The 72089-nt window shown below is 34.2% G+C and overlaps 3 protein-coding genes and 1 pseudogene across 3 annotated transcripts; 3 read left to right on the plus strand and 1 right to left on the minus strand.

Annotated features, from left to right (window-relative positions):
- The first annotated feature begins 28536 nt into the window (after positions 1–28536).
- Positions 28537–29574, plus strand: LOC143636218 (uncharacterized). Its single transcript, XM_077103871.1, has one exon. The coding sequence runs from the start codon at positions 28537–28539 to the stop codon at positions 29572–29574; it is 1038 nt and encodes a 345-aa protein (XP_076959986.1).
- Positions 29575–32771: 3197 nt separating this feature from the next.
- LOC143636228 (uncharacterized) lies at positions 32772–38555 on the plus strand (annotated as a pseudogene).
- A 26834-nt stretch (positions 38556–65389) lies between these two features.
- Positions 65390–65836, minus strand: LOC143636256 (uncharacterized). The gene has a single exon (XM_077103905.1). It carries the CDS (start codon positions 65834–65836, stop codon positions 65390–65392), a length of 447 nt encoding a protein of 148 aa, XP_076960020.1.
- A 1493-nt stretch (positions 65837–67329) lies between these two features.
- On the plus strand, positions 67330–70061 carry LOC143636327 (uncharacterized). The gene is made up of 3 exons (XM_077103955.1): positions 67330–67382; positions 68281–68361; positions 68446–70061. Exon 3 carries the CDS (start codon positions 68475–68477, stop codon positions 69687–69689), a length of 1215 nt encoding a protein of 404 aa, XP_076960070.1. The 5' UTR covers positions 67330–67382; positions 68281–68361; positions 68446–68474; the 3' UTR covers positions 69690–70061.
- The last annotated feature ends 2028 nt before the right edge of the window (positions 70062–72089 follow it).

The raw sequence follows: 72089 nt of genomic DNA on the forward strand, positions 1-72089 counted from the left end.
ACAGAATAAGTGTCACTGTATCTATTTCGTCACACATATCCCTTTCAGTCCAAGTGACACCAAAGCCGCCGCCACCATAGATACCATACGGTGACCTTGAAGTTTTGTGACCGTAGGTCTTAAAAAGCGTGACTAAAAGGTTTCAATATCTTTGCTGGAATCAAGCTTTCATCTATTAAGTGTGACTAAAGGTAGCAGCGGTCACATGAATCTATTTTCAATGTGACCGTTTCTACTGTATAGTCACAAACATTTATGTTTTAGCGACAACAATTTAAAACAACAGTGACAAAATGTAGCAAGTTCAACATGATGTTCTTATAAGTGTGGTCGTTTCTTATATATAGTGACGTGAAAGCTTGTTATTGTCACATTGAATTATAATTACAGTGACAAAAGGTTTTATGTAGTCATACATTTTGTCCCCATCAGTGTGGCTATAGAGTATGTCTAGACACACTAAAACTTTTTAAGTTTTGAGAGAGGCTATTATCAAGATTTAGGGACAAAGTTTATATATTTGAATGACATTCGGTGTCGTTCAGTCACGCAATATGTTATTTTTCAGTGACATTTGCCAGCATTCTGTCACACTAAAATAAACAAATGTTATAATTTTATCTATGACATTTTGTATCATTCAGTCACACAAAACAAAAACAAAGTCACACTGTGTGACTAGTGTTTAAGTGTGGCTATTGTCTATCTTTGGTGACACATATTGTATCTGCCCAAGTTTCAACTTTAAGTGTGGCTATTGTCTATCTTTTGTGACACATAATGTTTTTGCCCACTTTTAACTATAAATGTGACTAAAAACCAAATTCAATTAATATATTGTAATTCTAATTAAAAAATCATTAAATTAACATGAAACCCCTAGCTAATGGAAATCCAAATCATATCATATATTGATAATAATATATATCCATACATAAGATTGTTCATCACACTAAACATTGAAGTACAATATATATTATCAATTTGTAGGCCGTCTTTGTTGATCGATCATCCTTGTGTCAGGATCATCATGCATATCTTTGTCCCTTAAACCAGGTTTTGATTTTTTCTCTTCTTCTTTGGTGGTGGTGACTCTGGTGGTAGCTGGAGGAATAAAACATGGATAAAAGTTAATATATATGAAACAGATTAAAACCAAAGTGGATCAAACTTACTGCATATATGATCAATGTAAATATAATTCACTGCATAATAATTCCTAGCCAAATGGAAACAAATAAACTGGATGTTCACTTCCCACATCATCAAATGAATTCACAGCCAAATGGATGCGGAATATATCAATACCGAAATAGAAAATAAATTAATTAAGCTCATTAAGTTACTTACTTATTCAAATATATGGAAACCAAAGAAGAACTGAGAGCAAAGAGGAAACCAAACCTGTAACTCGGGACATTTGATTAGTCTTTTTGGCCAGGCAACAAAGCCACCTAATGCCTGTTCAACTGTTGTAGCTTCATCTATTGGAATTGGTAAAAATGCACAAGATTTTTCAGCTGTATCAACAGAAACTTTCAGGTCATCTTTTTGAATTGGTATGCCATGAACTTTTATGACTTTTGTTTGATCATGATGAATGTGGACTGTACCCATTGCCACAATATCCCTCATGCCCAGATGATACAGCTTACACTTGTACGTATTCTAAAAATATTAATGGCATATATATATATATATATATATATATATATATATATATATATATATTAATTAGCATCATATATAAAGTCAAAGTCAATATATATTATGTGCATTCCTTACCACCCCTTCCTCAGCTTGTAATGAGATGTTTGTTGTATCAGTATTGCTAGTAATTACTTCAAATGATGTAACTAGCCTTTTGTTCTTCTTATTTACTTTGATCTTCTTTCGCTAAAATACATTCAATCGATTAATTACATCAGCAATTAATCACATACACTTAATTAAAGAAGAATTTGTTAAGTAATTATCATTACCTTTTCATTTTGGACAGGTTCTATATTTTTAGACATAGGAGTGATGCCTTGTCTTTCCACGGCCTCCGGGGTGTCCATAGAAACGCTCTACAATACTTCAGTTAATTATAATATATTTATGGAAAATCACATTAAAGGCATAGTATAATTAAGTCACCCAACTAGCTAGTACTTATATAATATAAACGAACACTATTTTATAAGAGCGTAAACGAACAAACATAAATGAGTTAAAACAGGTCGGGCGTTTGCTTATCAAGCTTTAAAGGTTATTGCAAATTCAACAAAAAATATATTTTTGACAGTTTGACTTCTCATAAGTCAAACTGTAGGTTGTAGCAAAAAATCACTTCGGGACAGATGTTGTTAATGGGTCATAATCTCAGCAAATTTGGTACATGTCAACATTAGCAGAAAATTAACAAGTTGGGTTCAAAGGAGTATTTTAGTCGTTTTTGACAATTTAGTCAAACTGCAAGTTATCATTCAGGTTTGACCGACTAAAGTCAAATATGTAGTTTTTTTGTGATGGGCAAGTTGTCATCCATCTTTTTATGATTGCCAAGAAACAACCAGCCATGCTTGTTAAAGCAAAATAGAAGTTGTATATTAATTACTCAAACACTTGAAAATAAAATGATAAAGAAACACTTAAACACATACATTCGCCATCAGGTTCGGATACGAGAGCATTTGTACCGGTTTGTTGTTTCTCCATAGATCATAACTGAAAACGATTATAAAAACATTAGTACGTATATTAAAAAATATATGTGTGTATATACAAACTGTTATATTAACAAGTTTTTGAAAACCGTCTTGAAAAAGAGCTGATATGACACTTGAAGTTGTTGATCGTCTTCATCAACCTAAAGTAACAAACAAACTTTTATAATGTTAACAAATTTAATTAACAAAAAATATAAGAGTAAATGGGTCGGCTACCAATTAATAAAATGAGCTACTCGCGATGTTCTCAACGTGAAATTGTGGTGAGACACGACTCACTTCAACAACTAATATAAAAAACAAATTGTTAGAATATGAACTAATAAAACTAAATTAAAAAAATATACGTATTGAAGTAAATGGATCGACTTTTTGTGAACATAAATTTGAAGTGTTTGTAGTGTCATCGTCATGTAGTTGTGGCGAGGCGCGTGACACGAGTCCACTCTCGAGGCACTGGGTGACTTCACTCGTTTTAGTTACATTGTAGACTTTAAGATCTTTATATGAATCAACGATACCATTCTTGGAAGCCTTGACACAACCTAATCCAACAAAGTACACGAGCAATACACTTTTTATTGGGACAACCTACAATTTTTTTTAATTTCTTACCCAAATATATAAATAATGAAATTGAGAAACAAAAGATTACTATGGTTTAACAATTAACAAAAAGAATTGAAGATGTGACTTACCGTGTCTGTTGACTTCACGAGCAGTACGATTTCGGTTAACGGTCGTCGTGGGTGGTCCGATTAGGGGTTGATTTAAGTGTTAGGGTTTGCAATTAGCGGCTGGTCCGTTGTGGATTGATATCGATGGAGATGGAAAGGCGATATCCAGTTACTGAGTTAGGGTTTGCAATTAGGGGCTGGTCTGTGGAGGGTGAGGGTTTACAATTAGGGGTTGGTCTGTGGAGGGTGAAATCCATGGAGATGGAATTAGGTGGTGTACAGAGAGTTGAGTAGTTTTGAGTTAGAGTTTTCAATTAATTTGGCGGTGAATAGATGGAGATGGAGGGAATGTAAAATATTTTGGATTTTTGGGAATAAAGTCATGTTTGCGGTGTTAGAGTTAACAATAAAATTGAAGAGAGTTGAGTTAGAACCACATCTTATGCTAATTATTTTAAAAAGTAATAATAAAATTACAAAAGATCGCACCTTAAGGTAAACTTCTGATTTAAAAGTTAAAACTTTCCAAAAGGTGCGGTTATATTCATCAACCGCACCTCTTGTTTTTTTCCCTCGCATCTTCTGCCCACTTTTGTACTAGTGTGACACTCTGTAGTAAAAACAAACTTGAGTTGTCATTCATAATGAATAGTAATTAATGATCATAGTGAATCGGAATCATAATTTTCAAATATGAAAAAAATAAAACATAATCAAAATAACTCATTTGTAGTTTAGAAATATCCAAATTTCTCACAATTACAAACGCACACGCTAATCATAACATATTTTGTACTTTATGCACAATATATAATGTTAAACACACATTAAGCCATACGACAATCACAACATGATTAGTTGCTATTAAAGGATAATCTATATCATATTCAGATTAGTATGTCATTAAGAATAATCTATCATAATCTCATAAGCATGATTTAGTGGAGAAAAAAAAGGTTAATTTGGTAACCTGGGTAGTTAATCGGAGAGTTTAATCGAAGGACAATAATTGGCAAGCTTCTATATGCTGCCCACTAAACATTCATCTTCGACATCAGGATCTACAAACATTCAATAAACTGTCAATACATGCTTAAACCAAATGTTAACATGGAATTGAAATCGACGAATTGTGAATACAAATAGAATACCTTGTGAAATCGTAGAGAGATGATATCCTGAAGGTTGTATGTTCATCGATTTGGTATGATTCGAATAGCGATTCGCATTGAGGCACATTTAAATCGAGTATAAGTTAAATCGGAAACCTATCAATCAAACAAACCTGGTGTCAATTATAAACGGGAACAAACAAACTTTCTATCAGTCGACCCTAATCAATTGACAATGACCAATCAACTATGTATCAGATTAGCTCTTAAAAAAAGTAAATCGATTAACATTTTGAACACAATAAGCATACTCGTATAGTGAAAATCATGAAAGAAAACCCTAATTCGTGGGCTGGAGAAGAGACAACTGAGTATTCTCAAATCGAAGAGATATGACGGTTGAGTGTTCATCGATTGCAATGCTAAGATTGTCATCGTGGAATATAGAGACGAGAAATCAACCCTAGTTTTGAAAAGGGTGTCCTCCAGATTAGGGATTAGGGATGAGCATGGTATCGGACCGATCCCGAAAATCCCGATCCTGAAAATCCCGATCCCGAAAATCCCTAATTCTTGGTACCGGTACCGGTACCGAAATATTCGGTTCGGTACCGGTACGGTACCGATACCGGGACGGTACCGGGATTATACCGGTACCGGAGGTAAAAAATCGGGAAATACCGGTACCGTACCGGTACCGATCCCGAAACTTAAAACTTTGGTACCGATTCGGTACCGGCGGTACCAAATCGGTACCGATTTCGGTACCGGTACCGATACCAATCGGTACCAATCCCGATTTTGCTCATCCCTACTCCAGATAACGAATTTTGTAATACTGTGACCATAATATTTCTAATAGGTGACTAATAGACACTAGACCTTTAGTAACACAAAACAATATTCGTGACCATAGGTATTAGCTTTTAGACACATCATCAAATAAAAACAATGATGGTTCCTCGTATTTAGTCACACAGAAGAAGTTTAACCATGACAATAATAAACTAATGTATGGTCACACCTAGTAACTCATGTAAGTGACCAAATCCAAAACCATTCAGTCACATTAATAAAAAAACTACAATGACGGTTGGTAACAACTAGCCACACACATCCAGTGTGGATATGTTACCTGTGTTTTTGGTCACATGAATAAAAAATCAATCAATACCATGGCAGTTGGTAACATTTGGTCACTATTTTGTTCAGTATGGCTAGCAACTGTCACATTATTTTATTGAAGTGTGGCTAAAATGTGAGTTTATGGTCACGTTCTTTTTGAAAACATGACCAAAGGTATCGTAACGGGCTTTTATTGTCACACGAAATTGAAGTGTGTGTCTAAAAGATGTGTTTATGGTCACGTTTATTAAGAAAGCGTGACCAAAGGCCTCGTAACTAGGCTGTTTCGTCACACGAATGCTCAAATGCGTGGCTGAAACTAAGATTAGTCACAGATTTTTTCAAAAGTGTGACAATTCGGTTTTTGAAAAAGTGTGACTATAGCCCAGATCTGACATAGTGATATGCTGATTTTTGTTAGTTTTGTGGCTCCTTTGCTCATAATATTTTGGAAACGCACGTTGTCAGGTTTGCTGTCAATAGTCATTAGTTTTCAATATTGATTCTTTAAAGTTTTGTTAATATTGTGTGTCTTGCGGTTTAGAAATGATGGAATGGGGAACCGATATAGTATTCTGGTAACATTTGATGACCAAAACTCAACGGATGCATTACATAAGCATTTTAATGGAAGACGCTTCTCATCTTCAGAGGTCTTTGTTCCACTAATCCTAATTTATAATAAAGTTTTATTCTGTTGATGTGCAATATACATGCCTAATTGAACACACACAAACTTCACCTGCAAATACAGAGCAGCTCTCTTGTCCAGTTTGTCTTGACCAGTATTCACTAACTTAATATATATGTATATCTCCTGGAAGTTTTATGAATGATTTTATATTCTTTTCGTTTTATATTTTGTGTATAGAGATTGGAAATATAAGTGGAATTTTGACAAGCATGTGCAATCACTCATTTTATTGCTCATGTATTTCAAGTTTGACTTTGGTTTTTCATTTTGATATTGGGATGTGTATATACGTTTGTAAAAGGATTCTTAAATTAGCGAGAGAATTGGTTGTAGCTCTTATTAGTGAGTTCTCTTCCCGTGTTATCAAACAGTTTTATATATATATCCAAATATTTACTTGCGTATTATTCAATCATATTATTTGATGATTTGCTTTCGCCAATATATGTTAAACATGATTAATGATGTTAAGTTCAGTTTTTTTGTGCACAGCCCCAGCCCCAGCCCCGTGTAGTACGTGTCAGTCCCACATTCATTATTTTTCCCGCTAAAAATCCCGCTCCAATCTCAGCCCATTCTAAATATCCTTGTTGGGTCATAAAATACGTCTGGTCTATGTACCTAATTAGGGCAAACCCACAATATATCTTCTTCTACTTGCGCCGCTTTATCTTCATCCTCTCTAAATGAATCTACCTATTCTATACACGGATTCAATAGATCATGAACAAGGTCTGTATCGATTATTTATGTTTCAGTCGATTATTTATGTTTATTTCTATTTCTGTAATCCATTGTTACTCCTTTAGGCACGGATTCAATCGACCATTCAGTGTGCCACGGACAAGGTTTGGATCGATTCTTTATGTTTTCGGCTATGATTCTTTATGTTTCGAGATATTATATCATGTTTATTTCTATTTGTTTGTAATCGATTATTAATCGTTTGGGTACTGAGAAGTTTCTATAAATTTATGTTTCGGCTATCATTCTTTAAATGTTTCGGCTATTATTTTTCTTTATTATGGGTTGGAAACTCAAATTTTTAGGGTTTTCTGTTTAAGATTTGGGTGATTTTGCTGTTATTATGTATTTGAGCCATTTGTTGTTGGTTTCTTGAATTTTTAATCACATTACTTTGATTTACAGGTAGCTTTGTTATACATACATTTAGTTAATAATAGATGAAGCAAGTGTTGTTGCTTGAAGCTATAGAATCACAGTGAAAAGCATGTTACTAAGATATTGCTCTAAATGTTGTCTCTACACTTCTGCAGGGTTATATCTAGATACAGTTACTGAAACAAGATTGCAGTCGACACTTCTAGAGGAGAAAAACTACAAATCAAAGTAAAGACCATTTATACTTGATGACACTTTTTTATTTATTGTTTTGAGCCTTTGTTGATATGCATTGCTTTTAATTGCAGTTTGATATCACATTTCCGACTGTTTTATGTACTCTACTCGGTCTAGATGCCATGGATATCAGTGGGGAGCAACATCTTGACTTAGTATGTTTATTAAATAGTTAAGTGGTAAATAATTGTTCTATTGATGCATCATTGTTGTTTTAATATCTTTATCTTATTATATAAATTTTACTCGCAGAGACATGATATAATAAAGAAAAGAATTGACTCTAATGGCAAAGTTATCAAAGAAAGAAAAGAAGGAATCGGTGGCTCTCAGGTTAGTGAAACTTTCATCCTATGATTGTGTATATATATTAATGGGTCGTCCTAATTAAAGTGTTTATTTTTTTAGTTGGTTTATATACTGAATAGAAGACAGTAACATGAGTTTTGACTTTTATTGCTTATGGGTTATATTTATTTATTACTATTAAAGATATATGCTTATACAGGACTTAATACAAATGACAATATTGTAAGTGTAGACTACACTTAGTCAGAAAGTGATATCAAACATAGTGCAGGATGATAGTTCAAGATTGGCACAGGAAGGAGGAATACAATAAGGAAAACCGTCCCAGTTCTTGGTTTTTTTATGACTTCGTTTATTAACAAATAGTCTCCTGGAACCCTTGGGTGATATCATAATTTTCAGTTTTTCTATTGCATGACTATTTTAGTAACTTTCAGCTCCTTGCTGATTGGAACTACTGCAACAATTTTGTTGTGCGATTATATGATGCATAGTTTGAAGTTTTTTTTTTCTTTAAATGCACCAGTTGGGCTACAAGTATGAACAATTAACTGTTTATTAAGTCACAAATTATACATGTCAGTTGCAATGTTAACTTTGTCAAATGGCTTGACAATATTTGCTATTTCAAATGATAAATTATTGCATAGTAATTTTATTATCAGATTGGCCAGCTTGCTATACTTTAGAAAAGTTATATGAAAAAAGGGAAATGTTACAGAATAATAACCAAGTTTTAAAAGCGTTCCAATTAGGTCACTTGTGTAACTTTTTTTCAAATCGGATCACTAAACCTTCAAATTGAACCTCATCATATTTTTGTACGTCAAGAAAGCAATAGTAGAGAAGATGGAGTCGGGATTTGCAAAATATGTAGTTACATTTAAAAAAAATTTAAATATGTTATATAATAAAAATAAAAAGTACAAAATAAAATCCAATCAATAAAAAGATTTTCGTATTGAAACAAAGAAAAAACATGTTAAACCTTTAATTTAATAAAATGTGAAAGTTAACCGACTTAATTCAAAATAATTCATTTTATTAATTTAGATATTGACGAATCTCATGTATTACACGGGTTCTAAAACTAGTATATATATATATATATGTAGAAAGGTTTTGAACAAACCAAATTATTTTATGTAGTCAATACAAAACCATATTTTTTGCAGGGGTAATTTTGTTTGTTCTTAACCCTTCATGATAATCAAAATTGTTATTACAATTTTTTCTTTTTCATGTTTTATAATTTAATAAACTTAATGCATTTATTCATTAAATCCAATTCTTTTGTCGAGTTCAAGAATTCGTTGAATAGCTAACCCCGTAAACAACTTAACAATATTTTTTTTGTTTCTTAAATGGTGCATGTGAAAATTGTTTTGCGAATTAGCCAAAAAGAAAGGATAGCCCCAAATTAATATAAAAAATGTTCTCTTTGTTATGAATTAATCTTTATTAGATGACTCTTCACATATTTTACCATTATATGATGACTCTTCATCATCTTTATATTACTCTTGTATTAATGTGTTGAGCCTATATAAGAGGCCTTGTATTACACATATTAAGATATCAATAAGAAATCATTCTCGTATTCTCTCTATATTGCTAATAGGTTCTACTTGTTTTACAACACGTTATCAGCACGAGTTGCTTTTAGAGTCCGTTCACATCTTCATGAGATAAGTATCGCCTACTAATTATCTTTACTTGTTCTTTATTCTCTCGAACATAAACCCCATTGTGATTTATAAAATTTTCGGTTAAATAGATATTCATGTTTAAGATTTGGTTTATTGTTATAATATTGGATCTAAGATTTTAATTAACAATTTGCGACAAGTATATGTTCTTCGTTTATATTATTTTAATCTCAAATGTATTACATCCCTATATTATAATTTCATCTTAATTTTATAATTTATTAGCCATACAGTTAATTGGATTATATGCGTACAAGATGAAGGATTATATAAATATTACTCGTATATGATTTGTTTTGTTTCTATTGGTTATTGACTCTCTAATGGGGGGAGACACTCAAATATGTGTTTGGTGTTTTATATGCATATTATCAGTTGTTTTATATATGTTTTCTTAAGAAATTATTATTATTATTAGTATTATTATTATACACTTTTAATTTATAAATATGGTAATTTCAACCTACGTTTAAGCATATGATTTAATTTGATTTCATTAAATAAAATAATTGGACTATACATACTTCTCGAATTGATTATATAGTTACATAAATATTAAATTCTTTTATGATATCTCTTATATGTTTTCAAATAATTATTATTGATAAATAATCATATTTTTCAAGTAAATTTATTTTATTTGACTATAAATTATGAAAGAAACATATGGTACTTATTTTAAAAGGCGATTTATGTATAAATCGAAAGATGTTGCACATTATTAATGTCTTTTAATGACCTGCAATAATTAAATGTATTGTTGATACTTCCACAAGTTAAATGTCTTTTTATTTACCTCTACTCTAAATATTATATGGCATTCTTTTAATTTTTATTGGTCATGAGGTAGTTACATGAAAGTTTTCAATGTATTACTACACACTTAAAACATTAAAAGCATATGTTACTATAAGATGTATTGCTTGTTTCTATGTACATGTTCATAACTGCATATATGTTGTGAAAATGTTTAGATACATGGATTGTGTATAAAAGTTGTTAATTTTTAGTTTTTGTCGTCAATGACAAATACTTATAATTAATAATAATGATGTATCATTTTATTTCATGAAAATTTTAGAAATTTAAGCCAACTATTAGTATAGATCATTCGTTTTGTATTAACATGAATTGTGTAAAAATGTAGTTCAAGATTCTCGTAAGAATTCCATATTCATGCATATAACTGTAATTAAGTATTCAATATATCTTTCATGACGTCTTTCACAATATGTGTCACACCCCGATTAGGTAGTTGCGGAAGCGTAATACGAGAATGTAACAGATAACACTGGTACCAACCACATTGTTTATAAAGAGATTCAACAAACTAATTTACATCATATTACATTGGTAGGTACTAAGTTTACAAACTAGATGAAAATCACATAACCAGTTCACGGGCTTCTTATTCATTACTACGTATTTGCATCTATTCACAGCTATTCAACTTTCCTTCTAACACCAAGCACGTAAGCAAATCATTCCAACTTCGGCTTACCTGAAAAACATGTTAAAACGGGTCAACTACATCTAGTTGATGAGTTTCAAGTTTCACGAGTACGAACAAAATCAGTATACGAGTTCGTAAAGTTCACAATACGTATGTATATAAGCATGTGTATGATGTATTATACTAAGCCACAAGTGAACCCAAGACAGCTCGCACTGCATGGCCACCCTTGCCCTTGTACTCCCGTTGGCATTTAACAGCCACTTTGCCCCAAGTATGTACTATGTCTAACACCACATAGCAGAATGTAATAAGTATAAATGACAATGTGCAACTGCGTAAACACGTATATCCGGCATACCCCACCGGCGCCTTCAGTTGGGTTTGTCAAACCGATAGTACTATCCACACGTCACTGGCACGAAGTTAATCACTTGTGTTTGTGGGGACTTTCAAGTGTTAGTACTTAGATAATTCACATCACCACACGTTTTCAAGTATATAAGTATATGTAAACATGCTTTCCACCACAAAAGTTCGTAAAACAGTTTAGAAAGTGGGGTCGTGAAACTCACCTTATTGTAGTTCGAGCAGGTAATATACGTCAATAAGTGTTATGCCTCGATTATAACTCGTATCCTATAATCGGTATCGTACTGTTAATACTAGTACAGAGTTTAAACCAAATCGGGATGTATAACTAGTTTGGTTATAGCTGTTAGGCCCAAAACATGACCATAGTCTTAGATTGTGACGTTGTATTCTATGAAATGTTTAAAACTGGATTTGGCTCAGTTTCACCGTTTCCCGAGCCTAGCCAAGTTGATCGTTTACGCGTTTAGGGAATAGGTAAGATCACACAAACTTAATTAAACATGTTGATTGTTAAAATGATTTGATTTATGAAAGCATCTTGAGGTTTCGGTATCTGGATTGATCACAGGGTTCGTTTCCGTTTTCACACGGGTTTGATTATACAAAACGCGTACAATCCACCCGAATTGTCCGGAATTCTCGTAAAAAGTTCGTTTTTATCATTTTCATTCAAAAATACGATATTTGACCACTTTTGACATTTTGGCATACCAGTCAGTCCGTTAAACACAAAACTGCCGGTTTTGTTAAAACAATTATAGTTTAAATCTTTGATTAATCATAACTAATGATGTACTCATATATAAATCATGTAAATTTTTGTAAAAATAAATTAAAATATGTAGAATTTTATAAAAATATTTTCAGAAATTTTATGATTAATTATCTATTTATAAAAATTCATTTAATGTGCTATAATTGAGTAATAAATAGCCCGTTTATACCAAACGATATCCGAAAAATCCGATAATTTTTCAAAATGATCTAAATATATTAAATAGCCCCTGAAAAATCTCCAGAATCTAACTCTTTGGCCAAAATGCCTTTTTGCGCGTTTTTCGGCTATTAAAACTCGGTTAAAACACAATTGCACAATTAATACCTAAGCATCTCCAAATGTTCTCAAACTTTACCAGTGATCTTAATATATCATTTATGGGTTTCAAAAAAAGTTTCATAATTGTTCATGAAGTTTACCTATTTTTCCCGAATAAATGCCAATAAACGGTAATAAATTCGCCAAATATTCTCCGTTTATCGAAAAATTACCAAATTTGAACAGGGACTCATTTAAATGATCCTTAATGTCCCTACAAATTTTTACAAGCTAACAACAAGCACGTAACGACCTAATACTAAACAGCCCCTAAACGAGTGTCACGGGTTTACCTTGTCGGTTTTCGATGAGTTTTGCTAGCTTAAACGACTTTCCGGGTCTCGGGTTGCAAACTCAGTGTATCTACATATCATATAACATCAAACCAAGCATAAATCATCTATGTGACAGCCTTGATAATTAGGGTTTCGGTTTTGGGTTCAAACCGAACTTTCAAACCATAAAAACTTCATGTTCTAATCCGCGTTTTTGACCAAAAATCTATATGATGCTTCTTTGTAGACATCTTTAACATAAAAACATGATTTTACTTTATTTTTATGGTTATTGGATGGTTAAACATGTTTAAAACTAATCAAAACACTTTTATAAGATTATAACTTAGTTAAAACATGGCTAAAAGTTCATGAAAATTAAACTTACATGTGGGTTTAAGGCAAGGGTTTGGAAGAACAGCTGAAGAAGGTCTGGTCTTTAAGTTTTATGTATAAAAAATATGTAGCTTATTCAAGAAGTTTTCAAGAAAATATCTTTGGTGGAATAATGTGAGGGGCGGCCGCAAGTAAGAAGGGGCCCATTGGGCCTCTTTTTGGCCCAATGGTGCCTCGGTTTTCGTGCCACGCGTAAAATTCGGTCCAAAATTTATTTCGGGTTTGGTTTTTCGCAAGAAAACTAGTTCGAGTGCGAAAACCAGCGCGAAAACGAGTGTTTTTCAGCTTCTTTTTGTAAAATAAGAAAAACGTACTGACTCATTTTAAAAATCCAAAATATTTTCACGGATTGGCTAGAACATGTCATATAAGTGTTTTATAAATATTTTTCGGCTTGACGGATGCTACAATGCTCGTTTTGATGTTAACGATTTCGTTTAAATGGTTTTAAACGTACCGGGTCCTAAATATCAATATGTTAACCTCTACAATATATCTAAAACTCATATATGACCCCTCAGTATATATACGGGTCATAATTAGTTTCGGTCGGTTACTCGTTTAAGCACTACGAATTAACCGATTTATCGTTTACTTGTTACGTAGTGAAAATAGTATACCTCGTTTTGTCACGAATGTCACATTCTCCCCCCGTTAAGAAATTTCGTCCTCGAAATTTAATGTGTAGGTTTTCTTTTTAGGGAACACGTGTGGGTATTTCTTTCGGAATTCGTCCTTTCGTTCCCAAGTATATTCGGGTCCTTGTTTTAAATTCCACCGAACTTTTACCAGAGATATTTTGTTGTGTCGTAACTGTTTGGTTTTCCCGTCCACAATTTCTACCGGTTCCTCTACGAAGTGAGCTTTTCATTAATCTGAACTTCTTCCAGTGGTACTATTGCCGTTTCATCAGTCAAACACCTTTTCAGATTCGATACATGAAACACATCGTGAATAGTGCTCAGTTCTAAGGGTAGTTTTAATTGGTAAGCTACGGGACCAATTTTTGCAATAATCTCAAAAGGATCAATGTATCTCGGGGCTAATTTACCGGTCTTTCCAAACCTTATAACTCCTTTCCACGGCGATACTTTTAAAAACACCTTGTCGCCTATTTCAAAAGATAACGGTTTTCTACGAATATCGGCATAACTCTTCTGTCGGTCCCGGGCGGCTTTCAACTTGCGTTTAATCTTATAAATTTTATCGGTTGTTTCTTGAATCAAATCGGATCTTGATATTTGAGTATCACCCACCTCTGTCCAACAAAGTGGTGATCTACATTTTCGCCCGTATAAGGCTTCATAAGGTGCTGCTTGTATACTACTGTGATAACTGTTATTGTAAGAGAATTCAATGAGTGGGAGGTGTTGATCCCAATTCCCTTTAGTCCAGTACACAAACACAAAGTAAATCTTCTAAGGTTTGGATAGTTCGTTCGGATTGTTCATCTGTTTGGGGATGGTAAGCGGTACTCAGGTCTATTCGGGTTCCCAAAGCTTCTTGTACTGCTTGCCAGAAATGTGAAGTAAAGTGACTATCTCGATCGGAAATAATCGAAAGAGGTACTCCGTGTCGAGATACAATTTCATCGATGTAAATTTGGGCGAGTTTTTTGGTAGAGTAATTGTTACGAATTGGGATAAAGTGTGCGGATTTGGTTATTCGATCCACAATTACCCAAATTGCATTATGTCCTCGGGAGGTTTTTGGTAGATGTGTTACGAAATCCATGGTTATTTGTTTCCATTTCCACTGTGGGATTTCGGGTTGTTGTAACATTCCCGAAGGTTTTTGATATTCTGCTTTCACCCTTGAACATGTTACACACTTACTTACATACAAGGCTACATCCTTTTTCATACCAGGCCACCAATAAAATTCCTTAACATCTTTATACATCTTATCGGTACCTGGATGAATAGAATATTTGGATTTGTGTGCTTCATCAAGAATAAGCTCGCGGAGTTTATGAAGTGTAGGAATCCACACCCGGTTTTTATAATAGAATATTTCATCAATTTTCTTCTCAAAATTCTTTTCGTTCCCATGTAGTTCTTCCTTCTCTAACTGATCTGCTTTTAAGGCTTCGTCTTGTGCAACACGAACTTGTTCGATTAGGCTACTTTGGACAATCATTCCAAGTGCTCGTACCCTCAACGGTTTAACTCTATCTTTTCGGCTTAAAGCATCAGCTACTATATTGGCCTTACCCGGATGGTATTTAATTTCACAATCATAATCATTTAACAGTTCTACCCATCTTCTTTGTCTCATATTCAGCTCCTTCTGATCAAATATGTGTTGTAGGCTTTTGTGATCAGTATAGACGGTACATTTGGTGCCATACAAGTAATGTCTCCAAATCTTCAATGCAAAGATAACTGCTCCCAATTCCAAATCATGGGTCGTATAATTCTTTTCATGTACTTTTAATTGTCGGGAAGCATATGCTATTACTTTCTTTCTTTGCATTAGTACGCATCCTAAACCTTTACGAGATGCGTCACAATAGACCACCAATTCATCAGTTCCATCTGGAAGACTTAATATTGGAGCTTCACACAACTTTTGTTTTAATGTTTGAAAGGCCATTTCTTGTTCTTCTCCCCATTCATACGTTTGATCTTTCTGAGTTAGGAGGGTTAAAGGTTGAGCAATATTTGAAAAGTTTTCAATAAATCGTCGGTAATACCCGGCTAATCCCAAAAATTGGCGAATTTCTTTCGGCGATTTAGGAGCTTGCCAATTCTTAATGGCCTCAATTTTACAGGAGTCTACTTGGATTCCTTGTTGATTCACAATGTGTCCTAAGAACTGTACTTCTCGTGACCAGAATTCACATTTGGACAACTTGGCATATAACTTTTCTTGCCTCAATAATTCTAAGATTTCCCGCAAATGTTGTTCGTGCTCCTCCTTACTTCTCGATTATATCGAAATGTCATCGATAAACACTATCACGAACTTGTCAAGGTAGGGTTTGCAAACTCGGTTCATAAGATCCATAAACACTACAGGTGCATTTGTCAACCCAAACGGCATAACCAAAAATTCATAATGACCATACCGAGTTCGAAATGCTGTTTTTGGGATATCTTCTTCCTGAATTCTTACTTGATGATAACCCGATCTGAGATCAATTTTCGAAAAATACTTCGCACCCTGGAGCTGATCAAACAAGTCATCAATTCGGGGTATGGGGTATCTATTCTTTATAGTTACTTTATTCAATTCCCGGTAATCAATACACATCCGAAAACTTCTGTCCTTCTTTTTCACGAATAACACTGGTGCTCCCCACGGCGAGTAACTAGGTCGGATAAAACCCCTGTCCAGTAATTCTTGTAACTGGTTGGAAAGTTCTTGCATTTCAGAAGGTGCAAGTCGATAAGGTGCCTTAGCAATGGGTGCTGCTCCTGGTATCAAGTCAATATGGAATTCAACTTGTCGGGTCGGTGGTAAACCAGGCAACTCGTCGGGAAATACATCTGAATACTCGTGTACCACTGGGATGTCTTCTATTCGCTTTTCATCGGGGTCTTTGACTGTTACGCTCGCCAAGTATAATGTACAACCTTGGCGCAAATACTTTAAAGTCTTAAGTTGGGATACGAGAGGCAACATAGTACCAGATTTCTCGCCTTGAAATACCATTGCCTCATCATTCGAATGAAGTATCCTAACAGTCTTATCTTTACAGGCAATTTCAGCTTTATACTTAGATAGCCAATCCATACCGACTATAACATCAAAACTTCCTATTACTACATGTGGGTCTTGTCACGCTTCGCCTGATCCATTTACGGAAGCGCATCCCCTAGCCGGATAGGAAGTTGATGTTGCCCTTGATTTTGTCGTTTTACTATATCGGGATTCAATTTGGGGCAGTGTCTCCTAAAGTGTTTCGTACTACCGCACTTATAACATATCTGGAGGCTCATTGAAGATGGGGTTTGTTGATTAGATTGTTGTCGAAATGGTTGGGACTAGGTGTTTGTGGATAACGAGGTTGGGCTGTTTGAGACTGTCGGTTTGAAGTATTCATTATAGTTCAACAACTTGTGGTATAATGCCCAATCATTCCGCATCTTTGACATATGGTCGTTCGACATTCACCAGTGTGATGCAAATTACACTTTCCACACTTTGGCAACAACCCTTTGTATGCATCTTGTTTCATGTCGGAACTGGTTTTAGCATAGTTCTGAGTTGTAGGGCAGATTCGTTTATTCTGAGATTTCACTTGTGTTCTAGAGATATAACTAGTTCGTTTTAAACCGGACGATTCTCCTGGTACTCTTAATACACCATTTCTTGTAAGGTCAAAGGTAATAACGCTGGATTGTGACACAACACTTTCTAAAGTTGGGTGGGTTGTGGAATTGACTATACTTCTCACGGCTGGGGTCAGTCCCCAAATATAACGCTCAATGCGCTTGAATTCTGGAATAATTGACCATGGTACTAAACGAGTCAAATTCATTGAAACGATTTGTGTAACTTAAATGATCAGCGTCTCTCATTTCCAAATTCCAAAGTTCGTATTCTAATTTCAGGATCTCATTTCTTAGGCAAAAATGTTCTAATACTTTAAGTTCGGTCCAGGACATATGGTTTATAGCATCTTGTCCCCTTAATTATATCACTGTGTTCCACCACATCAAGGAATGATCCAGAAACATAGTAGTGATGAATTTGCCTATACGGTCCGGTGGATATTCACTAATGTTGATTACAGACTCGGTTTTCTCAATCCATTTCACCAATCCGCTAGGTCATCAGTACCACTGAAATTTATAGGTCTACACGACATAAACTTTTCATATGAACATTCTCGCGGGGAATTCGTGTTACCAGAAATATTAGTATACAGTGGGGGAGTTATATTCGTGACATTATTTGTATTCAATGGGGAAATACTATTCCTAGCTGTATTAGTGTTCGGCGGAGGTGTAGTATTAGCGGTTGTATCAGTGCTCGACGATTGGTTAACTAGTTGTATTTTTACGTATGCCAGAAGTGACGTGCGCTACAATAGTCAGTATCACTGCTTGTAGGTGGCGAGCAATCATTTCGCCCACCTCCGCCTCAAATATAGTATTAGTTTTCTCCGGGACCATTCTATAATAATAATCATAAACACACAACTATGCCAAAGAACACATTTGTATTACACATAAATGTTACTGTACATATGTAATCCAAACCCAGCGCATGGACTTAACCTGGCATCGGCCAGCTCTTAAATAGATATACTAAAATTTGTCACTATATAGAGGCTTAACCCGGTAAGGTCAGTGCTTGTAACAATAGTAGATTAAAAACATCCTCCATGTCAGCGCAATATGCTACTACTAGTGCTGCATGGGGTATCAAAAGACTATGTATAAAAAACCATACTACTTTTATTTTTATTTATCCATATGTATATAATACAATAACCACACACAAACAACCATTTAGGCTGCAATAATTGCTTGACAACCGCATAACTTGGTTGTCACTATGTCCAAGAGCCGTCAATAATGAGTATCGGATCAATGTAAGCTCATCACTACCTGTTGTATATCCAACATGTAATCATATAACTCACGTCTTCTCTATATGTTGGTGATTATAGCTATTAAGTGCTTTAGTATCTGATTAGTCAATACAGCTAACCAGGCTGGGTCGGCTAAATGGGGAGGTTCTGGATTAAGTACAAGTATACTCCATGTAAGGAAAGGTATCTTGGTAACATAGATACTGAAGGTTCTTCCCCTATGATAAGTCAATATGGGTGGGGAAGACATACTATCAGGTGACGGTACATACGTACGGTTAGTCTGACTAGCTCTATGAGTGGGTACAGTCACCGGGGTATGATGTGATGATGGTGTGGGAGATCTAGGAGTTCTAGTAGTAAGTATTGGTGAATCCAACCTCATGATTAGGTGATGTTCTAGGGGAATAATTGTCTCATCTATAGCCTGATAGGTAAGGCTTATCAATGGCGCCTCATATGGATTCACCTCATTTCTCTCATTTCCATCTGTTCTACATATTTGTTCTCCTCTAAGTGTTTTTCTGGTTCTTCCTTCTCAAGAGATAGTGTTGGTACTTGATTAGTTGCATCATATCTGGTTCTCGGCATCCCTCTTTACAAAGGTTACTATAATAATAACAATTCTTGATAACATTAATTCTAATAATGTATAATATTAATTACAATTTAGTACTTACACGTATTCGCACACATTAGAATATTTAATCCTTTATATAGATGTATAATTATTTAATATTATATTTTATACACATATGTTGCTGTTTTTACCTATTAGATTGTTCAACGACTTCTTCTCGGATTCCCTCGTACAAACAAGTCTGTTATTACGTTCCGGACCATAATAACCCACTTGTCCATTCAAGTTCATCACGAGAATTGCCTGTATATATTATTTAATATTATTTTATTCCCAGAACTAATCTAGCCTAAGGTTATCTTAGGGTATCCTAAGGGACATACTAATTCTTTATAACCAATTGCTCTGATACAAACTTCTGTCACACCCCGACTAGGTAGTTGCGGAAGCGTAATACGGGAATGTAACAGATAACACTTGTACCAACCACATTGTTTATAAAGAGATTTAACAAACTAATTTACATCATATTACATTGGTAGGTACTAAGTTTACAAACTAGATGAAAATCACATAATCAGTTCACGGGCTTCTTATTCATTACTACGTATTTGCATCTATTCACAGCTATTCAACTTTCCTTCTAACACCAAGCACGTAAGCAAATCATTCAAACTTCGGCTTACCTGAAAAGCATGTTAAAACAGTCAACTACATCTAGTTGGTGAGTTTCAAGTTTCACGAGTACGAACAAAATCAGTATACGAGTTCGTAAAGTTCACAATACGTATGTGTATAAGCATGTGTATGATGTATTATACTAAGCCACAAGTGAACCCAAGACAGCTCGCACTGCATGGCCACCCTTGCCCATGTACTCCCGTTGGCATTTAACAGCCACTTTGCCCCAAGTATGTACTATGTCTAACACCACATAGCAGAATGTAATAAGTATAAATGACTATGTGCAACTGCGTAAACACGTATATCCGGCATACCCCACCGGTGCCTTCAGTTGGGTTTGTCAAACCGATAGTACTATCCACACATCTCTGGCACGAAGTTAATCACTTGTGTTTGTGGGGACTTTCAAGTGTTAGTACTTAGATAATTCACATCACCACTCGTTTTCAAGTATATAAGTATATGTAAACATGCTTTCCACCACAAAAGTTCGTAAAACAGTTTAGAAAGTGGGGTCGTGAAACTCACCTTATTGTAGTTCGAGCAGGTAATATACGTCAATAAGTGTTATGCCTCGATTATAACTCGTATCCTATAATCGGTATCGTACTGTTAATACTAGTATAGTGTTTAAACCAAATCGGGCTGTATAACTAGTCTGGTTATAGCTGTTAGGCCCAAAACATTACCATAGTCTTAGATTGTGACGTTGTATACTATGAAATGTTTAAACCTGGATTTGGCTCAGTTTCACCGTTTCCCGAGCCTAGCCAAGTTGATCGTTTACGCGTTTAGGGAATAGGTAAGTTCACACAAACTTAAGTAAACATGTTTATTGCTAAAATGATTTGATTTATGAAAGCATCTTGAGGTTTCGGTATCTGGATTGATCGCAGGGTTCGTTTCCGTTTTCACACCGATTTGATTATAAAAAACGCATACAATCCACCCGAATTGTCCGGAATTCTCGTAAAAAGTTCGTTTTTATCATTTTCATTCAAAATACGATATTTGACCACTTTTGACATTTTGGCATACCAGTCAGTCCGTTAAACACAAAACTGCCGGTTTCGTTAAAACAATTATAGTTTAAATCTTTGATTAATCATAACTAAAGATGTACTCATATATAAATCATGTAAATTTTTGTAAAAATAAATTAAAATATGTAGAATTTTATAAAAATATTTTCAGAAATTTTGTGATTAATTATCTATTTATAAAAACTCATTTAATGTGCTATATTTGAGTAATAAATAGCCCGTTTATACCAAACGATATCCGAAAAATCCGATAATTTTTCCAAATGATCTCAATATCATTACATAGCCCCTGAAAAATCTCCAGAATCTAACTCTTTGGCCAAAATGCCTTTTTGCGCGTTTTTCGGCTATTAAAACTCGGTTAAAACACAATTGCACAATTAATACCTAAGCATCTCCAAATGTTCTCAAACTTTACCAGTGATCTTAATATATCATTTATGGGTTTCAAAAAAAGTTTCATAATTGTTCATGAAGTTTACCTATTTTTCCCGAATAAATGCCAATAAACGGTAATAAATTCGCCAAATATTCTCCGTTTATCGAAAAATTACCAAATTTGAATAGGGACCCATTTAAATGATTCCTAATGTCCCTACAAATTTTTACAAGATAACAACAAGCACGTCACGACCTAATACTAAACAGCCCCTAAACGAGTGTTACGGGTTTACCTTGTCGGTTTTCGATGAGTTTTGCTAGCTTAAATGACTTTCCGGGTCTCGGGTTGCAAACTCAGTGTATCTACATATCATATAACATCAAACCAAGCATAAATCATCCATGTGACAGCCTTGATAATTAGGGTTTCGGTTTTGGGTTCAAACCGAACTTTCAAACCATAAAAACTTCATGTTCTAATCCGCGTTTTTGACCAAAAATCTATATGATACTTCTTTGTAGACATGTTTAACATCAAAACATGATTTTACTTGATTTTTATGGTTATTGGATGGTTAAACATGTTTAAAACTAATCAAAACACTTTTATAAGATTATAACTTAGTTAAAACATGGCTAAAAGTTCATGAAAATTAAACTTACATGTGGGTTTAAGGCAAGGGTTTGGAAGAACAGCTGAAGAAGGTCTGGTCTTTAAGTTTTATGTATAAAAAATATGTAGCTTATTCAAGAAGTTTTCAAGAAAATATCTTTGGTGGAATAATGTGAGGGGCGGCCGCAAGTAAGAAGGGGCCCATTGGGCCTCTTTTTGGCCCAATGGTGCCTCGGTTTTCGTGCCACGCGTAAAATTCGGTCCAAAATTTATTTCGGGTTTGGTTTTTCGCAAGAAAACTAGTTCGAGTGCGAAAACCAGCGCGAAAACGAGTGTTTTTCAGCTTGTTTTTGTAAAATAAGAAAAACGTACTGACTCGTTGTAAAAATCCAAAATATTTTCACGGATTGGCTAGAACATGTCATATAAGTGTTTTATAAATCTTTTTCGGCTTAACGGATGCTACAATGCTCGATTTGATGTTAACGATTGCGTTTAAACTCATAGCGTATCAATAAACGAAACCTTTTTCGTTTAAATGGCTTTAAACGTACTGGGGCCTAAATATCAATATGTTAACCTCTACAATATATCTAAAACTCATATATGACCCCTCAGTATATATACGAGTCATAATTAGTTTCGGTCGGTTACTCGTTTAAGCACTACGAATTAACCGATTTGTCGTTTACTTGTTACGTAGTGAATATAGTATACCTCGTTTTGTCACGAATGTCACAATATGTTAGTAACCATAATGAAACAACAATATGTTGAAACTCATGTAGTTGATGTTGATAAAATTAGGAATGATGTCTAATGGGTTTTATTTAATCACGATTGCAATTTGTATAAGGACATTATAATACATATTACTTTTATGATGATATGGTAAAAAGATAATACGCATAATTTATGTGTGTTGTATATTATCACGAGGAACAATTGTTTAGTTTAATTTTAATGTGTTTAGAAGTTAATAGTTCATGAAATTTGAATCACATAAAATGTGAACACACACTTTACATCTTCACCTCAAGGAGCTTCGAAGACGCTTAATATATGTCTAATTAGTTAATATGATAAACTTTAACTTTGTACTTGTTTTGAGGATGTTTTCTGTGGTAGATAACTTTATGTTTCTTGGAAAATGCTGATATGATTATGAATGGTTTTATATTCTTGCTTCATTTTCTATATATATTAGACATAAACTCGGTCAATTTATAAGTCGAATGTGTATGGACGAGTAGACTTTTGATTAGTGGTACTTTTGAATTTTGATGACAACAATAATTTTCATGTTTTAATTTAGTGAAAATAGATCATGTGGATAACAAATGATGTCCAATAACTCATGTTATTTATTTGATTTACATTATTATTAAAAGCGTGGTTTATATGGTAGTATATTATAATAATGAAAATGCGTATATGATTTGTTGTTGGAAATGTATATGAATCCTACTTGTTATAAATGACCAAAGTTGTGGTATATGACCACATGATATAAACATGCTTGAATTGTGATCAAGAGTTATAATATTACACCGATGTACCAAACTCCATAAAGCTTATTATAAATTTATGGAAGTTGTAAGATTTTGGATCGCTAAATCTCAATGATTCTAGCATATAACTTCTTCTCAATTGATGTTATATGATAAGAAGATTATTCATACAAGTTGTGAATAATACAATTTCTTTTGACTAACCTCAAATATACTCTTGAAGTAGTAAGATTGTTAAAGAATACCAAGAAAACGCCCACCATGAAAGTTGAGTGGTGCTAATCCATTCCCTGAAGTGAATGTGATGATAGACTGATCAGAGTAAATATTACTATCATAACTAAGGAAATTATAATGATGACACCATGAAAGTTATCTAGTTAATAATCCATTCTTTGAAGTGAATGTGATGATATAATGATCAGTGTAAACTCTGTGATCATGGTAATTGAATAAATTGTTATGATGCTCATGTTAATAATGAGATCAACTATGTTAATAATGTGATGATTATAAAATGATCGGTGATAAAGGTCATGATATTGGTAAATGAGGACATTATAATGACGCTCACATTGATAATGAGATCAACCATGTTACTATTGATCACAAGAAGTGGCATTCTAAGTGAGTGATTATATGAGAATAAAACACGGGAAACGTGTTTTAACATGAATGTTTAGAATGATGATATACTATATGATCATAATACATAAATTTATGGATCATGATTGTTTAATATATTGGCTTGACCGGTTTGACCATTCCGAGTCATTGATGATGTGAATTTATTGGAGAACTAGAAGATTCTTCATGGTAATTAAACATACAATGTTTGTTCTCAAGGGGAAGTTAATTGTTAACCAACTAAGTTGGGTTTAAATCTCTAATATACTATGAAAATGATAAAAGGATATGTATATCCTGATATGATACCATTTAGTGTTTTTAAATCGATGCATCGTCTAAATGGTTATCAAATTCGCAACCTGAAGTTTGCGTGACTTAGCTAATAGATAGCCCACTATTCTAGAGGTGATCTTAATTCCCATATTACTAATGATTATTGGAATAAGTGTTAAACAACATGTGATTATTATTGTTACAATTTTTTTGTTGAAGACGATGAACAAACGTCTATGATTAAATACAAATCCAATAATCATGAGAGCAAAAGTTCATATTTGTTTGTTGGAACATGTGTTTTTACACAAGGTAATATTAATTCACATGAGGCCAAAAAGTTATAATACTTCATCCCTATTACAATTGGTTTTCAGTCATGAACCAAATATTTCCCATTTATAGTTTTTAAAAGTGCAATACACATTGCAATTACTCCACCACAATGCACAAAAATGAGACATCATGGAAGGTTGGGAATATATGTTGGATATGGAAAAGTATTGATAAGTATGTATTTAGAGTCATCAATGTGGGATTCGTCTACGACTCAATATTGATTTTTACTTAAACAAAATAATATTTCCAACATGAGGGGGAAATAAGAAGCAGTTGGAAAATTAAAAAGTTGTAATGAATTATCATTATGTTGATCCTCAAGTTAAAAAGTGTAAACCAGAAGTTAAAAAGATAATTCATTTACAAGAATTAGCGAATTAACTACCAAATGCTTTCACTTACCTAAATAGAGTGACTAGCTAAGTCACATATAACAACTGCTATTGCTCCAATAAATGTTATTAAAAGGATAACCATACACTGGTAATGAGTTTATGGCACGCCTGAAGCGTGTTAGACTATTCGGTTCAAGAATATAAATCCTCGAAACTGGAGCAAGTAATGAAAATGGTCAAGTCGAGGTATAATGAAAGATTCTCTTTAAGAGACAATAGACATGATGGTTCTAGAAGAGAACCTCAGATACCTGGAAATAAAAGAGATCTCAACAAACTATATCATGTCTATATATATATGGAATCGAAAAAATCGACGTCGTTGATAATTATGTATAACGCTTGAAATAATGAAAATGTTGAGGATCAAGAACTAAGTTCTGCCAATAAATGAGATATAAAAATGATTGGCCAAAGTGGAAAGACGCAAACATGGCAGAATTGAATTCTCTAAATAACGGAAAGTATGTTGGACCAGTAGTCCGTACAACTAAAGTTGTAAAGTGTGTTAGATACAAACGGGTATTGTATATTAGTTATGAAAATTCATCAAGTGATATATTGCAAAATTGATGGCACAAGAATTTTTGCAAAAACCCATGATTAATTATGAGGACACACATTCTCCAATGGTGGAAGCAATGACTTTCCGATAACTAAACAATCTGGTAATACAAAAAGAGAATTGATATGCGTCCAATAAATATTTTTATTCAGTTTATACTGAGATTTACAAGAAAATCTATGAAGGATTTGAATTATCAAATCATGTAAAATAAGTTCTCGAGAACGATATGATTACAATATTAATTCAGGGTTACTGCATAAAGTAAATATCTTAAGGATGTAATCCCTATGCACCAATAAGCATATGGTGATATCCAATAAACGATATACAAGAATGGAATGATAATTATAACTATGGATGACATATTTGAATATAATATAGAAAGTGATGTGGTAAATAGATGCCAAACTCTAGAATAGTAAATTTGTATACATGATTAGGCAACATGGAATGAAGTCCATGACGGATTGTAAAATCTCTTGAGTAATATATTGTATACATGATTATTCAATAGGGAAGGATGTCTATGACAGATTATATATACATGAGGCATTCATGAAAAAATTATTATATGAAATTAACAAGTTCCATATGCGGACTACAAAAGTCGAGTTAGACATGGTACAATCAAACTATGTGATTATCTCGTGAAAAGAGATATAGATGTATTTGATCCATGTGTTTAATATTTTAATTTTAAATTAACAATATCATGTTGATTATTGCATTATATCTCATAAAGAGATGGTATACGGGTCAAGCGTTTGTATAACGATATTTTATATCACTCAAACTTCATTTAGAAGATGTTGAAACATTTTAATGGAATGAAGTTCATTTCAACAAATTACCCTTATTCTAAATATAAATTTTGATTAAAAGTACCATACTTTATTGCAATTGATGCAATATTTCTCACTAGTTATACACAACTAGATATATTATTTATTTTATTATTGATATAATTTATTTCAAGTAAAGAGACATTAATAAGAGTTAAATATAAATATTTTGATACGTGCAATGTATGAAATATTTGAGTATATATTTTACTAACCTGTAAAAAAGGGTTTGGTTAGTCGTATTAACGCAGGGAATGTGATTTAGCAAAGTCATGGATCTCATGTTTACAAGATGAGGCACTACAAGTCATACATGGAGATAATGCATCATTCCTCTAAATAATGAAGCGTACACTACAAGATCAAGCGGTGGATTGTTTACTACAAAAGTCATAAACAAACTTTCTCACAAGATCGGAACCTGTCACAAGGATGTATAAATGAGGGGGAGTATAATACGTGTTGCACTCTTTTTCCCTTAGCTATGGTTTTATCCCACTGGGTTTTCCTAGCAAGGTTTTTAATGAGGCAACATCACTAAGCGTATTTCATTATATGGAGAGTCAAGGGGGAGTGTTATGAATTAATCTTTATTAGAGTGACTCTCCACATATTTTACCATTATATGATGACTCTTCATCATCTTTGTATTACTCTTGTATTAATGTGTTTAGCCTATATAAGAGGCTTTGTATTACACATATTAAGATATCAATAAGAAATCATTCTCATATTCTCTCTATATTGCTAATAGGTTCTACTTGTTTTACAACACTCTTTTTCTATATAAGTGAATTTATTTTGATATGCCCACTATTGACATAACTGGATTTTATGAGATTAAAATATTAACGGTTGCCATTATTAACCATAGAGAGGAACAACATGTTAAAGTATGATGCATTATTTGATTTGATCTATATCAGTATGTGTCTGTATGTACGTTAGAATGCATCCTATTTTTTTTTCAAATAAAATGATGATGTGAGATTGCTGTTATGTTTAATAACCAGTATATACTATGTGATAAATTAGTTAGATTTGTTTGCATCATTAATGATACAGGATTTTATGTGTTGAATAACTAACCCAGCGGGACGTTATTCAAGTCACTTAAGCATATTTTTAATTTGTATTGTCAAACAATGAACCCAACGGCTAGTTTTTTATATATGTTAACATATAGGCCTAACATGCATAAATATACACTTCTTCCCAACGGTGATGTGTGTATATATGCGCCAAAATTCTTTATTTTATATATGTATGTTCATAATACTTGAACGATGGTCAAAGCTAACGCGAAGCCAACATTCAAGTAGAAGCATACAATTATTTGTTCATAATACTTGAACGTCGGTCATAGCCAACGCGAAGCCAACTTTCAATTAGAACATTATTTTTCATTCATAATATCTGGATATTGGTCGAAGCCAACGCGAAGCCAATGTTCAAATATAATTTTAATTTTAACCTATTATTTTGTTGTTATGATGGGTTTTTATCTTCAACGTATTAATTATGTCTGTTTTATTTTGATTACCCAATATTTAGCTCACTTCAACTCTGCCACTTCTGCTTGTATTAATCTAGCATCCACTGTTACTCCAGATTTTGGAGTTGAAGTTCTGACTGGGGAAAACTTTGCCTCATGGAGGGACTCAGTTAGACTTATTTTTGGCATGTTGGATCTTGATTATGCATTGAGGCATGATGCTCCCGCTACTCTCACTGATAAAAGCACAACATAACAGAAACAAGAGTATGAAAGGTGGGAAAGATCTAACCGAATGTGTTTGATGGTAATCAATAATTCCTTCTCAGTTGCTATCAGGGGAGCAATGCCTGACTCTGAAAATGCTAAAACTTATCTAGACTCAGTGGAGGAACAGTTCAAAGGATCTTCAGAAGCGCACGCGAGCACCTTAATTCTGAAGATGCTTACTTTAAAGTATAATGGGGTAAATGGTGTGCGTGAACACATAATGATGATGAATGACATGGCTAATAAACTCAAGAGCTTAGACATGGAAATCAGTGATGGTTTTCTAGTACACTTCATTATGACCTCTCTTCTAGCATGCTTTGATTCTTTCAAAATTAACTATAACACTCAGAGAGATAAATGGTCAATGAGTGAGTTGATGGCAATGCGCGTGCAAGAAGAAGAACGTTTGAAGGTAGAAAAACCAGATGTTGTTCACGTCACCACTACCAAACCATTAAAGAGGAAGGGGAACTTCAAAGGGGAAAGCTCCAAAGTCCATAAAGCCAGTACAAGTGCATCCCTTAGCTCAAAAGCCACATCCGGAAAACTTAGCTGCAAATTATGCCGTAACACGGGGCACAAGCAGCGAGATTGCCCTAAATTCAAGGAGTGGCTAGTCAAGAAGGGTAACCATCTATTTATGATATTTGATTTCTTTAATATTAATGTTCCCATTAACACATGGTGGGTTGATTCTGGTTCTATGGTTCATGTTACTAACTCTATACAAGGATTCCTTACAATCCAGAGGCTGGAAAGAAACCAAAGGACAATTAGAGTGGAAGATGGTGACAAATTAAATGTTGAAGCTGTTGGTACCATGCAATTTATAATGAAATCCGGTCATTGTATTAAACTTTTTTATACTTTGTATGTACTGAGATTAACTCGGAATTTAGTATCAGTACCAAAGTCAGATAATGACGGTTATAATGTTTTGCATGGAAATGGCAAAGTCACTATTACATTAAACTCTCATGTTATTGGTTGTGGTTCTCTAGAAGGAAGTCTCTATAAGTTAGAACTAGATGATCAATTTACAAAATCATTGTTATCATATAATGTGAATGAAAACATTAAACGAGATTTAGAAACATCATCCATGTTGTGACATCAACGTTTAGGCCACATTTCACAAGATGGAATGTTAAGACTCGTAAAGGATGAAGTACTACCAAATCTTGACTTCTCTGAGTGTTAAATGTATTAAAAGTAAAAAGACGAAAAAGAATAAGAAAGGTGCCACTAGGAGTTCAGGACTCTTAGAACTCATACACACTGATATTTGTGGCCCTTTCTCTCCTGGCATAACTGGCCATATGTCTTTCATAACTTTCATAGATGATTACTCTCGTTACATGTACTTGTATTTAGTCAAAGAGAAAACTGAAGCACTTAACATGTTTAAAAACTTTAAGGCTGAGGTTGAAAATCAACTTAACCTTAAGATAAAGGTAGTCAGGTTAGATAGAGGAGGCGAGTATTATGGCCGACATACTGACATTGGTAAAGCTCTCGGTCCTTTGACTTTTGTAAACAAAATGGGATCATGAATCAATTTACCATGCCGGGTTCTGCTTAGCAGAACGGTGTTGCTGAGAGAAGAAATAGAACCCTTGAGGATATGGTTAGAAGTATGTTAGCAAACTCAGATCTTCCTGATTTTTTATGACTGAGGCTTTAAAGACGGCATCTCATATGTTGAATTGGGTTCCTTCTAAGTCTGTCCCTAAAACTCCTTACGAAATTTGGACAGGAAGGAAACCAAGCTTAAACTATTTGAAAGTATGGGGTTGTCCTACCGAAGCTAAGCTTTATAATCCTCATCAAAAGATACCTGACATGAGGACAGTCAGTTGTTTCTTTATTGGATATCCCGAACATTCAAAGGGATTTAGATTCTATTGCCCTTCCCATGTTACTCGCATAGTAGAAACTCGTAATGCTGAATTTCTAGAGAAATCTAAGGTCAGTGGGAGCAGTATAAATCGAGTCTTTGATTTCCAAGAAGTGCAACATGAGGGGGGGGGGGGGGAGGTTATGGGCTCTTCTGCGAATTTACCTCCTATTACACCTCTTGTAAATGAAGACACATCAAACACACAAGAGCAAGTCCCTGAGACAACTACTGAACTGTTGAACCCGATAATCAGCTAAGGAGGTCATCACGGTCTAAACGACTGATGTATAATTATTTATACATCTTTATTGCATCATTTTATACTCTATTCATGTTATTTTCATGATAATATTATTGGGAATTGGTTATAATAAGCCTCTATTTGTTTTTGTAGGAAAAATGAGCTTAGAAAACCAAACATGAAGAAAAACAAAGAAAAAATCAAGAAAAATGAGAATCTGTCAGCTAAGCATGGGCCAAGCCTCAGCCAGGCATGCCCCATTTCCATCTGAAGACACTTCAGCTAAGCATGAGGCTGTGCCTCAGGCAGACATGCCCCACGCCTCCTCAGAATATGACAAAATAAAGTACACTGTTGGCTGTCCCCCTTTTTGAAGACACACAGGTTCATGCCTCACCCAGGCATGCCCCATGCCAATCAAGCTGCCAAGAAAGTACAAATCAGTAGCATGCGCATTTAATGCTTGAGGGACCAGCACAGGCCATGCCTCACCCAAATATGCCCCGTTCCTAGCAATATGCCAAAGAGAACAACCAGGGAGCACGTGGTGTACTACATGGGGACCATCATGGGTCATGCCCTACTAAACATGGGTCATGCCTTGTGCACAAGTGAGCCTATATAAAGACCATGCATGTTGCTCATTTGGTGTGCACAATTTTGGAGAAAAACATTTACATTTTCACTTCAAATATCCATAGAATTAATATAAGAGAAGCTCTTGAACCTTCATACAACATCAAGAAGAAGTCTTAGCATCATCATAATTATCTAGCTTGGTTAGATTATCTTAATATTAAACATGAATGCTATATTCTTCTATTTTTGTGTATCTTTTATAATTATCATGGGCTAAAACTCTTTATGTCACCTTAACTCATGCTGAAACTTGACAACTTTTGATGGTTGGAATTAATAAATGATAATTTTATGTTAAAATAATGACTAGTTCTTGGTTATCTTTTGATAAAATATTGTGTTTAAACAATTGAAAGTAACATACAAGAATTATAAATGGTACATCTTGTTATGTTGAAAGACTCTTGATTTTGTCATTTATTTATAAATGTTGTTCATACAACTTTATAACTTTTAATCTAGAAATAGTTAAAATAATTATTGTATGCTACATGAAAATTGGTTAAACACATATCCTCATGTTTAGATTTGAAAAGATTGAACATTTGTTATGAATTGATATTCTTGTTAAGTAATATTATAAATAATTTGTTAACACAACTATTTTAATATTACACTTGGGTTGAAAATTCATAAATCAAAGGAATACTTGAACTTAGTCTAATTTAATCAACCACAGGTGGATTATGTGTTGTTCATGTAATCTTTCCGACCGGTTGTTAGATTTGAGTTTCGTAATTGAATGATAATCTATATCCTTAAATTTCAACATAAAGGTTCACTTACATTATAGTATGATTTGAGGTGATTAGTTTGTATAATTCATACTAAGTTTTCCAAAAAATCATTTGGATGGTTATCTATAACTAGAAACTATTCTTTTTAAAACAAAATAGTGGATTTATCATATATTTAACTTTACCATCATTAGGAGTCAAGTGGATTCTAAGTTAAGGTGATAGCTTCTTAATTCTTGTTTATCTCCATTATCGTGTTACTTGTTTTAATTTATTGTTACGAGTTTTTCTAAAAATTAATCTTAAAAACAAATCAGCTAAGCTCATTTCTCACGGTTATTATATTTGCAAAGGTTTGATATTAAAATTTACGTGTCCATGGGTTGATACCCGGTTCTCGCCGTTACTATATTACCACACGACGGGTACACTTGCTTTTTGTGTGTGTGGTTAAGTCTAGGTGAAAACCATTTTTAAAACCCGACAAAGTGTGAAAAATCTTTAATAAAAATATATATATCTCACACCACATCAAGTTTTTGGCGCCGTTGCCGGGGACACCGTAAAATTTTAATAGTAATCTAAGTTTTTATTTTCACCATTGTTTATAATTTAAAAAAAAATAAATTAAATTTTGTTCATTTTAGTTTATCTAGTTTTAGTCTAAAGAAAAGTAATTAGTTTATTTAGTTTTAGTCTAATTATTTAAAAAAAAATAATTATTTATTTCCGCTTTACTTATAGTTCACTTTTACCTTTCTAGTTTCTTTATTTATTTTCTTAAGTAATGAATGTCCACCACGCCCGCACCTGAGCTTGTTTCACCACTTTCGGAACCCGAATGTCACCTTCACCAAAGGTTACGCAACCGTTCACGTGTAGTAGCTGAGACAATAGAAAACGGGGCGTTTGCGGACGAAACAACCGAAGAAACCATAACAGAACAAAACATGGCGGCACCCAATAACCCAGAAAACGAACCTAACATGAACCAATACGGCAAGCCGACCCTCGAAGGTTATGGAAGTGGCGTAGCACCATCGGAAATCACTGTAAACTTTGAAATCAAATCCAGCATCATTCATATGGTGGAAAATTTTGTTCAATTCCATGGGCTTCTCGATGAAGATCCCTTGTCTCATATCTCTCGATTCTTACGAATATGCGGTACTATCAAAATCGAAAGTTGCTCTGAGGACCAAATCAAGCTCAAGCTTTTTCCCTTCTCCCTTCGAATCCATGCCTTGGATTGGCTAGAGTCACTCCCATCTGGCACCATTACCAATTGGGACCAGATGGTAGAGCGGTTCCTCCTGAAATACTTTCCACCAGACAAAACCGCAAAGTACCGAGCCAGCATCACCGGATTCAGAACCGACGAAGACGAGTCGCTGCACGCAGCCTGGGAGAGATACAAGGGCTTGCTAAGAAGATGCCCACACCATGGGTTGAACAAATGGCTCCAAGTTCAAACATTCTTCGATGCCCAATCCAGCCAAAACAAGCAGGCAATTGATCAAATAGCCGGTGGAGATCTCGGAACCAAATCTCCCAACGAAGCATTCGAGGTTCTAGAGAAAGCAACCAAGAAAAGCTTTGCGTACAACCCACCACGATCAACCCCATCACACAACGGTATGCACCATGTTGACTCCAACACTCTTATCACTGCACAACTCGAAGCACTCTTAAAGAAGTTTGAGCAACTACAAACAGAGTTAGTGAAAGCCAAGACCAAGTGTGACACTTATGGGGGTGAACACAAAACGAAATATTGCCAGCATAGAATGATGGTTGAAGATGTTGATTACGTGAGCCGACAAAATAACACCTTCTTAAACACATATAACCCTGGTTGGAGGAATCATCATAATTTCAGTTGGAAGGATGGAGCAAACAATCAAACACCACCTGGGTTTGACAAACGTCCTTTTAACCAACTCATCCATCCCAACCAAAACCTCAATACCACAGCCAAGGGCCAAGCACCAGTCAAAACCCAAGCACTGGGGATACTGTGGAGATTTTTTTAACACGACTCTTAGCCAGTACTGAAACTTCAAACAAATTGACTGAAGAAAGGTTCCAGCAGAATGAGGCGGAGTTAAGGAATCAAAAGGCATCTTTACAAAACATCGAAAATCAAGCGGGTCAACTAGCCCAGTTGCTTTCTGAAAGACAACCCGGTGGTCTTCCAAGCAACACGGTAACAAACCCAAATGCTCAGGAAAATGCCATAAAATTAAGAAGTCGCAAGACCACTCAAGATGTGGTATCCCCATCACAGCCAGTTGATGATGAGACTGAGATTCCTGACAAGGTGCATGATCGGCAAGTTCCAGCAAGTACCGCACAAGTCAGAGAACCAGTAAAACCATATGTCCCACCTATTCCTTACCCAAACTGTCTTAAGAAAGAAAAGATGGAGGCCCAGTATGGAAAATTCCTTGAGCTCTTCAAACAGTTGCACATCAATCTTCCTTTCATCGAGGCCATCTCACAAATGCCAAAATATGCAAAGTTCCTGAAAGATGTGTTGACAAACAAGAGAAAGTTGGAAGAGTTGTCACATGTAACTCTGAATGAAGAATGCTCTGCTGTCCTTCAAAACAAGCTACCGACAAAGAAGACCGATCCAGGGAGTTTTACCATCCCTTGCTTGATAGGAGATTTATTTGTCAGCAATGCCCTGGCTGGTCTCGGGGCTAGCATTAACTTGATGCCTTATGCGGTTTTTTCTAAATTAGGACTAGGAGAACCAAAACCAACCCGCATGAGCATCCAGCTAGCCGATCGATCAGTGAAGTATCCTAGAGGCATAGTTGAAAACATGTTAGTCAAAATTGATAAATTTGTTTTTCCGGTAGACTTTGTAATCCTCGATATGGACGAGGACAAATCTGTACCCCTCATCTTAGGAAGACCATTTCTAGCCACTGCTAGGGCTCTCATTGATGTTTGCACAGGCAAACTCACACTAAGGGTTAAAGATGAGGAGGTAACATTCGATATAGGCAGATCCATGAAACACCCGCAACACACTGATGATTCAGTTTATTATATTGACGTGTGTGAGTCTATAGTGAGTTGTCACCTTCGTGAAACCATTGAAAAGGAAGCATGCAACACTCATCTGATCGAGAAAAAGGCATACGCCATCCTCCATGAGGAGCAATCCACTGAGGATCAGGAGACAAGTGAACACCAAGATGCGTATGAGACCGTTGACCGCAAATTGGAACCAAAGGCGAAACCTTCAGTTGAAGACCTGCCAGTTCTTGAACTTATGGAACTTCCCTCCCATCTCGAGTACGCCTTTCTCGATGGTGAATCTCAATTACCCGTTATCATCTCTTCCTGTTTATCAAATGAGGAAAAGAAAAGATTGCTTGAAGTTCTCAAACTCCACAAGAAAGCAATTGCTTGGAAAATCATGAACATCAAAGGAATCAGTCCATCATTTTGTACTCACAAAATCCTGATGGAAGAGGACTTCAAACCAGTCATGCAGCATCAAAGACGTCTCAATCCAAACATGCAAGACGTTGTAAAGAAAGAAGTCATTAAGTTGCTCGATGCTGGATTGATATACCCAATCTCCGATTCCCCTTGGGTAAGCCCAGTACAGGTGGTACCAAAAAAGGGTGTATGACGGTTGTAACAAATGATAAGAATGAATTAATTCCTATGAGAACCGTCACAGGCTGGAGAGTTTGCATTGATTATCGCAAACTGAACGACGCCACAAGAAAAGATCACTTCCCCCTTCCTTTCATTGATCAGATGCTTGAGTGTCTATCAGGGAAGATGTATTATTGTTTTCTTGATGGTTTTTCTGGATACTTCCAAATTCCTATCTCCCCTGAAGATCATGAGAAAACAACATTCACATGCCTTTATGGCACATTTGCCTACCGGCGAATGCCCTTTGGACTGTGTAATGCCCCAGCCACTTTTCAACGTTGTATGGTGGCTATTTTTCATCACATGATCGATGACTCTATGGAGGTATTTATGGATGATTTCTCTGTTTTTGGAAATTCTTTTGATCATTGTCTTGAAAATTTGAGATAAATGTTAACAAGATGTGAAGAAGCCAATCTTGTTTTGAACTGGGAAAAATGTCACTTCATGGTCAAAGAGGGTATTGTCTTGGGACACAAGATATCCCAGGCAGGACTTGAGGTCGATAAAGCAAAAATCAAGACCATTTCAAAGCTCCCGCCGCCCACATCTGTCAAATCCATTCGAAGTTTCTTGGCCATACTGGTTTTTATCGCCGCTTCATAAAAGACTTTTCAAAAATAGCTCGGCCAATGACACACTTCTAGAAAAAGATGCTCCCTTCGTGTTCTCCGAGGAATTTCTAAAAGCATTCCAATTTTTAAAGGATAAGCTTGTTGATGCCCCAATCATGGTAGATCGGGACTGGACATTCCCGTTTGAACTCATGTGTGATGCAAGTGATTTTGCAGTTGGGGCGGTGTTGGGACAAAGGAAAGATAAGCACTTTCATCCTATTTACTACGCCAGCAAAACTCTCAATGATGCTCAAGAAAACTACACCACCACCGAGAAGGAGCTTTTGGCGGTAGTATTTGCATTTGATAAGTTTCGTTCTTATCTTATCCTTTCCAAAACCATTGTCTACACAGACCATGCTGCCATTAAATATCTTTTTAGCAAACAAGATGCTAAACCTCGATTAATCCGATGGATTCTGCTTTTTCAAGAATTCGATATTGAAATTAAAGATAAGAAAGGCGCCGAGAATGTAGCGGCCGACCACCTCTCCCGTTGGGAATGCCCAGCTTCACAAGAATTAGTGTGGTCCCATATAAATGACAATTTCCCCCACGAACTTCTTATGTATGTCCAAACAAACGAAGAGGAATGTCCATGGTTTGCTGACATTGCCAACTATCTCGCAAGTGGGGTCATGATTAAAGGGTTGACACATCAACAAAGAAGAAAATTCTTTTCCGATGTCAAACATTATTTTTGGGAGGATCCACACTTGTTCAGAATTGGAGCCGATCAAATCGTTCGCCGATGTGTGTTCAGAGATGAAGCAACCAAAATCCTCCAACATTGTCATGAAGGACCCACGGGAGGACATCATGGGCTCACATCCACCACAGAGAAGGTTTTTAATGCTGGTTTTTAATGGCCCACCATCTTTCGAGATGCTCATGACCTTGTAAAATATTGTGATGCATGCCAACGGGCAAGCAACATTTCTGCACGAGATGAAATGCCTCAAAAGGCCATACAAGTTTGTGAAGTGTTCGATGTTTGGGGGATTGACTTTATGGGACCATTCCCGACTTCATTTGGAAATCGGTATATCCAAGTTGTTGTCGATTATGTTTCAAAATGGGTAGAAGCTCAGGCTTTACCCACCAACGATGCTAGGGAAGTTGTTAAATTCCTAAAAAATTTGTTCTCACGCTTTGGTGTCCCAAAAGCACTCATTAGTGACCGAGGAACACATTTCTGCAATGCCCAGATGGAAAAGGCATTGTCTCGCTATGGTGTCCACCACCGATTTTCAACATCTTACCACCCACAAACCAGTGGGCAAGTTGAAGTCACTAACCGGGGCATTAAGCGAATTCTTGAGAAAACAGTTGGGCAATATCGTAAGAATTGGTCTGAAAAGTTAGATGACGCATTATGGGCTTTACGAACCGCTCATAAAACTCCTATCGGTACCACACCGTTTAGGTTGATTTATGGAAAAGCTTGTCATCTTCCTGTGAAATTGGAGCACCGAGCATACTGGGCGTTAAAAGCCGTTAATCTTGACTTGGTCGATGCAAGCGAGACTCGGTTCATGCAAATTCATGAGCTGGAAGAATTAAGAAATCAAGCTTATGCGAATTCCACAATCTACAAGGAACGCACTAAGTTGTTACACGATAAGCGTTTGAAAGAACACAAAGATTTCAAAACGGGTGATCGTGTTTTGCTTTACAACTCTAGGTTGCGTTTATTTCCCGGAAAACTTAAATCTCGTTGGTCTGGCCCATACTTGGTAAAGAAGGTTTTTGATTACGGACCATGGAAATCGAAAATTGAGATGGCCAGTTATTTAAAGTCAATGGTCATCGTTTAAAACTCTACGTTGAAGGACAAACTGGAACCGTCTCGGAGGTAATGCTCCTCCATTCCAAGAACCCTTGAAAGAAAGTCTCGGGTCTAGCCAGGACCCTTAACCAAAAAATTGGCACTTGCACATAGTTTTTGCTTAAAAAAAAAAAAAAAAAATTCTTTCTCGGGAAATGTCTAGACAATTTTCAGCATATTTGGGGTACTAGTTGTTTCGTGCCCAGTCTAGACATTATATTATCTTATTTTTATGATTTTTTATGTTGTTTATTTGGATGGTTGTTGCTTCTTTCATTGAAACATCTAGCCGGAAGAGAAGTGTGGATTCCGGGCACAACCCTTGGCCGCCGGCATATAGGGGAGTTACTTTTCATCTTTTCCCTACATTTTGTATTGCATTTTTATATATCTTTTCACATTGAGGGCAATGTGAGATTCAAGTGTGGGGAGGGGTTTACTTAAACTTTGTTCTGTCCAATAAAATATTTTTGAAAAATCTCTCCAAATTTTATTTTTTGTGTCAAATATAAAAAAAAAATAAGAATATTAATAATAAATAAATAAATAAAAGATCGTTAAGCCTTTTAATAAATTTTTGACAAAACCAAAGGTTAAGGTTGTATTTCGAAAAGCGCTCGTTCAAACCAACCACCGAATCAACTTTAACTTAATGTGAAAACCGAAAATATGGTTTGTATTTTTTCGAGACAAACTTTATGCAAAATGTGGCGTGTAAACCCAATCCCTCCGTTTCCTTGAGCAAAGCTTCAAGCCTTACTACAATATATCATCACTTACGTTTTGGCGGATTGAGTGGGTCATTTGTTTCGTGTGATTTAGAACTTGTCTTGGGAATGCTTTTCGAGATCATAATGAAATGTTGCATAAAAATGGAGGTAATATATAGCCAAACTTAACCCTTCCCTCAAACACCATATATAACCACATCCTCCACTTCACTTCAAAACTTCCCACATAACAACCCTTTCAAATTTAGCCAACTTCCATTTTTATTTCCAGTTCAAGTCAAGTCTCAAGGATGACCAATGCTAGTCAAGAATTAATCTTCATATTTTGGTCAACAAATTTTATATAAAAAAAAAAGAAAAAATGGTTTCAAGTAAATCACCACAAAATAGGTGACAAAGAGAGAAAAAAATTGTGAACTCAAGACATTGAAGATAAACAAAAAGCTCTCGATTCAAGATTGTACATACACATCTTTCAAAATAAAATAACTCTAAGTCACCAATCATACCCACACCTTCACAACAGAAAACCAAAAAACCAACTTATATTACCTCTCCGTTTATCCAACATTTCACATTAGTTGGTGGAGATTAGATCCCTCGACAAGCTTATTTTTCACAAGTTGCATTTTGACAAGAGTGTTCATATACATACAACATTACATGTATGATCAAATATAAAGACAAGTGTGAGTGAACATTGTGAGAACGTGTAATTTTGCATAAAAAGAAACTCATAAATACAAGCCATGTTTTCCTATGTCACTACATATTTTCATACGATCTCCGATGGTTGGGTTGTCTGTGTGTCTTTCTTCGAGACCACCTTAACCTTTTGGGGGTGTTATAGCTACGGTCTCGTAATCTTTTACAATTTGGAGAATTTTTATATTTAAGTTTGCTTGAGGACAAGCAAGGTTTAAGTGTGGGGATGTTTGATTTATATTTATTTGTACATCTTTATTGCATCATTTTATACTCGATTCATGTTATTTTCATGATAATATTATTGGGAATCGGTTCTAATAAGCCTCTATTTGTTTTTGTAGGAAAAATGAGCTTAGAAAACCAAACATGAAGAAAAACAAAAAAAAAATCAAGAAAAATGAGAATCTGTCAGCTAAGCATGGGCCAAGCCTCAGCCAGGCATGCCCCATTTCCATCTGAAGACACTTCAGCTAAGCATGAGGTTGTGCCTCAGGCAGAAATGCCCCACACCTCCTCAGAAGATGATAAAATAAAGTACACTGTTGGCATTCCCCCTTTTTGAAGACACACAGGTTCATGCCTCACCCAGGCATGCCCCATGCCAATCAAGCTGCCAAGAAAGTACAAATCAGTAGCATGCGCATTTAATGCTTGAGGGACCAGCACAGGCCAGGCCTCACCCAAACATGCCCCGTTCCTAGCAATATGCCAAAGAGAACAACCAGGGAGCACGTGGTGTACTACATGGGGACCAACATGGGCCATGCCCTACTAAGCATGGGTCATGCCTTGTGCACAAGTGAGCCTATATAAAGACCATGCATGTTGCTCATTTGGTGTGCACAATTTTGGAGAAAAACACTTACATTTTCACTTCAAATATCCACAGAATTAATAGAAGATAAGCTCTTGAACCTTTATACAACATCAAGAAGAAGTCTTAGCATCATCATAATTATCTAGCTTGGTTAGATTATCTTCATATTAAACATGAATGCTATATTCTTCTATTTTTGTGTATCTTTTATAATTATCATGGGCTAAAACTCTTTATTTCACGATGAAACTTGACAACTTTTGATGGTTGGAATTAATATATGATAATTTTATGTTAAAATAATGACTAGTTCTTGGTTATCTTTTGATGAAATATTGTGTTTAAACAATTGAAAGTAACATACAAGAATTATAAATGGTACATCTTGTTATGTTGAAAGACTCTTGATTTTGTCATTTATTTATAAATGTTGTTCATACAACTTTATAACTTTTAATCTAGAAATAGTTAAAATAATTATTGTATGCTACATGAAAATTGGTTAAACACATATCCTCATGTTTAGATTTGAAAAGATTGAACATTTGTTACGAATTGATATTCTTGTTAAGTAATATTATAAATAATTTGTTAACACAACTATTTTAATATTACACTTGGGTTGAAAATTCATAAATCATAGGAATACTTGAACTTAGTCTAATTTAATCAACCACAGGTGGATTATGTGTTGTTCATGTAATCTTTCCGACCGGTTGTTAGATTTGAGTTTCGTAATTGAATGATAATCTATATCCTTAAATTTCAACATAAAGGTTCACTTACATTATAGTATGATTTGAGGTGATTAGTTTGTATAATTCATACTAAGTTTTCCAAAAAATCATTTGGATGGTTATCTATAACTAGAAACTATTCTTTTTAAAACAAAATAGTGGATTTATCATATATTTAACTTTACCATCATTAGGAGTCAAGTGGATTCTAAGTTAAGGTGATAGCTTCTTAATTCTTGTTTATCTCCATTATCGTGTTACTTGTTTTAATTTATTGTTACGAGTTTTTCTAAAAATTAATCTTAAAAACAAATCAGCTAAGCTCATTTCTCACGGTTATTATATTTGCAAAGGTTTGATATTAAAATTTACGTGTCCATGGATTGATACCCGGTTCTCGCCGTTACTATATTACCACACGACGGGTACACTTGCCTTTTGTGTGTGTGTTTAAGTCTAGGTGAAAACCATTTTTAAAACCCGACAAAGTGTGAAAAATATTTAATAAAAATATATATATATCTCACACCACATCAACGGCCGACTAATTTTGACTATTATGTAACCTACCTTAATGAATCTGATATGGATATTGGAAAATGTAAAGATCCATCCTCCTATAAAGAAGCTATTAGCAGCGATCATTCTTCTGAATGGAATAAAGCTATGATTGATGAGCTTGATTCCATGAAACAGAATGACGTTTGGGAATTTGTTGAATTGCCCAATGGTGTAAAACCCGTAGGTTGTAATGGCTTTACAAAACCAAATTAGACCCAAATGGAAATGTCCGCTATAAAGCAAGATTGGTTGCTAAAGGCTATACTCAAAATGAGGGAATTGATTATCAAGAAACCTTCTCACCAGTATCATGGAAGGATTCCTTAAGGATTGTTATGGCATTAGTAGCTCATTTTGACTTAGAGCTACATCAGATGAATGTTAAAACCGCTTTCCGGAATGGAGATTTACATGAGGATGTGTTCATGACTCAAACTGAAGGCTTTAAACATGAAGGCTTTAAACCTGAAGGTAAAAAACACTTAGTATGTAAGTTAAATAAATCCATATATGGGTTAAAACAAGCATCACGTCAATGGTTCTTAAAATTTATGAGGTGATGAAAAAACAAGGTTTCATAAAAAACCAAGTGGATCAATGCACCTATCTCAAAATGAGTGAGATCAACTTTTCTATACTTGTCCTTTATGTGGATGATATCCTTTTGGCAAGTAATAGTCTAATTTTGTTGCATGAGTCAAAGCGATTACTTTCACATAATTTTGACATGAAAGATCTCGGAGAAGCTTCTTACGTAATAGGCATTGAAATACACCGAGATTGAGCCAATGGGATATTAGGACTTTCTCAAAAGGCTTATATCGATCGTGTTCTCACACGATACAACATGCAACATTGCTCTCCATCAATAGCTCCAGTAGTTCAAGGAGATGTTTTTGGTTCTTTTCAATGTTCAAAAACAGAGGTTGAGAGGGAATGCTAGGCCGATATCAATATAATCCTGGCTTAGATCATTGGAAAGTAGCAAAGAAAGTATTGCGTTATCTTCAAGGAACAAAAGACTATAAGTTGACATATAGAAGAACTGATAACTTGGAAGTAGCGGGCTATTCTGATTCTGACTTTGCAAAATGCAAAGATGACAAGAAATCAACTTCGGGGTACATTTTTATGCTAGCAGTTGGACCAATTTCATGGAGGAGTCATAAGCAGCAGCTGACAACAACCTCCACAATGATGGCAGAATACGTTGCAGTGTACAATGCAACTTGCCATGGGATGTTGCTAAGAAACCTCATTATTGGACTCAAAGTTGTTAACTCCATATCACGGCCGTTGAAGATGTACTGTGACAATTCAGCTGTTGTGAGTTTCTCAAACAGTAACAGTTCAAGTGGAGCTATTTTGTACCTTGATACAAAGTATTTGTTCGTACGTGAGCGAGTAAAGGAAAATAATCTTTGTATCGATCACATTAGCACAAACGATATGCTTGCGGATCCAATGACTAAATGTCTACCACCCAAAACTTTCCAAGAACTAGTGACTAGGATGGGTTTTAGTAAAGATCTTTTGTACTAGTACGTCAAGTGTGCATTATTTACTAATGTAATTTCCTCGAATGTTTATTTTGTCTAGAATAAAGTATGTGCGCACTTAATGATCTATAGATAAAATTTTACAAATTAAATATTGTACAATAAGGGTTCATCATAGTTATTTGGGTCTTAGATTTAATTGTTTTATATTGAGGCTTTAGTATGACTGGGGGGGGGGTGTGTTCTCAAATTAATCGAAATTCGAATGACTGTAACTATCTACTTCGGTTTCAATGTAAAGGTTGATGAGTGTTTTAACTTGGCCAAAATTAATGAATACTCATCACAAAATGATCAATCACCAAGTGGGAGAATGTTGAAAGTAACCTACATTAAGTATGGCCTTCTTGATCATTCTCTTAATTTAACCACAATGACAATAAATGTTTCTATTAAGTATTACAATTATATGATGGGTGTAATTGCATAATATGAAAAGACTCATAACTCTTGCCCTTTGATGTCTTGTATACGTGTATAAATAGATATGCAAATAACAACAATAGATAATCTCATGTACACACTCTCCATCAAGAAAAAGACATCTAAAGGGAAGTAAGAAAAAATTAGTATAATGGCTTCATCATCTTCAAAGATGACTATCCCTACAAGTAAGTATGGTTAATAATTCATTTATCTAAAGTTCATGATTGAGTTTGCATGTTAGTTTTTCATAATATTGCTCATGTTCTAATGATATAATCAACAAAAACTTTTTGACTTTGTATATCCGGATATTCTACAGAATTGCGAGAACCAACATTACTTTCAGGATAGAGCCATACTTGCACCAAAAAACAAAATTGTTGATGAGATTAATGATAGTTTGTTCATGTTTTTTCCAGGTGATGAAGTCGAGTACTTAAGTTCAGATACCATATGTAGTTCAAAATACATCAATGACACTGTACAACTTTATACTCGCCTGAACTGCTTAATGGTTTAAGAATATTCGAACTACCAAACCACAAGCTTGTGCTAAAAGTTGGTGTTCCTGTTATGCTCCTTAGAAATCTTAACTAGAAAGAAGGCTTATGTAACGGTACTCGACTACATATTATATCTTTAGGTACTCGTGTACTTGAAGCCAAAATTATTTTTGGAACTAACATTGGTCATATGATCGCCACTAAAGTTATCAGAATATGGCTCTACTCGACTGTCGTCATTCTAACTATTATGAATCGATTGCTTATTATTAATTTATGTTTTCCATTTATTACTAATAGCAACTGTAATCTAACAACCAAATTACGCCCAATTGAATACAATTATGGTTCGATTTAGTTTTGCTCTTCTTTTGAATTGTTTTATCAAGTTATGTTAGTTTATTATTTAATTATTTGTGTTACAAAAAAGAAGAATATGTTGTTTTAATTTTAGCATTTTAGTTTTTTTTTTAAAATTGGTTGTGTTTTTATTTCTAGGATACTCGAAACCCAATTAACCCAACCCGAAAAAACATGAATCCGAGAAACCCGTGAGAGATTTGGGTTAGTTCCGGATCAAGATTTAAAACTTTGAAACCCGAAGAACCCGACCTGAAACCCGAAGAACACCTCTACTTGAAAAAGGGGGAAGATCAATAATTCGACTTTAGATCTCCACGAAAATTAAGAATAAAAAATAGGTTTTAGTTTATATAGAAAGATATTATTGTTTGTAATATTTTCTTTATAAATTTGTATTTATACCCTTTGGGTATTTTTCTAGGATGAGAAAATAAACCGACTGAATTCTTTATGGTATCAGAGCGGGTTCCCTACCGCTCGAGCCAACCCAAACCCTAAAAACAACCACAGCAGCCACTGCCGTTCAACACTGTTGCTGCCACCACATACAACCGTCATCCCTTGCAACCATAGTCGTAGTTATCTCATGAAACAACCTCCACCACTCATAATCTATAGAAAGAGATTATTATTTCATCCATCACAAGACCTTATTTGATTAAAAAAAGAAAAAAGAAAGAAAGGACAAGAAAGGGAAAAGGGTCTGACGAAGCTTGTTTCAGAGGCAATTAAGAAGTTGGTGAATTCAGTTGTGGTTACTGTCAAGATTTATCCTTTTCTTGGGATGCTATTTTAGAGCATTCAAATTGAAGAAATATAATTAAAAAAAAACATAAAGGTGAAACACGATGTCGAAAATCCGTCAAAATTGAGCATGTCAATAAAGATAGGAAAAACTATGGCAGAAGTGGCTTGTGTGGAAGCCGAGAACAACCCTATTCCGGGTTTGAACAACAAACAATACCAACAATATATGGTAAGTTTTGTTGCTAAAGGCGCCCCGGTTAAAAGCGAGGTCCCACCCATCGCCAACATGGAAGGTAAACTTGACACTATTAGAAAGTAGATTGTGGATTCAGGTGCTACTGGTCATATAACTCACATGCTCGATTGGTTTAGTAATGATTTAAAAAACACATGTGAATTTCCCGTTACTATACCCAATAGTTCATCCGTTCCAGTGGAAGGAAGAGGGTCATGCATCCTACCCAACGGGATATGTATTAATAATGTTTTAAACGCCCTAACGTTTACTTTCAATCTCTTATCTGTTAGTCGACTCGTGAATGATTTGCAGTGTGTTGTGACCCCCCCCCCCCCCCCGCCCCTAATTTTGTGTTATGCGTGCCTTAAACTCGAGTAAGTTGATCGGATGGGTAAATGCAAACAAAGATTCTATCATATGAGTATGGTGGGAAGCGAGAGAAAAGCAATGGCCATTGTTAGCTATTTATGGCATAAGCGTCTTGGACATACTTCGCATGGAAAACTTTGTCATTTGGATTTTGTAAAGAATGACTCTATGGGAACAAATGGTACGTTTTGTGATTCTTGCATTAGAGCTAAATTTACTAGATTACCTTTTCCAGTTATTGCAATAAAAACCCAAAGTTGTTTAGCTTTTACATTGTGATATTTGGGAAGGTATAGAACTCCATCACTCACAGGTGCCAACTATTTTTTAACTAAAGTTGATGATTTTAGTCGGTCTGTTTGCGTGTTCCTCTTAAAACACAAGTAGGAAGCAGGTAATTGTTTGATTGTTTTTTACAAAATGATTAACACACAGATAATAAAATTGTCAAAAGAATTAGAAGTGACAATGGAGGTGAATTTACCTCAAACAAAATGATCAATTTTTACACAGAGAATGGTACTCTTCTAGAGACCACCTGCCCACATACCCTAAACAAAATGGAGTTATGGAGCTAAAACACTGTCATCTCCTCGAAACGGCAAGAGCTTTGAAATTTGAAGCTAAGTTGCCCACATGTTTTTGGGGAGAATGCATTATAACGACAAACTATATTATAAACCGGCTTCCATCGGAAGTTATTGAAAATAAGACTCCTTATGAGATTGTCTATGGAAAAAAACCCGATTATGAAGGTTTCAAGATTTTTGGGTGCCTTGCATATTATCGTAGCACTGAAATGAGGGGTGAAAAGTTTGAGGAACAGGGGAGACCAGGAATATTTTTGGGTTATCCACAGGGTACTAAGGGTTACAAGATTCATGATGTAAAGAATGGAAAGATAATAGTGTCTAAAGACGTGAGGTTTGTTGAAAACACATTTCCTCATGACTCACTCGTTGGCCATGGGGAAGATGAGGAACCAGAAATTTTTGAGTTTCCAACATGGTATTATGATGATCAAAACCAGCACGAAAACACGAGTAATACACTTGAAGAAAACGAGCCAGAACTTGACAACCAAAATAATGATGTGGATGAGAATACACATGAAGGTGATGTTGTCATGCAAAATAATACAAATAGTGGCAATTCGCCACTAAACGAAGAGTCGGTCCAAGTTGCAGTGCCTACGGACTAAACTGAAAATATTGGGCCGACCAATGTGACCGAACCCATGACCCGTAGAACTCGTCAGGGAAAAGCGAAGTAGAACTCGTCCTGCTCGACTCAATGACTATATTGTGAATCTCCCACCGTTCAATGATCAAGTTTCACCCGAGTCCAATCAACAATCCTCAACGGTATACCCTATTGCCAACTTTATTTCTTATGATAAATTTTCTAATTCAAATAAAGCTTTTTTAACGACCATTAGTTCAAATGATGAGCCAAAGACTTTTAAGCAAGCAGTGAAGAATGAAAATTGGAGAGAGGAGATGAAGAAAGAAATACAAGAACTCAAGACTAATGGCACGTGGACCCTTGAGGATCTACCAGAGGGAAAACGAGCCAAAGATTTAAAGTGGTTGTACAAATTAAAATACAAACCAAATGGAGAGATTGAAAGATACAAAGAAAGGTTGGTGGCAAAGGGGTTTACTCAAATGGAAGGAATTGACTTCCATAAAACCTTAGCCCCACTGGCAAAACTTGTCACTGTTCGTACACTCTTGGAAGTTGCAGTAAAGAAGAACTGGATAATTCATCAATTGGATGTCAATAATGCATTTTTGCATGGTGACTTGGACGAAGAAATTTATATGAAGATCCCACAAGGTTTTGACAAATGGAAGGAAACAAAGGTTTGCAAGTTAAAGAAATCCGTCTATTGTAACAACTCGGTTTTCATTTAATATATCAAATACCAATACCCGACCCATTTTCATTTTCGGGTAATTTTAATTAATAAAATATCACATGTATCGAATTATTAATAGTTTATTATATTTATTCAGTTATCCATATTAACTATGAGTTAAATACATTTTTAACCCCAAACTCATGTTCTAACCCAATTTGTACCCTCATCGCTAGTCCTGGGACTTAAATGCAATACGATAATATTATTATATTATAAACCTTTAACCCAAACCCATAATTAAGATCCAAACCCGTATTCATATCCTAATCCTAACCTGTTTCTTAACTTGTTCCATAATCTTCGTGTTATTAACAAGATTGATTCCATACGAGTAATTGTTTGCAATCATCTGCAACATCAAAACCCATTTCGTTCTTAGCTGCGAAGGGGGGTTTCGTCAATCATCATCAAACAATCATCGTTTCAGGTAATTGAAACATGCATATAGGTCGTCTGAATCTGCCTAACGAAAGCCCTAAACAAGTTTTAGCAATCATTTAACAATTTGAGTAAAGTATGTTTCTAGGGTTTCAATTAGAATTTAGGAATAAACTGTTGATGCATATAATGAATCTTTTTTGAGATATAACTAACTGAATCACTGGCTCGTATGCTAGTGCACTTTGGTTTGTGTCTGTCACCCGGCCAGGGACGCGGGTTCGAATATTTTTTATATATTTAAGATGAACTTTAATTATTATAAATAATTTAATGAATAAACAAATGTTATTTTTACGTAACCGACACTTCTAACTTAACGTTTTCTCGTCATTGAACATTTTTTATAAAACTATATGTATTCGTAATATGGATTAGGTTCATTTCAGAAGCATTTTTATTGCGAGAAGTGCGAGAAGCTGTTTCAACCAATCAAAAAATTTCTTTTTCTTTTATCTTTAAATTATGTAAAAGGGTATACTAGTAATATCTCCATGTGTTTTATCTTGGTAACTATTAAATGTTGGAGTAGTTTCAAATTGTATTACGTGTTTTCTTTGTTTATATCAATTTTCAAAGACTTTCATATTACTAGTTCATCAACCCTTTCCATAATCCTAAATTCAAGCATCACCATCAATAATAATAATATCCAACAGAATATTATTATTTAATCAAAAAATTACGTTCTTACCTAATATTCATGAAGTCTTTCTTATTTAATTATTTACATTCTTTTAGTTCTTAATAATTAATCATTTTTTTTATTTACGATTTTCAAACAAAGTTGAACAAAAAACACAGAATCTATTGTATTTCATGGAGTATATATAGAAATCAATTATTGTTATGAATATATAATAATATTTTATTACAATTTACAAGGTAGGTTTTTGCCTTCAAACGTATGCGCTTACTTAAATTGTCCTTGATAAAAAAATGATTAAAGAACTTATATCGTCCTTGATTTGACACAGATTTACAAAATCATTAAACCATTGATATTAAACAATAAAATTTGTTTAGTAGAGTTCAATTTTTATTCAAATCACATAAACGAGTTTACATTAATTAATAAAAAAACACTAGGTTCCTAATAGTTTATCTTAAACAAAACACAACGTCCCATTAGTGGGTTAAAACTAGTAAGCATACTAGTCATTCTTTGCATACTCCATCAACAAAACAACCATCAAAAACTAAGAAGGTCTAAAATATATTATTCTTTAGATGCTATATGTCTCAACCGGGCCTCCATCTTTTACTTGGTAACATGTGAATGTTGAGATAATGTCATTCTGCTTCTGCAATGAAACACACCAAAGTTTTAAAAAAATACTAAACATGTAATTAGGTTTCATATTAGCATATTATTATATATCAAACACTACAAACAAATATACGCAGCGCATACATATCATTATATAAATGCATATGATATATATATACTGAGTATAGTAGCACACATGTATATGTACCTAAATCCAATATCCAATACTGAGTATAGTAGCACACATGTACATGTATATGTACCTTAAGTATTTGTAATATTGCTCACAGTTAATTCATTAACTATTTATAAAATTCAAATAATGAACAAAGACAAGCATTGGTGTCAACACAGCAAAATTTGACCTGCACTAAAATGAGTTGGTCCATTACCCAATCCGTTCATTTTTCCCTGGCTAGGTTACAACTCATCATTGTAAGAAGTATGAATATACCTACACATTCTACACCTGATCATAGTACCACATACACCGATTATATTATTCATAATGTGTAGTGTAGGAACTTTGAGTTTTCTTAATGGTTGTGTAGGGATATTCTTATGAATATACATATACAAATCATTACAATTAATCAGGCTATACATATGCAACCAATATATTCCTACATGGCTACACGTATGCAACTTAACTAGAGATGACCATTGATATCCCTACACATATGCAACCAATATATCCCTGTACAACCATTAATATCCCTACACATATGAAAATTAAATCCTAAACAACAAACACGAAACATCTTTTGGACTCACATTAATACCTACACAACTTAAACACTTTGCATATATACCTTTCACAACCTCTACACATCATACAAAATATCATACACATTAAACAGTACATCATACACATTAACCAAATATGTCTCACATATTAAACATAACACTCTAGAAAAAACTTTATAGTGTATCATTAAATTTGAGAAAAAAAACCCATACTACACAGCATATAAACTCACGCCATGCATTTTATGAATGCACGTTTTAACGTTTATAGATACGTACGCACGTACGTACGTCCACACACGTAGGGAGGTACGCACGTAGGGCCGTCTGCATGTACGCACGTCCGCACGTAGGGGTGTCTGCGCGTACGTACGTCTGCACGTAGGGCTTCCTGCACGTTCTTCTGCATGTAGGGACGTATATGTATGTTATGTATTCATGTAAATAACAAGATATTCATTATCCACCGGACTAGATGAATCATTTGTAAACCTTGAAATTTATATTTTATTTGCGATGCTTTCACTTTTTTTTCCCATCCATCATAAATTAAAATAATAAATATATATTAAAAATTAAATGATTTAATACAACATGTTGTAAAACACTAATAGTCAAGGTAAAACTCAACTTACTTCTGGATATAGTGAAATAATAGACTTGTGGCTGCCTGCACATATAAATCCCACTGTTTAATTATATGCTTGGTACAATCTTCACTAACTAATAAATGTAGTGATACACTAGTTCCTAATCATATGCATACACATTCTAAATACACTAAAACATAAGACCCTAAGGATATGTTAGCATCAATCATTCACCGCACACAACATCGATGTTTCAAGCAATTACACCAACACCTAATGCTCAATTATTAATAACTACACAATCTAAGAAGATTACTACACTTGGTCTAATCATCAGTTAGTACTAACTATACCATACAACATATGCGTACACTATAAAAATAAATATAAATATGATCTACAATGAACACTATAGCATCAACTAGTTACCTTACACCGCTTCATGTTCTTCAAAAATCAAGCATCCACAACATATTTAACTAACTACACGACACAATTAAATCTATTTGATCGTTATAGAACAACACAGAAACATATTGTTGGGAATCTGTAAACTTTATATATTATCAAAATTAACTCTCAATTCAATAAACACAGTAAAATCCATGAAAAATTAGGTGTAGTATGATGAACTACGACTAAATAAAATCAAAGTGTAAGCATAATTTAGTTAAAACGCTACTCCAATTCCAATAAACACCACAAATTATCCTACATACCTTGATTAGGGTTCAGTCAGTAGCAGATTAAAAAGCCCCAATTCTGCTTCAACACACTCAACGAACTAGCACCAAGGAACAATTGCTTCTTATAAACAAGCAAACCTAATCAATGAGGTTTAAACTCGTCGATTTTGTGTATCAATTTCATACACAGGGTTGGATTTCGCGTTAGCGTCGAGCGTTTTGGAGTGAAACAAGGGATTCTAGCGTTAATAATTTTAAGCCTACACAGTATTGACTATCTTGCCCTTTTAAGCATAAAAGATCTGTGCTAATATTCATACTATTTACAAAAATGCCATTTCGTATCTTAAGCCATTGATTTGTGTAATCAATGGTTGAGATTCACTTCTCGCGCTTCTCGCTCTAATATCACTTCTTGCATGATCCATCCCCTTCGTAATATACTATATATATGTGTGTGTGTGTGTGTGTGTGTTTGTGTGTGTGTATAATATATTTATTTTTAACAAAAATATAACGAATATACTTTTAAATAAATATATTAAATACATGTTTACCATTAAAGTTGGTTAAAGACTCGAAATAAATATTTACTTGAATATTATTATAAATAAGTATTATATCTATTTATTTAATATATATATATATATATATATATATATATATATATTAGTATTTTATTTATTAAAATAATTATAAGTATATCTCAGTTTGTATTTATTCAAATTATTTTATTTAATTTGTATATTTAATTAGATTTTATTATTACAAGCATAATTTATATCTTAATTGTTTAAATTATTTAAGTATTTAATTATATATTTTATCATGGATAATTAATGGTGAATTTATAATTAATAAGACTAATGATTCTAACCATAGATTCACCCGTTCATCAATAACCATTCTAATCTCAAAACATACGCAAATCATGTCGAAACCCGAACCTATTGTATATGTTATGTAATTCACAATTAATTTGTATTATTGTTATAACTAGGAATCCTTGACGGTAAATTCCGAAGGCTTAGCATTCTCACATCATCATTTGTCTTTCGTTCCTCTAATCATGTGAGTAATCACTCCCCTTTTTACTTATTTTAAATCATTTTGGGGACACATGCGTATTTACAGTATTTATCTATTAACTAGTATTCAAAACCACAATTGTTTAATCATTATGTGTATATCAATTTATGCCTAATTTGCTATTTGTTTACTTGCTTTATTTGAATACATTTCGAAGAGGTCCACATATTCTCATTATAGTATGATTATACGACCGTCTTAGTAGCCATCTCCAGTTTATCTGGCATCGATCTTATCGACAACTCATTTTTGGTAACCAATGCCCATCATCATGGCAACAGTTTAGCCCTTGCTTTATATTTGTGTGATTTGTTTATTTGTTATGGTTTAACTGTTTATTCTCACATGAATAGTTTGCATATTTCTTTATTACATATTACTATTGTTGTTGTGTTTTAAACTGGTGTTTTACTCATTCAACATGTGTTGTTGACAAACCTTTCTATTTTATACGCATATGCAGGTTATCGTAGGAATTTAATGCAAGTTGGTGAAGACTTAGTGAAGAATTAAGTTAGAAGAATATTTTATTCAAGATCATTAGAAATATAAATTTGTATTGTTGTATTTATGGATTATGTACTTGTTAGTATTTGATTTATTTGAAAATCGAATTTAATTAATAGACATTGTCGTTTAAATAATAAATGATAGTACCTTGAGAGCTGTGGGCAATCAGCTCACGTCCTGGCATTTCTGACTTAGGTTGGGGTGTGACAGATTGGTATCAGAGCCGAAGGTTTAAGATAGGTCTTTAGTGGTGCCTTAGTAACAAGCTTAGGAGCCCCATACGGTCTTATTTGTTTACATGATGTGTTCTATTTGATTGTTTACATCTTATGTAATTACTTCCTAGATTAAGTACCTATTTAACTGTTTGAATGATGATTATTTTTATTATATTTTTATGCGCACACACACACAACTTCGAGGTTATGCCTCAACCTTCAAAGAAAAGTTTTCGTAAATATTTTAAATCAAAGTAGTTTTCCTTTTTTGTTTTTGGGAAATTTCTTAAGAATTCCCTACTTTTGTTTTTACTCCTTCATCTTAAGGCTATGTAGCATGACAAGTTCCTCTCGGCCAATGAGGAACACAACTGTCATACAATCGACACCTTAGGTTGATTTTAACCCGAATTCACGGTGGTTCGTGGCTAAATTCGGTAAATTCCTATTATTGTGTTTTTTATTTAATTGGTTAGTTGGGTGAAAAATCCATGGTATCCATAGCCCCCTACTATCCATTCCTCATCTTGTTTTAAATGTTATTTTTGTTGGAGTTTATCATTCGTGGTGATTCACGGGATGCTCCAACTACTCACATTTTTCTCTCGTTTATTCGTTATTTAGTTTGGTCGGTTAAAACGTCATGTAACGCTCATAGGCCGACAAACTCTATTGTATTTCTAATTCGTTAATTAGTTTGGACAATCAAAATGCCATGTAACGCTCATGGGCTGTCCAACTCGGTTGCTTTTATTCGTTAGTTTTGTTGGGCCATTCAAACTGCCATGAAAATCTCATGGGAGGCCAATACACAATTTATGTTTCGTTGGTTTATTGTAAAGTTGACTTAATCAAATAATTTTTAAATTTTAAACTGGCCGCATCTCCTCGTGTAGTCATCACACATTAATCATATTGACTACATAATCTAATAACTATTTACACTATGTACCCATTACCTTATAAACTTTTATCTTTATTCCTCATGATACGACGTGAATCCCCCGTTTCTTAAAAGAAAAGTGATTATAAGACAATTAAACTTTAAATATTTAATTAGTTTCCTCAACTTATCCTTCATCTTATAATCTTCATTTTTTTAAATGGCTCCTAAGATCTGTAGCATGTGGCTGGTTAGCTCAGCTGGTTATTTCGTTGGTTAAGGAATGGCAAGTCGCGGGTTCGAGTCCCTGCCACCCCGTTTTATGCCATTTTTGTTATTTCTTTTTAAAAAACCTTTCTAATAACTAATAAATCTAATAATAATTATTAAATAAATTATCATTTTATAAAACCGATAAAGACACATATGTTTTTTCGTATCTTTATATAAAAGTCTGTTCATGTGTATATGTATATGTGTATATAAATATATACATATATGTATATATATGTATACTTAATAGCATTTGTTTAATATCTTAAGTTTATCATATTTATAAAGGATGAATTTATTTTATACTCATATTTTAATGAATTAGTTAATTTTTAAAGATGTGTTTTACTTTTCTACAAATATTAATATAGAATAAAATATAATATTTATTAAGACTAGAAAGTTTCACACACTAAGTAAACAATATTAACTTGATAGAGCACTCAATAGTAAATTGGATGTGGCTCAATGGTAGAGTACTCACTTTACTAGTGAGAGGTAAGGGGGTTCAAACCTCACTATCACCAATTTATATGGGAGATATGAGGGATGACCCTGACTTGCCAGGGTTCGAGTCCTGATCTCACCCGGTTTTACCGGCTCCTCGTTGTCGTGTCGTTTCGCGGGCGTAGAGGTCGGGTTTTATCCGGTGAATCCCTTAATAAGTGGACCGTTAGGGGCTCCGTCTGTCCGGACTAGTGGCCAGCTAGGGCTACCTTTAGCCAATGGGGGCCGCGTACGGAGTACCCGGCGTTACTTAGTTGGTCATTAAAAAAAACAATATTAACTTGATAATCTTTATAAATATCACGCTTTCGTAATCAAACTAGTTCATTAACTTAGTATTTTTCCGCATTCAATTTTCCTTATTAGGCTATATCGTCAACGTGTGAACCGCGGTCATCATTCTTACACTACCTTATTCGCTTTTGTTCGCCTGGTTAGGTGAGTACCACATTCCCCTGTTTTAGTTGTTTTCTCACAATTTGGGGACATATGCGTAAATATAATTTCTCATATATACTTATACACAAAACTACAACTATTGTCTTATGTGTTAACAATTTATACCTTACTTGTTTATGTGCTTACTTGCTTTGTATGCTTCCGCATTCGGAGAGGTCCAACATAATCTCAGTCTAGTATGATCATATGCCAGTCTAATGATCATTTGGTTATTTTGTGCTTCTCGACATCTCAGTTATACTTGCTCATTTGGTTATTTTGTTATTCTCATATGACTTGTTGCAGCTACGTATTTTGTTATATATACTATATGTACAACTAAACTGGTGTGTTGCTCACTCAACATGTGTTGTTAACAAAATTCTATTTTATACACATATGCAGGTTATCATAGGAATTTAATGAAGGTCGGTGAAGACTTAGTGAAGAATTTAAGTTAGAAAATAATTAATCAAGAATTTAATTTGTAATTGATGTTTATTTAATAAGTTGTATTTTGTACTTGAATTATTTGAATTATTAAATCGAGTTAAATAGATATTGTCATTTAAATAATGGACCCGAGCGAGACCCATAAATTCCATATGACCAACACCTTAGGTTGATTTTAACTGAATTCACGGTGATTCGTGGCTAAACTCGATTTTCCCGATTATTGTGTTCCGTTATTTAAGTGGTTAGTTGGGTGAAAAATCCATGGAACCCATGGGCACTCCTACTATCCATTTCTTAACTTGTTTTCGTATTTTTGTTCGAGTAATCAAACGTGGTGATTCACAAGATACTCTGACTACCCCAAATTTATTTCGATAGTTCGTTATTTAGTTTGGTCGGTTAAAACGCCGTGTAACGCTCATTGGGCTGACAAACTTCATTGCATTGTTAATTCGTTAATTAGTTGGGACAATCAAATTGCCATGTAATGCTCATGGGCTGTTCAACTCAGTGTTTTATTTGTTAGTTGCGTTGGGCCATTCAAATTGCCATGCAAAGCTCATGGGAGGCCAACACCCACAATTTATATTTCGTTAGTTTATTGTTAACTTAATAATCTAAATTTTAAACTAACTTAACTCCTTATGTAGTCATCACACATTAATCTTATTGACTACATCACTTAACAACTATTTACGCTATGTACCCCCTTCATTTTATAATCTTTTACTTTTAATCCTCATGACGCAATTCCTCTTACTTCCTAAGGCAACGCTATTATAAGTTACTTACATAACTAAATATTTTATTGTCCTAATGTTTTCCTCAACTTATCCTTCATCTTATGAATCTTTATTTTTGATCCTCGTAGAATGTCTCATCTAAGAAATCACCCTCGTCCTCGACATCATTCGTCTGGTTCTCAACACCACCGTATAGCTACTTGTATAGCCAAAGAGTTAACTGCTGCAACCTCTAAAATATAAATTCAAAACATTAATACAACTAATTCAAACCCGTTCATTAACTTCCATGATTGCAATTATAATTCATTTACTCATACTCATCCCAACAACAAGAAACGTAAGAACCTTGCTGCAATAAGTCCTACTCACCCGCAAGTCACCTCAAACAAGAAACCTTACCTCGGTCCTTTCCCGTTATGCTCCATTTATAACCATCATCACCCGGTTAAATTCCTATGCCGTCGTTGCACCCAATGTAACCGTTATGGCCATTTTGCTAACACCTGTCGTGTCCCGCCTAATGCACAAGCTGTCCCGCAACAACCTAACTCTCATGCTCAACCTGATGCCCCTACTACCCGTCCTGGTTACCCTTCAAGAGACTTTAACTCTATTTGCGATATGTGCCCTCAGATTATCCAAACTAATCAAGTTCAAACTATAGTTCCACCCTACTACATCACCACCAAGTTCAAACCTATCAACCTCATGTCCCTCAAGCTCCTCCCATCAATCAAGGTCAACCTTACTTAACACAACACTACCAAACCCAAAAACCACAAGCTCAAGTTTCCCGGACATATTTCCACCAAACAACCTTCTTGTCAACTGTTCAAGCTCACGTTATTCAAGCTACCCCAAATCAATATACCTCGACTGCTCCAACTCCTATGAATACAACTGCTTATGGTGCTTCAAGTCAAGTCAGTTAAGCTACGCAAGGACCCCGAAGACTTTTTCCGCTTCCTTTATCTATCTTACCTTATTTTATCTTTTTCTTAATTACGTATTGTAACGCCTCTTTGTGGCCTTGAATTATTTCCGTATTTAGACTATTTATCTTCTATCTAAGACATAAAGTTTCTTTGGATTAAATAGATTGTTTATTTAAGCCTACTTCTATCTTATTTCTTTACCTTCACTATTTATAAACCACCCTTTTTAAATTTTAAATACTTATATTCTTGCAATGTCTTAGACATTTCTTTATTTAAATCACTATAACTTTTGAAATTGTTTTATGCATTATTGATTTTCTAATGTTATAAATTAAAATTCCTTAAAACTTTTGTTTCCTCAAAGTCATGTTTTTAATAAAACGTTTTGTAAATCCACACGATGGGACGAATCATGTGGACCATCCGACGATTAAAATAATTATGGTCCGGAACATAATTATCGAAATCTCGCATGGAAATCATGAAGCGTAAAGTTGTGTGTCATAATATAGAAATGAAAGTAGTTGGGATAACGGTACAAATGTAGAAATTATAAGGACATGGTGGATACGCCGCCGGTACATCCTATATATAAGTGCCCTTATCGGATTTGCATTTGGAGCGTTATTTTAACTATTCAAAGTTCGGTCTTATGATAAATTTTTAAATTTTATTTTAAAAATTTTCTTTTCCTTAAACTTTAATGGTGTTGTTATAGTATTCTTTAATTTAGGTACGAAATTCCTTAAAATAGGGGAGACTGTAACAACTCGGGTTTTCCATCTAATATATTATATCCGTTACTCGACCCATTTGCGTTTTTGGTAAACTAATCACTAAAATATTTTATTATTGAATTATATATATACTTAATATCCTTTTAACTTTGATTAATATACAAAATTACCCTAAACCAAACTTTAACCCCTTATTGTTTCCTTTCCCATAGTTCAAGGGCCTTATTGCAAATTCTGGAATTTTATAATCCATAAACCCATTTCCCCCAACTTGTATCCATAACTCGGGAACCAAACCCGTAACCCATGTATGTTGCTTGCACTTTAATCCTCGCGTCTATTATGAAATTGATCTGGGTATATTAATCTCCTTACCTTAATTGTTCTCACCAACGATCTTAATTATGTTAAAACAATCAAAAGTGATACGTAATGCCTAATTATAATACACCGTCTTAACCCGTTTCTCAAATCGTAATATACTGATCACCAAAGTTCAATTAAATCTGCATACACAATCATTATTCTATCGTGAAGCAAAGCCCTATATTTAATTAGTCTATCGTAGTTGCTGGATCGTCGTATTGGAACCACTCTGGCCGTCGCCTGTCTATACAAATTAACAGACGTCTAGTCATCGTTTAAGGTAATTGAATCCATGGTTTTGATCGTCGTCCTCTGTAGTTCATTAACCCTATGATTTATTCAGCAAAGATAATCGGATTTGATCAATTTGATTTTTAGGGTTCTTAAGCAATTGGTCGCGTCTGTTTATTCTTTTTTAAATGGTTCCTAAGATCTGTAGCATGTGGCTGCTTAGCTCAGCTGGTTATTTCGTTTGTTAAGGAGTGGCAAGTTGCGGGTTCGAGTCCCTGCCACCCCCTTTTATGCCATTTTTGTTATTTCTTTTTAAAAAACCATTCTAATAACTAATAAATCTAATAATAATTGTTAAATTAATTATCATTTTATAAAACCGACAAAGACACATATGTTTTTCCGTATCTATATATAAAAGTCTGTTCACGTGTATATGTATATGTGTATATAAATATATACATGTATGTATATATATATACATATATATATATGTATGTATGTATACTTAATATTTAATATCTTACGTTTATCATATTTATAAAGGGTGAATGTATTTTATACTTTATATATTAATGAATTAATTAATTTTTAAAAGATGTGTTTTACTTTTCTACAAATATTAATATATAATAAAATATAATATTTATTAAGATTAGAAAGTTTTATACTAAGTAAGTTTAAACAATATTAACTTGATAATCTTTATAAATATCAAGCTTTCGTAATCAATCTAGTTCATTAACTTAGTATTTTTTCACATTCAATTTTCCTTATTAAGATATATCGTCAACGCGTGAACCGCGGTCATCATTCTTATCACTACTTTATTCGTTTTTGTTAGTCTGTTGAGGTGAGTACCACATTCCCTTATTTTACTTGTTTTCTCACATTTTGGGGACATATGCGTAAATATACTTTCTCATATATACTTATACACAAAACTGCAACTATTGTCTTATGTGTTAACAACTTATACCTTACTTGTTTATGTGCTTACTTGCTTTGTATGCTTCCGCATTCGGAGAAGTCCAACATAATCTCAGTCTAGTATGATCATACGCCAGTCGTTAGCCTTTGTGCTTCTCGACATCTCCGTTATACTTGCTCATTTGGTTATTTTGTTATTCTCTTATGACTTGTTGCAGCTACGTATTTTGTTATATATACTATATGTACAACTAAACTGGTGTGTTGCTCACTCAACATGTGTTGTTGACAAAATTCTATTTTATACGCATATGCAGGTTATCGTAGGAATTTAATGAAGGTCGGTGAAGACTTAGTGAAGAATTTAAGTTAGAAAATAATTAATCAAGAATTTAATTTGTAATTGATGTTTATTTAATAAGTTGTATTTTGTACTTGAATTATTTGAATTATTAAATCGAGTTAAATAGATATTGTCATTTAAATAATGTTGCATAGTAACCTTTGAAAAGCTGTGAGCAATAAGTTCGCCCCGGCATTTCCGCCGTAGGTTGGGGTGTGACACAGACTACCCCTCATGCTCAACCCGATGCCCCTACTACTCGTGCTTGCTACCATTCAGGAGACCCTAATCCTCTCAGTGATATGTGCCCTCAGATTATCCATGACAATCAAGTTCAAACTATAGTTACACCCTACTACATTACCCATCAAGTCCAAATTTATCAATCCCTCGTCCTTCAAGATCCTCTCGTCAAGTAGTATCATTCATACTTAACCCAAACATATCAAGTTTCACACACGCAAGCTCAAGTTTACCAAGCCTAATCTAACCAATAAACTCTCTTGCAAACCATTCAATCTCCAGTTATCCAAGCGATGCCGAATCAATCTACCTCGACTGCTCAAGCTCTTATGGATCTAATCATTCAAGATGCTCAAGTTTCAAGGTTCCAAGTCATGCGCAACTGAAGATTCAAGCTACTTGAAGACTTTGCCGCTCGTCATATTCTATCTTACTTGGATTTGACTTTTCTGCTTTGTATCGATTATTTAATAAATTTTGAATTAACGTTTTTTATGAATTATTGAAGTACTAATTAAGATATTTTATTATTATGTTCATCGAGTAAAGTTTAAAATTATCGAATGGTTATTTTATAAAGTACTCCATTTAAATAACCAAACTATAAACTTTTGTCTATTTAAAAGATGTTCTTAAAAACTCCTTTCCCTAAATGATTTCTATTCTTAAAATTATATTTTCAAATGTTTTGTAAATCCACACGATGGGAAGAATCATGTGAACCATCCGACGATGAAAATAATTATGGTCCGAAACATAATTATCGAAGTCCTCGCATGGAAATCATGATGCGTAAGATTGTGTGTCACAATATAGAATTGAAAGTAGTTGGGATAACGGTAAAAATGTAAAGATGATAAGGACATGGTGGATACGCCGCCGATACATCCTATATGTAAGTGCCCTTATCAGATTTTCATTTCGAGCGTTGTTTTAACTATTCAAAGTTCTATGTCATTATAAATTTTTCTTTCTTTAAAAGTTAATGGTTTTGTTATAGTATTCTTTAATTTCAGGACGAAATTCCCTAAAGTAGAGGAGACCGTAACAACTCTTGTTTTCATTTAATATATCAAATACCGATACCCGACCCCTTTTCTCTTTCGGGTAATTATAATTAATAAAATATCACATTTATCGAATTATCAATAGTTTATTATAGTTTATTATATTTATTCAGTTATCCATATTAACTATGAGTTAAATACATTTTTAACCCCAACTCAAGTTCTAACTCAATTTGTACCATCATCGTTAGTCCAGGGAATTAATTGCAAAATAATTATATTATTATATTATAACTCTTTAACCCAAACCCATAATTAAGATCCAAACCCGTATTCATATCCTAATCCTAACCCGTTTCTTAACTTGTTCCATAATTTTCGTGTTATTAACAAGATTGATTCCCTTAAATCATTTACATGCTTAAATCGCCTAATACTGACATTATAATTAGAGAAATTAATCAATAATAAATCTCATATACAATATTATCAAACCGTCCTACTCAATTTGGTAATTTCCTATCTAGAGGTAATAATAATCAAATTAAAACTTTCTGCACCTTCCTTTAGGCCTTGCGATCGTAATTGGTCTGGAATCATCTACAACATCAAAACCCGTTTCGCTCTTAGCCGCGAATTGGGGGGGGGGGGTTCGTCAATCATCATCAAACAATCATCATTTCAGGTAATTAAAACATGCATATAGGTCGTCTGAATCTGCCTAACGAAAGCCCTAAACAAGTTTTAGCAATCAATTAACGATTTGAGTAATTTCTGTTTCTAAGGTTTTAATTAGAATTTAGGAATAAACTGTTCATGTATATAATGAATCGTTTTCGATATATAACTAATTGAGCTACCGGCTAGTATGGCTGGTGCACCTTGGTTTGTGTCTGTGTACTGGTCAGGGGCGCGGGTTCGAACCCCCTGACCCAGTTTCGTTATTATTATTTTTAATATTAAGAAGAACTTTAATTATTATAAATAATATTAATGAATAAACAAATGTTATTTTTACGTAACCGACACTTCTAAGTTAACGTTTTCTCGTCGTCGAACATTTTTTTTAAAACTATATGTATTCGTAATGTATTATATATATGTGTGTATAATATATTTACTTTTAACAAAATTATAACAAATATAATTTTAAATAAATATGTTAAATACATGTTTACCATTAAAGTTGGTTAAAGACTCGAAATAAATATTTACTTGGATATTATTACGTATTATATCTATTTATTTAAAATATCTATATATATAAGTATTTGATTTATTCAAATAATTATAACTATATCTCAGTTTGTATTTAATCAAATTATTTTATTTAATTTGTATATTTAATTAGATTTTATTATTACAAGCATATTTTATATCTTAATTGTTTAAATTATTTAAGTATTTAATTATATATTTTATCATGGATAATTAATGGTGAATTTATAATTAATAAGACTAATGATTCTAACCATAGATTCACCCGTTCATCAATAACCATTCTAATCGCAAAACATACGCAAATCATGTCGAAACCCGAACCTATTGTATATGTTATGTAATTCACAATTAATTCATATTATCGTTATAACTAGGAATCCTTGACGATAAATTCAGAAGGATTAGCATTCTCACATCATCATTTGTCTTTCGTTCCTCTAATCAGTTGAGTAATTACTTATTTTAAATCATTTTGGGGACACATGCGTATTTACAGTACTTATCTATTATCTAGTATTCAAAACTGCAACTACTTAATCCTTGTGTGTATATCAGTTTATGCCTAATTTGCTATTTGCTTACTTGCTTTATTTGAATACATTTCGGAGAGGTCCAACATATTCTCATTATAGTATGATTATACGGCCGTCGTAGTAGCCATCGTCTAGTTTATCTGACATCGAGCTTATCGGCAACTCATTTTTGGTAACCAATGCCCATCCGCATGGCAACGGTTTAGCCCTTGCTTTATATTTGTGTGATTTGTTTATTTGCTATGGTTTAACTGTTTATTCTCACATGAACAGTTTGCATCTTTCTTTATTATATATTATTATTATTGTTTTGTCTTAAACTGGTGTTTTACTCGCTCAACATGTGTTGTTGACAAACCTTTCTATTTTATACGCATATGGAGGTTGTCGTGGGTATTTAACGCAAGTTGCTGAAGTCTTAGTGAATAATTAAGTTAGAAGAATATTTTAATCAAGATCATTAGAAATATGAATTTGTATTGTTGTATTTATGGATTATGTACTTGTTTTTATTTGATTTATTTGAAAATCGAATTTAATTAATAGATTTTGTCATTTAAATATTGCATGATAGTACCTTGAGAGCTGTGAGCAATCAGCTCACGCCCCGACATTTCCTCCTTAGGTTGGGCTTTGACATCTATGGGCTAAAATATACATCTAGGAATTGGTATCAAAAGTTTACATCTGCTTTGCACGAGTTTGGCTTTGAACAATCTAAACCCGATCACTCACTTTTTATATTTAAAACAGAAAGTACCTTTGTGGCGGCTCTTATTTATGTAGATGATGTGATCATAGTGGGTAACAACTTAAAGAAAGATGAAGAAACAAAGAGTTTTCTTGATAGAAAATTCAGTATCAAAGACCTCGGTGCTCTAAAATATTTTCTAGGAATTGAAGTAGCATAAACAAAATATGGCCTTGTCCTCAGTCAAAGAAAGTATGTGATGGACATCTTGGAAGATAGTGGTATGCTAGGTTGTAAACCAAGTGCTTTTCCTATGGAACAAAACACCAAACTTGGTAGGGACGATGAAGAAGTCTGTGTTGATGCTGGAAAGTATAGAAGACTAGTGGGTCGGCTTCTCTATTTACAAGCCACTAGACCCGACATTACTTATTCTGTCAACGTTCTTAGTCAGTTCGTTGCCGATCCTCGACAGAATCATATGGAAGCAACTATATGAGTTCTCAAATACTTGAAGTCCAGTCTTGGTCAAGGTATCTTACTTCCAAACAGTGGTGGAGTGAATCTCATTGGCTATACCAATTCAGATTGGCTTGGATGTCAAGATACAAGACGATCACGAACCGGTAATGTTTTACTTCTAGGAGGGGCTCCTATTTCTTGGAAATCGAAAAGGCAATATGTTGTTTCTAGGTCTTTCGCTAAAGCTGAATATCGGGCTATGACATCGACAGTTAGTGAAGTTTTATGAGTTCGGTGGCTCTTGAAACATTTGGATGTCTCCCAGACCGGTCCGACACAATTGTTTTGTGATAATATGGCTGTTAAACACATAGCAAATAATCCAGTCTTTCATGAACGCACAAAACATGTCGAAATAGATTGTTACTTCGTCAAAGAACGTGTGGAGCCGAGGGATATTGAGCCATTACACATTGATACTAAGGAACAGATTGCTGACTTGTTCATAAAAGCTCTTGATTCTTGACAATTAAGGTTTCTACTCGACAAGTTGGGCATTTGTGATCTCCATGCTCCAACTTGCAGGGGAGTATAGAAAGAGATTATTGTTTGTAATATTTTCTTTCTTTATTAATTTGTATTTTTACCCTTTGGATATTTTTCGATGATAAAAATATAAACCTACTGAATTCTTTAGTTTCTACACATTCAACTTTAAACTTGATTATATCATTTTAAATGCATTATGAGATTACACACATGCTTACGTATTGAACAACTCATGTTTTGTGCTTAAGCTACACTCTTCTAAAGCTAGATAAGCATGACATCAACATTTATCACTAGTGGCTTAAGAATTCAATAATGTACATATAGTTTTTTTTTATGTCCTAGGTTCTTGGTAGGTGTGTTCGTCTTATTTGTAAGAATGATTAAAAATAATATATATTTTTTTTAACAACAAGCAAATTATATTAAAAAATAGAGTGGTCACCTGCATGGAGCTGGCAAATACACACAACAAAACAAACAGAGAAAAAACAATCAACCCATTACATAAATAGGAGACTTAACCCAATCTAACCAAACACTATCTTTAAGAGTAGACCTATTCTTAATCCACCCATAAAGATTGATCATAGTTTCCTCCATAACAGCCTCCGAGGACAAGCTTCTGTGTCTGAATGTTCTCACATTTCTCTGCTTCCAAATTAACCAAAGCGAGACAAAAATGATAGCCTTCAAAACTCTCCTTCCCGAAACTGTTGTCGGCTCGTCCGCAACCTGCACAAGCTGCGAAACAGACTCGAAACTGGTGACGTCACAACCTGTCCACAAAGAAACTGCCCTCCAAATATCCTTAGCTAGATGACACTTGAGAAACACGTGCTCTACCGACTCCGCCTGTGACAAACATCCCAAGCAATCCGGCGGAATACCACCCATGCCTTTAGCGAATAAATTGACGGCCACCGGAATTCTATGCTGCATTAATCTCCACATGAAACAGTTGATTCTAATCGGAATCCACCTGTCCCACAAGCAATCAAACTAATTATTGATGTTGAATAAATGGATATTGATACTAAGAATTAATTAGAATAACACGTCTCAAAAAACAAATTCTAGATATGTTGTAGTAGGAAATCCAAACTGATAACATGGAATCACTCAAATTTACAATACAATTCTTTCATATAGTCTTATACAACCAAGAGTACCAATGATAGAAAAATTAAGGGATGGCATTGTTTCGGTTCATTTGAGTATTTGAATCACGTGGAAAGTGAAACTATACAATGATGGTGAAAAAGATCATCTAAACAACCACATTTATCATTAACCTCTCATTTAGTTCTCAAAAATCTTTTATTACGTATTAATTTGTCAAAGATCTGAAAATACCTAACCTATTTCTGACTTTTCTCAATGGTGGTATAATGTCTACTAATCTATATCAAAAGTCGATATTTATCTTTATGTAATAAGCATAACATTAACAAACATTTAGTTTGAGCAAATATGTTTTGAGTAAGGTTGCATTTGGTGTCTTAAACTTTAAGGGAGGCTATAGCTTGCTCTAGCCTAACTCTTGAGGGATGGCTGTGAGATGATACAACTTTAGATCCCCATGATAATGAAGTATTAAAAAGTTGGTTTGAGTTTTTATATGTTCAACTTGAAACTTTATTTTTAATCCAAATTAAAGGTGATATGAGCTAGATGTATGCTGCTTATACATTGAATAACCCATGTTAAGTGCTTGAGTCTAGTTACTGCTACGCTTGAGCTAGGATGTTTTAAAGCTAGATAAACATATCATAAGTGGTTTGAGAATCCACTACTGTATATGTAATTTTTTATTCTATGTCCTACTGTCTTGCTATAAGTAATTTCTTAATAAATACTATCTTTCCAAAATAGCTTAAACAAACTGGCAACGGGTATGATATGAACAACAAAGTGTCAAAGATGGATGAACCTTGAACAAAGAAGCTAGAAAGAGTTGTCAGAGAATAAATTATGTGATAACGATTTTCGTTTATATTTAACTAGAAAAACTCACACTAATTAAATAATGAGTTTCCATTATGACTCTCACGACACCAGACTAACAAGAAGCTAGACATTGCAAACAAAACACCCGAAAATCTTTATAATACCAAACCAAAAGAAAAACACATAAATAAACATCTTAAAAACACATAAACTAAGCAATTCATTTTTCCAGTTTTCCATTTAATAAAATACGTTGGTGTTGTTATTTGTAGATTATCATTATTATTATTATTATTATTATTATTATTATTATTATTTCATATTGAATGGTGTATTTGCTGGAGACAGGCTGTCATCAACAACAAAGCCTTCTTCTTCTTCTTCTTCTTCTTTCTTCTTTTTCTTATTCTGTATTTGGTTTTCTCCTCCTCTCACCTTACATCCTCTTTCTCTTCTCTGTCTCTCTTAGTGTTTCATTCATTGATTCTCAATCTGCTTTCACCTCAACCCATCTCCACTTCCACTTCCACTTCACGCCGTAAGTTTCTTCGCCAATTTAATGTTTTCTAGGGTTTTGAACTTAAATTTAGTCTCGATTAATTGCGTGTGTTTTGTTGTGCGTGTGCTGTTTTTGCTCTAGTTTTCTAATTGTTAGTTGAAGATAGGTTAAATAGTTATGGAATTAGGTTTAACTTGTGTTGTAGAATTCTGTAAGCGCCATCGGATTGAAATTTGTTTATGTAACTTTACAAATCTATAATATAATACATGTTAATCGGATACACATATTGCTCTTTTTATATTAATACATTATGAAAATTATTATTCTTTTTAAAAATTATTTTAAGTGTAGCTCGTTCTTTCGGTTTCTCACATCTTAAGTGACTTCTCAAAACATATTTATTTTTTTAATAGCTATTTTTTTCCATCTTGTTTAATCCCCATGTCTCAAGTGAGACCAGAACACACAACTATTTGGTTGAAGGTCATACACCATTACTGCTAGACCAAACTACTGGTTGACACATACACACACATATATTTATAGATGATTTACATATAAACGTTCACATAAATACTTCAAGCATAAACAATCAAATGTAAAAGTAACAATTTTGTTAGAAACCAAAGGTCCAATTGCCTTTCAAAAAACCTAATTCGGTTACCAATTAATCCCCGCCTAGATCCAATGCTTGGTTAAATTGATGCATGTTATTGTGTTTGGTGAGTTAACTTTTTGATTATGGAGTTACTTTCATTGCTTCACCTTAGAGAGATTTTTGTAAATTTTCATTTTCTAGCAACAATTATAATTAGCTCTTGTTGTGAATGCTGCTAGCATGAAGAAGAAGCTTCATATTGGTTTTTTGTATGCACTGAATAACAATATTACAAGGTCTACCTTTTTGATAATATGTCCATAACTATTGTTGCAGGCGGTATATTGGTAAAGTAACCTTCAAGTGGCCATCTTGAATAATTAGTTCGCAAAGAGGAAGCTTTGAAAAACAATACTAGTAAGTGTATGCAGGCTGCTGGTATCCACAAAGTGGTTTGTTTTCCTCATTGACATATGATTAAACTCCATGTTATTCGTGTAGCTTGAACTACAAGTTACCTGGTGGATTTTATGTATCCATGCTGTCGGAGAGCATGCGTGGAATCCGTCTTTTGGGTGATGCCCCTGACAAAATTAGTTGCTGATGCACTTGGTGTGGTCACAATATCACTTGTAGCTGTTTTGGGCCTTATCGGTTTCCTCTGCATCGTGTACTCATTTTACTTCCAGTCTCACATTCGCAGTCAAGGGTATAACCGTCTTGGGTATTTTGCCGGCCCGTGGGCCATCCGGGCCATTTTCATATTATTCTCAATTTGGTGGGGTTTTGGAGAAATTTTACGCCTTGAGTTTCTTCGACAAGAGGGTCGGGTATTACACCCCCTTAACTTAAAATGGCAAGATATTGTTTGCAAATGTTACATCATGTCAAACCTAGGGTTTGCCGAACCGTGTCTCTTCCTCACCCTCGTTTTCCTTCTCCGTGCATCCTTACAGAAAACTGAGTCGGGCCCGTTAAGTCAAAACTGGAATTTCAAAACTGCTGTTTACGTTCTTTTATGTTGCCTCCCTATCTTTGCCCTTCAATTAACCGTTGTTCTAGTCGGGCCTAACTATAAAGCCGACATGCACGTGCACACGAACAAATGGAGAAAATTTTTCAAAATTACAACTCAGCAAAACGAAGTTGCCCGTTGCTATTATCCGTTAATGAGTACCATCCTTCTTGGTCTTTTCGCCACCATGTTGACACTCTATTTGTTCTTGCTTGGGAGGCGGATATTAGGTTTGGTTATAAGTAAAGGGTTGCAAAAACGCGTATTAATATTAATAATATCGGTTTCGAGTTTCTTCATGCTACGCATTTTGTTACTCGGTTTATCCGTTCTATCTCACCCGGGTGAGACCGTGTTTGAAGTTCTTGCGTTCTTGGCGTTTTTATCGCTCTTATGCTGTTCCGCACTCGGTGTTTGTATGCTCGTTTATTTCCCGATTGCGGATTCGTTGGCGTTAAAAACTTTACAAGATTTAGAGGACAGGAGAAGGATTATTGAAGAACATAATGACACTCTTTCTCTAATTGCTAGCCAAACTCTTGATGATAATGATCATGATAATAATTTGGGAAAACAAGGGTCGATATCGTTTCGTGCGACGGATATTAATGATCATGATCGGTCAGGTGGGTTTGTGGAGCTGAGTTTGTTTTCGCACAGTCAGCATTCGACCCCGAGCGGTTCACCTCAGCTATTGGGGTGGCCTATGATTCCATCAGCTTCAGCTTGAATGAAAAAAGGTTCAATTTTGTGGTAAATCGACAGTTTGTAAAGGGTTTTTAGACTTATAATAATAAGGGTTGCTGTTTTTAATTTTTGTTTTGGAGAATTGAGATATGTATGTTGGTTTGGTTGGGAACCCACCTTGTTTTTGTTTGGTGGGAAGAATTGTGATATGTATCTCGTTATATTCTGCTACTACTATAAACCCTTGTGAAATTTCATCCTTGTTAGTTCAATTAGTGTATTCTGTTTGTGATTTTTGAACCTGTTGCTTTCATTTTTTGTGATGTTATAATGTAAATTTATATGAGAAACCCTGCTTAGACCGTAGCAAAGCGTCGCCGGGTTGATTCAACCGGTCCGTCTAATGTCTATATGGCTTGATCTTTGGTTTATTACTTGAAACCGAGCTTGACGTTGGTTTGAAACCTCAAAAACTTGAAATTGACTGTTTGATCTTTATTTTTTATTCACTTTGGTTTTGGAACATGTATAAGTGTAGTGTTTATAAACTACTAGCTTTTGAACCCGTGTATTACACGGGATTTGTCAAATAATAAAAATAAAAAGATCCATTATTTGAAAGAAATGAACAAAATTAAAGGTAAAAATAAAATACATAGTTCAAACAATAAGAAGTCTAGAATCTCAAATTTACAAAATCGATTTTTTATATACAATATTTGCATAAATTGTTTTGACCAATTACCGTGGATAACTATGATGAATGAGAAGAAAGATTAGAAAATTAGAATGAAAATTATAACCCATTTCTCAAAATAGTTTTGTCCCATGACCTATGGATTGTTAGAATAAATAAGATGAGAAATTAGATAATTAGATTTGAAATTATAACCATTTGCCAAAATTATCTTGAACCATGACCATGGATTGTTAGGTAGAATTAAATGAGATATTAGAGAATTAGAAAGGAAATTATAACCCATTTTTCAATATGGTTTTGCTCCATAACCCATGGATAAGTCAAATGAATGAGAAGAGAGATTAAACCAAGAATGAATGTAGGATTGCCACATCATCTTCATTATTTTCTTTTATTAGTATAGATAGATTAGATAGTTAGATTAGATTTATCAATATGATTTTGCTCCATAACCCATAGATAAGTCAAATGAATGAGAATATAGATTAGACCAAGAATGAATATGAGATTGCCACATCATCTTCATTATTTTCTTTTATTAGTATAGTTAGATTTTAATGATTTTAAAGCATGTAACACATGGTTTAAACAGTCAAATTGAACACGTTTGGTCCATTGTCATTCTAATTTAACTAAAAAAAATACATTGTGTTTCTCTCTATACACTAGTAGAAACCCGTGCGTTGTGGCAGAAACATGTCAAGAATTAGGTAATATCTATTCGTTGTAACGATATTAATTACATCTCTTTTCCTTTGCTTTTGTTCGCCCACCTTAAACAAAAATACATTAATATTAAAAATAAGGTTACTAATAGTTTCACTCATACTATGTTATATATAGCCCATTACATTTTGACGTGACTTACAACAAAATCTATTAAATTGGAAGGCAATTCACAGTCAACAAAAAATAAAACCAGCCATAATGCTTGTGTGCCACTCTTATTGTTTGAATCGGTTAAAACCACATATGATTTATCTACAAACAGCTAGCCGCACTATCAAACTGGCTGCTAACATCACATGGAAGAAACACCATATATCCAGGGCTTGTGTGCACTCTGAGATAGTGATCCATTTGTCCACCTCTTTAACATGCTTAAGTTGTCTTTGGTTAATCCATAGAAACCATGTGTCAAGCATCATGAACCTGTTAGTCAAGTTTGACTTTCGTAAGTCAAAGACAAATACTATGTTTGACTATGAAATAAATATAATTTGGTACCTTGAGTAAGTGGGCCATGGGTTTTGAATAAGATGGCTTTAGAACCATCGACTTTAAAAGAAACATCGGCAGATGCAATAAACTCTTTTTAACAACTCCATTCCATTGCATGAACCCATCTTGAATTACCTAAACAATTTGCACATTTTAACACAAGTTATATATATATTTAAATAGATAATTTGAATGCAGACCAATGAACAATAACCGAGCCAGTGGCATATAAGACATACTCATCAACATATGTAAACAACTTATATTAGTATCAGTTGTTGACAGCAAATAACACAGATCTCCGCTGCATAGTAAGAGAATCATAGATAGTCTATATTAGTCAAACACAACCAGAACACCTAGGCAAACATTTGAGAAATACCAACATAATGAAAAGTCTCAAAAACTATTTTTAGCGTCCATAAGCAACATAAGAATTTTACGCCAATACTATAAACGAGTCAAGTCGCTCACGAGCAACTTGAGATGATAATGAGATTAGCTCGCTAAAAGCTCGATTGA

Source organism: Bidens hawaiensis, unplaced genomic scaffold (genome assembly GCF_021521415.1).
Source record: "Bidens hawaiensis isolate Kalapana, Puna unplaced genomic scaffold, B.hawaiensis_p1.1 tig00000566_1, whole genome shotgun sequence".
NCBI classification, from domain to species: domain Eukaryota; kingdom Viridiplantae; phylum Streptophyta; class Magnoliopsida; order Asterales; family Asteraceae; genus Bidens; species Bidens hawaiensis.

Bases quoted from the DNA above. Each gene is read 5' to 3' on its own strand.
- LOC143636218 (XM_077103871.1), top strand. From the start codon at position 28,537: ATGCCTGACTCTGAAAATGCTAAAACTTATCTAGACTCAGTGGAGGAA.
- LOC143636256 (XM_077103905.1), bottom strand. From the start codon at position 65,836: ATGCAGCATAGAATTCCGGTGGCCGTCAATTTATTCGCTAAAGGCATG.
- LOC143636327 (XM_077103955.1), top strand. From the start codon at position 68,475: ATGTATCCATGCTGTCGGAGAGCATGCGTGGAATCCGTCTTTTGGGTG.